The 72089-nt window shown below is 37.0% G+C and overlaps 2 protein-coding genes across 2 annotated transcripts; both read right to left on the reverse strand.

The window, feature by feature from the left end:
* Window positions 1-23802: 23802 nt before the first annotated feature.
* On the reverse strand, window positions 23803-41094 carry EPYC (epiphycan; the record flags this gene model as incomplete). The annotated part of the gene is made up of 6 exons (XM_084205882.1): window positions 23803-23973; window positions 25220-25315; window positions 26906-27108; window positions 27703-27861; window positions 30358-30511; window positions 40927-41094. The coding sequence occupies 6 exons, from the start codon at window positions 41092-41094 to the stop codon at window positions 23803-23805; spliced, it is 951 nt and encodes a 316-aa protein (XP_084062008.1).
* A 22680-nt stretch (window positions 41095-63774) lies between these two features.
* On the reverse strand, window positions 63775-69435 carry KERA (keratocan; the record flags this gene model as incomplete). The annotated part of the gene is made up of 2 exons (XM_084206167.1): window positions 63775-63947; window positions 68550-69435. The coding sequence occupies 2 exons, from the start codon at window positions 69433-69435 to the stop codon at window positions 63775-63777; spliced, it is 1059 nt and encodes a 352-aa protein (XP_084062293.1).
* Between the last annotated feature and the right edge of the window lie 2654 nt (window positions 69436-72089).

The raw sequence follows: 72089 nt of genomic DNA on the forward strand, positions 1-72089 counted from the left end.
GCTATAAATTCCTGAGTGACAATGAATTAGCAGAGATTGCAGCAGCCAAGGTGCCTGCTCTGTCACAGGTGTCTTATGTGGATATTAGCTGTGGCTGGTGGTCAAGCCTCTCGTGCCACAACAATCTCTCCTGCTATGGAGTTGCTGCCGTCTGCCAGCACAGCAGAACTCCTTTCACTCTCCTCCTCCGTGATTTCTAGAATAGTTTAAGATACTGAGAATCTGAAGTATTTGTATGTTGGCTGAAAGGAAATTAGGACTGTGGGAAAGTAAGATCTACAAGGAACTCCTCTAATGCAGGAGCGATAATGAAACTACCTACGGCTCTCCAAGCTGGAACAGAATTAGAGCACCTCAAGTCCTTAAAATCAGGAGAGAAGAGAAAACAGACCAAAAAATGTGTTTATGAATCTATTGTCCAGTTCCACTTTGAGCACCTATGAAGAGTGATCTCTAATAAATAAATAAATAAATTACTGGAAAATAACATATAGAACTGTTCCTGTACTAAAAAATACTTTTTCAAAATGTAAGTCATTTCCCACTTCATAACAATACTGAGTCAGCCTCTTGTACTTTCACAAATGCAGTAGGAATACAGAAACTGAAAATCTAATTCCATAGCTTTTCTTCCTATGAATCTATCTTTCTTTCAGTTAGTATGTAAGCAAAAATTTAAATCTAAATCTAAGGATCATCAGACCTAGTAGCCAAGACTGCTATTTTGAAAAGGTCATCTTCTTACATGCAGAGCACTTGGAGTGAAATCCAAGCCTTGGCAAGTCTCCTACTGATTTCATTTATTTCAGATGCATACACTGATCAGGAAAAACAGCTTTCAATGAGGAAGGAATTGAACTGGAAATATAACTTTATGAATAAAAGTCTTAAATATTATAGCAACAAGATTTTCCTTTTGTATTTCAGGTTTTAGACTGAAAACTATTTTTTCTAATTCTCCAAAAAGTTGTATTTAGTTCACCTACGCCACTTTATGGCATTTTCTTCAAAGCCAGCTTCTATATTGGGAAAAAAATCTTCTGCAGACATTTTAAATTTTAGCCTGATTAACTCAGTTATTTTGATTTATTTTTTTGATTGCCTTCAGGTATCTAACCCACTCCAATTAATTACTACAGATGATAAAATTAATCATGTTATTAGCTAGAAGCGACAGCTACCATGGTACCCTTGTTTAGTATGCTACAAGAAAGTAATGCAGAAATGAAAAGCTTTAGAGAAGTTTTAAACATACACAAATTATTCGAAATATGAGATTAACTCCCAGATATACAAAATCTCTTTTGTGGCTGAATTTTACAGTGTCTGACGACCACGATCTCCAAGAGAGTAGACCAGGATTTGGAGAGGAGATGTGCTACTGTACTTCATAGTTATCAACAAAAAAGCCTAGAACAAAAAAACCCTACAGCTAAAAGTAGAAAGTCAGACAAGTTAGAGTATTTTTGAAAAACCATGTGCCCCCTAAGTGTACTGAAATGCCTCTGTGTTATTTAACCAATCACTAGAAAAAATTAAAAGGCTAATAACTCATTTGTCTGTGATGTTTCTACAAAACATATTTTTAAAATACACAGTAAATTTGTCAGACAATAAAGTTTAATTCTTTACATATTTCCATTCATTTTGGGGAATGGTTTGGAAAATGAGATAGTTATATCCTCTCTATAGACAGGGTGAAAACTATAAGGTCTATGTCAAGCAGAATGTTGCCTTCTCAGATGGTGAACATCCCTCTGTTTCAGGATCAGCTAAAAAAAGAATTGGATGATAGAAAAATTTGGAAATGTTATAACCATTTTGTTGTTGTTGTTGTTGCTATCTTTGGAATGAGTCAGTTCTGAAGGGTTTTCATTTACAATTGAAAATGTGAGTGAAAGGGTGAAAAAAGGTTTTGAAAGTGTCAAACACTTTGGATACTAAGAGAAATCATTTTAGTTTGGCTACATGATTAAAAAATCATCTTCACCAACTAGGAGTATCAACTATTCTCAAAGCCTTTTGTGCAGCAAAAAAAAAAAGTATGGGTTAGAAGCTCAGGGTAATGCCCCTGAATTGGAAGTCTGAGTTGGAATTTGAGTCTGTCAAAGAGGTCTCTCAGTGCTGCTGGAGAATTGCTGCCTGTTTACTGGAAGTACGTGCTTGTTTAAAAATATGGGGAATCATAAAAGAGATGTTTTTCAAAGTTCTCAGGCTATTCAGTTTCTCCCTCTACATCTAAGCTGAAAGTGTCTCCTCCTGTTTGGTTTATGGGACGTATAAGTCTATGCATTAAGCAAACTATCAGTTCTGCTTTAACTAAATTTCCTTTCTCTAATCATGATACATATCAAGATGACAACATTCCTCAAAATAGCAAGGACCAAATCCATTATCCTCTGCAGAAAACTGCTTGACATTTGTGACATTTAAACACCATTCTTATATGTAGTCAGGGAATGTGGTGAGGCATGATTTTTCTCAGTCAAGCAACATAGGATATTACAGTCTGTAAAGTATGGGGCAGGGATGCTCTATAGGTCAGAAAATGTGTCTTAAATTGCTGAAAGCCACTTTTTGTGCTGGTGAAAAATGATGAACTCTTCTGGTTTTCTTTCCTTTTAATCATTAACAGCAACACAGTCACCTATGGGTGTTCCTCTTTCGCTTGGACTAAGGATGATGTTGTTTTCCACTTTTCACAGACCTTCTGAAGAAATCTGTAATGAAATAAATCAGAATTTAGATTCTGCATCTGTAGGCTTGGGGCTGCCCTTGCTATAGTCTTATTCACCCCAACAGTGCAATATTAAAAATTATTTAATTTTTTACAGGAAAGTCTAATCTTCTAACTACAATAGGAGTATGTGGCAGCTGTGCTACAGCAGGGAATTCCACTCCAGTGTGTGCAGAGACAGGGAAGGAGACAGGTCTGTGACTGAGGGCTGGAAGAGATTACACTGGTGATGCAATTTTGAAAATGGTACACAAATATTCAATGCTCTTGACTAAGAGTGCAGTCTGTAATTCCTGGGCCTTCATAGAAAATACCTCTCTTTCTTGACAGGCTGTGATATCTAAAAAGAAACATCAGAGACTCATGTAAATGCTTTTACTATTTACAATCATAGATTTAATTACATTACATTTAATTACAGTGAAGTACTGTTAATGCCTGTCTTCTCTTCATCTGTCTCCTGTCAGTCTTAAAAGCATTTCATTGACATGCCTGGAAAATAAACTTGTTTTTAGAAAACTCTTCATATCAAAGCTGAATTAATTTGATTCTAAAGAAAAAGGTACGACATTAAAACAGTCAATTGTACTTCTAGGTTTGTAGCATACATAATTATCAAATTAAACCTTGTCAATAGTAATTATTTTGTTTTGGCAATAAAAGCATCATGCTGCCTTTTCTTGTGTTAACATTAATCTCAGGACTATCAAATCATCAAATCTATATATGTGATAGACCTCTTCTGTAGTACTTTTTTTTTTTATGGCAGGATTTCTCTTTTAAAACCCCTATGAGTCTTATTGCATAAGGAGAGCTATTGAGATGGATGCTTTTACAGAGATTTCATTGCTCATTTTCCTTTCTTAGCATACACATACTTTATTTGGTATTCCGCAAGAATTTGAAAGCATCTTGTCAAAGAAAAAGTAGTTATTTTTCTATAATTACATATGTATAGCCCAGTTCACTGTCCTTGCTACTGTTTGTCAAGCTGCATGGGGTTAAGTTCCAGTGGTAGTTAATAAATCTTTGAATTCTTTCATGTAGGGAGATGCAGTAAGAAAAATATATGACACAAAATCATGTGAATTATCTGTCTAGACACTTCCAATCTCTCTGAAGATATAGTGGAACTAATGAATTACTAATATTCACTGTTCTTAAAGCATGTTTTTAAAGGCCTATCTATGTCACAGATCAATACTTTAGAGTAACATGAAAACAGAGGAAAGTATTTCAATGATGAAACCAAAAATTTATTGTTTTCTGTCAGACTTGATCTATATCAGCAAGACCAACTGAGGTGCTCCAAAATGTTGACAGAGTATCTTTGATAAGAAACCAAAAGCAAAATAAAACATTAAAGTAACTAGAATTTTAAATGGGAAGAAGACAAAGTCATCACTGATTTCCATAATAAAGTCAAGACCTTTATTTTTAGCTTCCTTTAGTTTGAACTTTCATTCATAAATACACTTTTTATTGGTTGCTCAGATACAATTTAGCTATTTTAGTCAATAAACAAAAATGGTTATATCTCCATTGTATCAAAAGGAAAAAAAAACACCAACAAATCAACCCTAAATTAGTTTTAGAATTTAGTTTGGATTTGTAGTGATAGGGGAAGAAATCAGATTCAGTTTGTAGATTATGGCACCTAATGCAGCGATCTCTAAGTAGAATTTCACACCTACAGTGAGCAAGGTGACTGTCATTACACTGGGGAAATCTACATTCTATTGTGATCTTAGATAAGAGTGTGAGCATAGAATTTAGGTGTCCTAATGTTTAAACTATATTTTAGCTATGTTGTTTTACATAGTTCTTCCTCTTGAAGCTGAATGGTGATTGAGAAAGTCATGCAAAAATCTCTGCTTCCTTTAAGGAGGGGTAAATCAAAGGTTGCCTGAGATCCTTGCGATGATCTCTCTGAGCCTGAATTTGGTAATTTTTGGCTGTCATGCGATTTGCCTAATTCAGTTTTTTCCATGATCAAGAGAAGAGGAAAATAATTGACAAAGGGCTTGAGGATTGGCTTTCAGGCTATGCCTCAGGCTTTCAGACTACAGTTTTCAAAAGACTATAGACATTAGTAACCATCTAGACAAAGAAGCTGAATGTATTGGGGACCTTCATCTGTGGTATTAAACTCTTTATCTTCCAACCAGAACAGCCTTGCAGCTGCCTAATGAGAGTAATCCTCAACCCATGCTGAGCCCTGAGCAGCGCTCAGGAGGTGTTTGGAGCAGGGATAGCTGATTTGGGCCAAATCAACAGGGCACCTTCTCTAACAATTTAGAGTTCTGAGCTGATTGCTTCAGGGCCTGGAAATATATCTTTAGACTCTTCAGTTTAGTACTAGAGATACAGGTTATATGTTTCTCTAGCAACGTATTTATAGAAATGTATAAAATCCTGAGTGTTCCTATGCTGTGGCTGAAGACATATTTGGATGCTGTAAGACAAGAACACCAATAAATGTTTCAGATATTTCTTTAAAGAAAATGAGCAAGATTGTCACCTTATCTAGATGTGCAAGATTAAATATTGTAGAAGAATGCTGCAGGTGAGGATCAAAACTATAGAGAGAACAGAGTTTTGAAGGAAAGATCTTGGAAAATATCCAATTTTAGGTTACTTCAGCAAAGTCAGGATAGCACTGCTATGATCCACTTCTCTCCATGGCCCTAAAGTGATAAGAAACAGAAGATATGTGTATAACTTTGAACTGAATCTTCATTTTAAAATATCCAGTAATATCAGGAATTTAATCTATAAAATTTTTCACATGGATTACTTTTTTCATCCTCATATGCCTTCTCATTTGATTGGTTTGGATGATATTTTATTAAGTTTTTTAATACTTTATTTTTCAAGTCGTACTTAGTTGGAAGGATAACATACTTAGCAATGTCTATTTCTGTTCTCCTGAAGTAAAGTAATTAAAACTTGCTGTACTTTCAGTTTGTGTGTTTAGTAGATATCTGTCAACATTCCCTACCTGGACTTTCTTTTTTCTCTCCTGTGCATTTTAAGTGTATATTTGCACTTCTGCAGGAATTTGAGCAAGGGCTGAATGTTAAGCAGAGAGAAGGTCTGTCACAAAATCAGGGTAACAGAATGGGAAGCTGGAAGGAATCTCTGGAGGTCATTTTGTGCCCAACCCCTTTTTAAGAAGGACACCTAAAGCCATTTTCCCAGGACCATACTTAGATGGCTTTTAAATATCTCCAACATAAAAGTCCCCACTATCTCCTTGGGCATCTTGTGCCAGTGCTCTGCCAATCTCGCAGTTAAAAAGTGTTTTCTGATGTTCAGGAAATCTCCTGAGTTTCAGTTTGTGACTATTGTCTCTGGTGCTATCATGGCACCACAGAAATGAGTGAGCTTACATCCTCTTCCAGTCACCTGCCCTTCCTTTTTCATATACCTTGATAAGATCTCTCCAAAACCTCCCCTTCTCCAGGCTGAAAAGCCCCAGCTCTCTGAGCCTTTCCTCATATGTTGGATGCTCTAGTCCCCTAATCATTCTTGTGGGTCTTCATTGAACTCTCTCCAGGATGTCCATGTCTGTCCTGTACTGAGAAACCCAGAACAGGACCCAATACTTTTGAGATGGCCTCACAGCACTGAATAAAGGAGTAGGATGGCTGGCTCACATTCCACCAGGACCTACAGGTCATTTTCCTCTAAGCTACACTTTTGCTGTGTGGCTCAGGGCACATTTGGGTACCTGGGCTGGTTCTCCCCTAGGTGCAGGCCTTCCCAGTTCCCTCTGCTGAACTTCATGAAGCTCTTGGCAGCCCATTTCACCAGTCTGTCATGGTTACTGCACGACCCTCTGGCCTATCAGCCTTTCCTCTCAATTTGGCATTTGACAAGTTGCACTCTGCCCCATCATCCAGGTCATTAATGAAGGATATAAAGCAGGAATGGCTCCAATACTGATGCTTGGGGTACACCACTAGTCAGTGGTCTCCAGCTAGACTTTATGCCACTGTCAATCACCTCTAGGGCCACTCATTCATCCAGTTTTCAATCTGCCTCACTGTGTGCTCATCCACCCATGACCTCACTTTGGTGAAGCCACAATGACTACTTTTGAAGACCTTCTTATTCTGGAAAATATTTTATTATTGTTTGTGACAAAAAACAAAAACAAAAACAAAAAAAACCAAACCAAAACCAAAGCAAAACAAAACAAAACCCCCCCTCCAAACCCCCCAAAAACCCACTTATGGATGTTATGGTCAATAATGAGCGTTGTTGTTTTTTTTTTTGTTTCAATGAACTTGATCTGATAATTAGAGAAATGGCAGTCTTTGTTAAAACTCCAATAACTAATCAGTGTATTCACTGTGAAATTGGTTACTAATAACCCACGTGAACCTAATACGAAATTCTGGCAACACCATGTTGATTGGAATGATAGTTGGATTAGAAAAGAATATCCCTGATACACATGTTGGTAATGTATATACAACACTTGCAAAAATCATTTGCTAGAGTAGGTGTTATTTGTCACATAATGTATAACACAGTTTTCTTTTAAGGTAATGAAAAAGTAAACTAATCTCAGAGTGGAATGGAATACAGGCTTTAATAGCTTTGTTAACTCAAACAGTGGCTTCAGTTCATAAAATCTAACACTTAAAAGGAAAAAGATTAGCATGTGACCTGACTTACTCTTTATTTTTGCCTTTATGAAAAAAAAATTTAAAAAAAATCTAACCATCTGCTCCAACTCTTCCAAGTAGCAGCCTTTATTAGGTGAAGACTGCTTGATTCGTTAAGACAGGGACACTGTAGACACTTTCAGTGATTCTTACTTATATTTCTTTTAAAATAAGTTAATCAGTGATGTGATCTAAAATTCAAAGTTTTAATTTTCTGACACCTTTTATCCAAGAGCAAATTACATGTAAAAAATGGATGACAGACTCTTATAGGTTTTTTTTTCCCCAAGCATACCTTCCAGGGAAAGCAGAAAAACTGATCAGGGATTTTCTTTATTGATTGGGTCTTGCCATTTGGCTGCAGAGGTTGATTTCAGAAGAAAAAATATTAAAAGGTTCAACTACTATCTCCAGAGGAAAAACAATATTGATTTTTCAAGAAATCCAAGGTTTTAATGCTGAAAATTGACCAAAAAAGAAAAAAAAAAACTTGTTTTTAGGAGTACTGTGTATGGAGACATTCAGTAGAGTGCTAGGATGTGTTTCAGGAATTTTGTATCAAGAAATGATTTAATATTCTAACTCCAAAATCTCCTGTTCTTAGTTCCCTAAAACTGTAGAATTTATATCTGTCCTCTTTGTGAACTAGTGAAAGAATATAGCAAAAAGAGCTGGAAGGGTTGCAAAAGCCTCTTACATTATAAGTTTCCTAAGACTGAACTTCAAGTTAACTGTATTTAAGAGTTTATAGAGTTTTATGAATGGATTTTAAAAATTAAGTATATCAGTATTAAAATTAACTGCTGAATTGTAGGTTGTGCTAACTGAATTGTGTGACAACCATGAAATTTCTTTTCCTTGAAAGCAACGTATGTAATATGATAACAAAAATGTCTAAAATTTACAATTGTCTCTACATTATGAATAGTTTCTCCTTATTGGTGTGACACAGTACTCAGCCTTTCTGCCATAACCTCCAAAATGTACATTTTGTGATCATATCCTGTTCTAATCCAATATTATCACAGTGGAAAAAAGGACAAATAAAACCGATTTTTAAAAAAAGTACCTGTGACAACCAGATAGAAATTCCACTAACGTGAAGCCTGAGCAATTCTTCAAAATGTGACTGCACTTTAATTTTTTTAATAGTAACTGTTAAAATGTCACACACAAGGTAAGGATTTAATTAAGATTAAAAAAAAAAAAATAGTACCTTAGAATTCTTTTGAGAAAACCCATAAAGTCCTCAGTTTCCACATTGATTATATCTTACCAGTTTTCTGAACAAAGGACTGAATATGTGCTAAGTTTCATCCATGTTGCATAGAAATTTATACAATAAGGAAACTTTAAAGGGGTTTTGTTTGCTTAGTTGATGACAAATTGCTATATGTAGATTTTGTGTTTACTTCACAAAAATGCTGGTCTGAAAATAATGCTGTACATGTACAGAGTAAATTTTCTTAGACTTGCAACAAATATTTTGATTTTTATTCAAAAAGCACATTTGAATCATAGCCTGCTGTCATAATTAATATGATTACATATTAAGAACAAGATTTTTGTGGCATAGCATCCACTAACCTTTCTCTAAAATATAATATGCTCATTTTCACACTCTTCACAAAAAAAATCTCTCAAAATAGAAATTTCAACCATGTTCCAGAAAGCCATCATCCAACCAAGAGCAAGCACATATGAACACCTGCTCTTCCACACTGGAGAAATCTCAGAGGCAAGAAAGGCTGTTGTGTGAATCCAAGGATTACTCAGCAATGCCTGCTGGTGTCTTGAGCAAACACATTAGTCTCTTGCTTAAAACAGATGCAGGTCACGTTCTCCGGGCCAACATGTGCAGACAAGACTGTTGAATTGCCATCTGTGCTTAATCTGTCACTGAAGAGCAAACAAGGCTGTTCCAGCCTTTCAAAGGAAATGCTGACTGGTAGGAACATGTGCAGCATTAAAAAGCCCTCCAGTCACAGGACTCTGTTCACTTATGCCTTCTGTTTGATTGCTTTCTTAATTAATTATTTGGCCAAGATAGCTATCTTAATCAGTATAGGCATTTATTTAAAAGATTAATTGCTAGAAAGATAGGAAAAAATTTGCCTTGAAGTTTTTTTTTTTTTTTTCAGTACACTACTGCAGTTATGTAATTTCTGGACATGTCTTTTCTAATTAGCCATCTTCTTCTTAAAATAGTCCTAGGTTTTTAAAACATGATTCTCTGAAATTATGTGCTTAGGGCTGTAAAAATGTACAAGAAGTACTTTCAAGTTACTTTAATACATTATCTAAGGGGTTTTTTTAGAGACAAATCACACCAAAGCATGGTTCCAGGAGAAATGTTCTGCCAAAACCATTAGTTTGCCAGTGGGTTTTTTAGTCTTCTTTTCTACCTTAGAGACACTTCTGTGGATTAAAAGTAGACTTTACCTTGCCAAAATCTTTCTCTTCTCTGAAACTCTCCTACGTATATACTAATTCATGCAGCTCCCTCTATCTTATTTCCATCACCAAAGGAAGGATGTAATTTCACAAACCATATATTATGACTCAGCTACTGCAGCAACTAGAAAAATATATCAAATTACTTTCTCTCTAGGGGCAAGACATCACTTTGATAATTAGGCAAGATGGCAGAAAAAGCTGGTGGAAAGATCAAGACAAATCTGCATGCATTTTAAATAATATGGATGACGTATATCTGTATGAAGTTCCACTGATATAAATGCCACTCTTAGTAATATAGCCTGAAAATTAAGCTTGATGTGTTTTGGATTTTTGTAATTTATCTAGCAATCTACTCAGCTGCCTGCTGCCATGGGCTGGGTGCTGAGGGCAGGGAGAAAAGATAAAATATAGCCAAGCAGTTTAGCTCCCCAGGCAGTTAGAGGGTCTTCCTTCCCATGAAATATGAGGAATAGTCAAATAATTTTGTTGCACCTTCCACTATGCCACAAGTGTACAGCAAACAGAATAATTTGCTAGCCTTTAAAAAGTAAGCTTGGTCCTTTCTAAGAAAGAGGAAATATTATGAATACAAAGACTTATGAGAACAGTTTATTATTTTTCTCTGCCACTGCATGAAGCTCTCATAAATCTTCCGTGACCCCAGACATTTTCTGGCCAAGCCCCCCTTTTTCTGAAAGTTACTGTTATATTTCCATTTGCCTCTGTCTCCTCAGATAATCCATTTTAAGTAGGTTTTCTTTTGCATTTAAGAGCAAGGTATCTCTAACCTTTATTTTACTGAGCTAAAAAGGAGAAAATTCTGCCCTAGAATGGTAAAACTGTTTTTTTTTTTTAAATCAAACTGCCAAATTCAGTGGCGTTTTGCATCAGCTATTGGCATCCTTCTAAACAAATCTCTCTCTTTTTTTTTGGGCTGTGGGCATAAAATAATCACTGCACTTGATGAATTCAGGATGGTTTCATCCTTTCAGGCACTATTCCATAGAGATAATGACATTAAAAAAATCAATGTGTGGGGTTTTTTTTTAAGTCTCCAAAACATTTCTAAATTCGCTCTTATGCACCCTTTGTGGGATATCCAGCTGACATGGCAGTGGAATATAATGGTCATTTTTAGCAATATTTTGAGAGAATGTATCATGTAACTTTATCCCGGTCTTATAATTTATAGATAATTCAGTTTCCTAAAACTCATGTTAATAGAAATGAAAAATTAATTGGAAACAAAACCATAACATGTTCCATTTTGCTTTTAGTGGAATCTCCCCTCCATCACATTTGTTCTTTTCTGAACAGGGACAATTTTTCATTGGGAACCTGAACTATGCTTTAATTTTGACAAACTGTGTTTTGAAGCAGGAAAATGCTCTGTTGGGCTCTCTGACTAGCTCTACATACCAGAGATGAGCAGATGGAAAGCCTGTACTACTCCCACCAGCAGTGAGATTCAGGGGGTTGATGCTTTTCACTTCCCAGGAAATTTTACTGGCTTCAAATTTTTCTCCTCCCACTCTCAACCCTCAATACTCTTTGGGGCTGAAGCCAGCCTTTTCTCTTGTTTTTTACTTCTTGCTTCTCAATAACAGTTAAAATCACTCCCCACCTGAAACAAGAGCTGGGATGACTCCTGGATACACAGATATTTTCATTTCTTTTGCAGTATGCATCCAGAGTTTTCTAAACAGTTTATGAGTGGATTAAACATGCTTGCATATCCAGCAGCCTCAGGTAAAAACTGCTGTTTTGTCTGCAGAAAAATAAAAGTTTAAATTTGTTCAGCAACTCACTTATCACCATTCAGAATGCCAGGTCTGGAGTGGAGATTTAAATTCAGGGTTTACACGGCTGAGGGCAGATTATTCATGCTTTCTTGAACTATTTTGTTTCTTAACCATTTAGGCTATTAAAACTATTTAAGACTTGTCCAAAAATGACTGTCCCTTCCCCGCCCAAATAATGTACTGCCTGAGTGCCCAGGTGCCATTTGTAAGGGAAACTGAAAGGATATTTTGAGTTTAATCTGTTCCTTTCAGGCTGCAGTGGCTAGGTGTTAAAAGCTCTGCCGAACAGAGACGGCTTTCAGTGCCAGGAATGAAAGCTCGGATCTGACAAAAAGCGACAATCACAAATAAGACCTATTTTGCTGCAAAGGGCCTGCCACTCTCGTGGTGACAAATACGTGTTCAAGCGACAGTGACGAAACGCCGCTGCTGCCCTGTTCGGCAGCTCCTTGGGCGCGGCGGAGCGCAGCCGCTACCGGGCAGCCCCGCGGCCGCCGGTGCGCGGGGGCAGCGAGCGAGGCGCTGCTCCGGAGCTGACAGGAGCTGCGGGACCCATCGCCTGCCCCTTCCTACCCCGCCTGCCCCTTCCTTCCCCGCCTGCCCCTTCCTTCCCCGCCTGCCCTTTGGTTCCCCGCCTGCCCCTTCCTTCCCCGCCTGCCCTTTGGTTTCCCGCCAGCCCCTTCCTTCCCCGCCTGCCCTTTGGTTCCCCGCCAGCCCCTTCCTTCCCCGCCTTCCGCCTCCCTCCCCGGGATCCCGGGCGCGCAGCGCCGCTGGCTGGGAGCAGCCCCGTCTCGACAGCCTCTGCGCTGCAATCGGGAACAGCGCGTTCTGAAATGCAAGAGCAAAATGTAAGGGCTGGAAATCAATCATATACAGAAGGAATAAAAGAAAAACAGCAAAAACTAACAACACAGCACCACAACAACTTTCCCCCGAGCCCACCACCTTTACTTTGGTTAATTGCACCCTGTCTTGTGTCGTCAGGCTGGCTCTGTAATTACTCTAGGATTTCCATCCAAATGTTTCCCATTCAAAAGGATTTAAAAAGATAATAGTAGATAATTTAAGCCACCGTTCTGAAGAAACTGCACAATACTGGCAACTCAAATTTGTCCTAGCTATCACAACCTGTCCAGTCCTCTGACTGAAAAAATCATATGTCATGGCTCTGTACAGCTTGTTCCTACCTAGATTGCAAAAATTTTCTGAGGGCATATGAAGTGGATAGGCAAAAACTGTATCCTGCTAATATTTCCATAATGCATGTGTTAGTCTGCCAAAATGTTACAGTAATTTGAACTCCATTATGCCTCAGAAACCACCTTTTACTCCTGAGGCTAAAGCCAGCCATGCTGTGGATGAGGCATGGACTTCTGCTCAATGACCTAAAGAACCTATCTTACACTTTCAGGGCTGACGATGATTTTCGTTTTCATTTGTGTCTGGACCATGTTCTTAAAGTCCTGGGGGAAAAAATGGATTTTTTTAGATATTTAAAGAGGTGGGATGATTCCCATCACAGGTTTACATATGGAGAGTTTGGCACAGACCAAAGTTGTTTATTCCATGTGGTATCCTGTTGCGTTCTCAAAATTTGTTTTTATTCAGGTGTAATTTCGTGGGGGAACAGTTATTTCATATATGTGCAGTTTTTATTGGTAGTCCACTAGTTTTTAATTTTAAGCATTGCCCATTATCAGTTGTAATTGTCACTATAGTATCCTGTCTTCAGGCGTTTGTAACTGAGCTTGGACTGAAATTTTCCGTCTTTGATATATTCTTCAGTTTTAACCTTTGGGAAACTTATAATCAAATTTATTTTAGCTGTTTCTGAGAATATGAAAAAGAGTCACATCCCTGTTAAAAATCCTTGCACTCCTTCTTTTTCAGTCTCCTGCACTTCGTCTAAAGGGCAGGAACTTGAACTGAAGTATGAGTTTTATTTTAGGGCACACTTCTTCTGTTGCGAATGAAAAATACATCAGTATTTTTTCTTACATTTATAAGCCTTTTAAAAAAAGTGCAGTTTAGCTATGATGATAGGAGGTTTGCAAAGGTTTTACAGATTGGCTGAAGATTCCACTTGCTCTGAGTACATGAGTGCTGTCCACACAGGCTCATGTACCAGCTCATATTCCAGGGCAGGGTTGAAAGGGCTACAAAAGGATTTGGGCAGCTCTGATCCCTTGCGGGCTGACTTGAAAGCATGGACTAAATTCAGAATAAGAAGCTCATTGCTGTGCTGCTACCAACAAGAAAGTTTGAATCAGGAGGGGAGAAAAGTTGGCTCAAACAAGGAAAGGAAAGGCGTACATATAGCAACAAAGTCTCTGAAGCTGCATTTGGACTTGAGACCTACTGACACAGCATAGCTTATTCCTGTGTAGCTCTGTCCCTTCCCACCTAAATATAGCCTCATCCAGACTGCTGGCTTAGAGTGGATTTCAGCCCTTGCTAACTGCAGCTATTGTGTAGAAAAGCATTCATTCAGGTTAAAAAGATGCCACGTCCATACTGGCACCTGCCCTACAGTGCCTTGTGCATTTTACTCTTCTCATGTAGACAAAGGCTTCTGGTGGTAGTGAGGTGGGAACAAAGAAAAGACTGAACAGCTCAGTCTGGGAATATTAGAGAAGATGATTGAGTAAGGAGTCTAAGCAGAAAACATAAATTTGGAAGAAAGATGGCTTTAGAGAAAGTGCTTACCATGGATGAAAAGCTTCTGGACAGGGAAGGCTGGGATCTGAAAGTAATTTAATTGCAATCTTTGTAAACAACTATATCATTTTCAAATATTGGATACTTATCTGCTAAACATTTGTCAAAGCAAGGTGCCCAAATCTCTATTCTGACATAGCAATAACAGCAGTCAGACATAATGATAATCAGTCTGGGGATTTGCAGTCCCAGATTTGATTTCATGGATTTTGAAAGATGTTGCATTCTTGCGTTTTTGTAATGATATCAATACATAATAAAGCATAAATCTTGTGGACATCTCATTTACAAAAAGACCTTAAATAAAACCAAATTTACATTGCTTGGATTTCTTTTAAGCATATCCTTAATGTTGCAATTTCTTAAATCTATGTGACATAATTTGTTTCATGTTTGTATTTCAGATGTATATTCTAAACTGTACCTCCCATTTAAACTGCAATTCCTGTGGGAATTTTATTGCTTTTTGAAAAGTTCATTCATGATCAGTAGGAAGGTAAATGCAAGGGAGAATTACTATGTTCTCAATTAATGGTATGGAACTGTTTTTTAGTAGATTTGCTAAAGTAGTGTTTTGCAATTAATCTGTGCCACTAAAGAACAAAAAATACAGCCAAGATAAAGGGCTTACAGAATCACACAATGGCTGAGCCTGGCATCCATTTGGATTGTGGAGCCAAACCCCAATGCTCAGAGCAAGGTCTGCTAGAACAGGTTGCCCAGGACAGGTCTTAAAGATCCAGAGATGGAGATGCCGCAGCCTCTCTGGGCAATCTGAGTCAGTGTTGACCACCCTCACTGAGGTGGTAAGTATTTCTCATATTTACAAAAAATTTACTTATATTTCATTTTGTGCCCCTTGCTTCTGGTCACCACTTGGGCACCACTAAGAAGAATCTCTAACTCTGTCTTCTGTACTGTCCTCCTTGGATGTTCACACACATTCATAAGATCTGCCTCAGCCTTTTCTGCTCTTTACCAAAGTGCTAAACTCGTGGCTACAAGGTTCTTCTCGGCTTTTATTTGGCCACTCTTTGCATGCAGTACCTAAAATGAAACACTGCTCAGCCTGATCTCTGGCCTCAGGCACATAAGAGCATGGAAAGGAAGAGACACCACCTTGGTGTTGTATGATCTCCTCCCAAGGAGAAGGAGCAGAAAGGCGTCACTGGTTCTGTCAATATCCCGTTCGGTAAATGAAGAATGGGTCTCTCTCTTGTCAGGCACCACTGCTAGGATATAAGGAGTAGTAAAAATGGCCTTGCTTCTTCATTAGTGTGCAATAGAGAGATAGTGCCAGGTCTGTGGGCTGCCTTTCATGGCATTCCATAGCAATATTCTGTCAGGCTCATTTACTAAATTGAGTATATATTTAATTATGTACAGTAAAAATGTTAATGATTTAGATTTTTGTGTAATGAGCTTTTTTTTTAGTGTGAACACCAAGCTGTTCTTTACGTACCATCAGATATACCTATTAAGACACAGTTCACAATAAATTCCTGGTTTAGGAAGTGTGTATTGTGGGAGCTATTAAGAAGTTTTATTTGGGAGGCCTTCTGGTGATGAGCTACAAATTTAAAACTATTTAGACAACTTGAAATTATTAGCTACTGGTTGTCTGGGGAACTTAAATTGTAATTTGATAAATTAGATAAATTCAAAATGTTGCCATAAAGTTAGGGTTGATTCATCCTCTTAGCTGTGAGAGCACTTTAGAGCAAACTCTTTCTCTAAAAAAGGATGGAGAGGGAAGGAAGACACTGTTGTTTTCTCTCAGCTATTGTTTTTGCTAGAAATTCATATGTGCAACTCATACCCTCTTGGGGTACCATTATAATCAATCAATCCCTTTAACAGAATTTACCCAGACTCTTTAATATTAAAAGAATATTTTCTACTTTATATCTTTTTTATGTCTCCATTTCACAGCTGTAAATTAAAAACCCACAAATTTTTCCTTATGCTCTTGAGATAAAATAATATTCCTGAACAGCTCTTCTCTAACAATTGTAGATTCTTTTGTCAGAAGATGATTTTAAAAGTGCAATAAACTGGTTTTCCTTAGAAGCATTTCAGACAGAAATTCAATATTTAAACCATTCTCTGCCATATTATTAAGCAGTACCCAGAGCTGTTTTCCAAATCTATCACAAAAGCAGATGAAAGAGATGAAAAATTCAGATATTCAAATCTTGGGATTTAAACAGTTTTATTGACAGATTACAAGTACTTCTAAAAGACAAATTATTTAATATATACATAAATAATGGCAGAATTTTGAAGATAGGTATTTCAACCTTATAACTTTTAAAGTGCCAGAATTTAAGAGTCTTATAAAGTCTTAGAGTCTTTTAAAACAATCTCCTGTGACCAGTACCGTGTCAGTGGTCCACCACTGAACTCAAAAAGATGACAGACAACTTGTGCACTGTGAATGGAGAAAATACTCTGTAATAATTTGAACTCATTTGTGCATCAAAGTGATACATATTTTGTACTAACTGTGCTGCAGTCATCTTTTCTAGTGCAGTAACAAAACAGAGAAAGAGAATCAGCAATTCCAGCTTTATAGGGCCTTGGTGTTGCATTGAGCAAAGAACTTTTGAGTTAAGAAGCCTTTTTTTTTTTTTCCTAAATTTTGAATGCTAACTGATGTTGCTTGAAATATAAATTCAGCCATTACAAAATAAAATTAAATGAATTGGACAAATCTTTCTTATTTATAAAAGAAAATAAAGATGTTTATCTTAATCCTTCAATTGAAAAAAAAGTAAGAAAATTTGAATAGAAACAGTCTGAATTAGAATGCGAAATACTTGAGAGCTACATTTGAAATGCCTTTGGGGAAGCGCTATTTTTTGTTCTTGTGATGCTGCAGTCCAATAGAATAGAATAGAATAGAATAGAATATTTTCAGTTGGAAGGGACCTTCAATGATCATCTAGTCCACCAGCCTGGCCATTCCAGGACTGGCCAAAAGTTAAGGCATATGGTTAAGGCCATTGTCCAAATGCCTCTTAAATACTGATAGGCCTGGTGCCTTGACTACCTCTCTAGGAAGCCTCTTTCAGTGTTTGACTGCCCTCACAGTAAAGAAATGCTTCTCTATGTCCAGGCTAAACCCTTCTGGCACAGAGTCGAACCGCTCCCATGCATCCTGTCACTGGATACTTGGGAAAAGAGGCCAGCACCTCCCCCTCCTTGGAAAGCTGTAGAAAGCAATGAGACAGTCTGGCAGCCTCCTCTTCTCTGAATTAAACAAGCCCAAAATCCTCAGCCTTCCAGCCCTTTCCTCAATTTTGTTGCCCTCCTCTGGATGTATTCAAGGATCTCCACAACCTTCTCAAATTGTAGGGCCCAGGATTGCACACAGTGCTCCAGGTAAGCCCACTGAGTACAGTGGGACAATCCCCTCTGTTTCCCAGCTGGTCATGGAGTGTTTGAGACACCCCATGCCTTTTGCCCTCTAGGCTGACAGGGCTCACTCACTGCTGACCTGTGTCAAACCTGCTGCCCACCAGCACCCACATATCCTTTCTTGAAAGGCTGCTACTCCAGCCACTCTTGTCCCAGTTTATACTTATGTCCAGCATTACTCTTCATAGGTGCAGAATATGGTGTTTGTACTTGTTAAATTCCATCCCATCAGTGATTACCCAGTGCTGCAGTCTATCAAGATCCCTTTTGATAAGTCAAAGTTTTATGAAGGTTTTTATTGTCTTTCAAAGACAAAAATATACCAAAAGGAGATACTATAAGGAAACTATAAATCTTACATTTATTCAATTTTTTTTAAAATTCATAATTAGTGAATTTCAAGTCATTTTTACAGACAGTAAAAAGATAGAAAATTACACTGATTGAGGAATAAATTTAATAGCATGGTTTTCAATTAAGCAAGGGTTTGCTAAGTCTAGCATAAATTCTTCTCATTAGTTTATGGCACATCAAAGCTTTTCTTGCTTTACTGCCTCTCTCTTACTCCCTCTCTCTCAACACCACCCTATCTTATTACAGTCTAGGATCTCACCTTGAGGGCTATGTCAGGATATGGGAGCTAAAAACAAGGCTTTCTGCCAAATAAGAGATTTGCATCCTGCTAAATGTTCAAGTTCTAATGGTTTAAGATGGTTTCTATTAACTAGCAGTGAAGAAGAGTGTGAAGGAGGAAGACCAAAAAGTATTAAAGCATTATGAGATTTAAAGGTGAACTTCAGGAGGAGAATTCAGGACTTTTAAAAATTATTTGGAAAAAAAAGCCAAAGAAGAAAAATAGATGCACAGATCTAGGCAGGCACTTAGTTTTATGAAGAATTCAAGAAATTTAAATATGTCTATTTATATATATAAATATATATAGTTTCTTTGCACAGAAAGCCTATCAACACCTACAGCAACATTGTCTTTAATATTGATTTTATTAATATTTTTCAGTGATTTGTTTCACTAGAAGCATGAAAAATTTAATACTTGTATAACAGAGTTTTAAATCTTCTCTCGACTTAGACCAAAGTTAAAAAAGACTTATGGCACCTCATTTTCTCTTTGGCTACAAATATAAGGATCAGATCCACAGCCTTTCCCACTAACATTTTTCCTTCTCCCCATTTTAAATCCCTAGCCCACATCAGCATCATTCTCTCTCAAGCAGCTTCTTAAGCCAAGAGATCTGACTTTTGGGAATACTAGTATATTTGTGGTGGTTTCCATAGCTAGGGCATATCACCAAGCCTCTGCCTCTTCTTCACATCTTCTAAAAGGAAAACTACATGAGCATTCGTGACCAGTCAAGGTGCACGGTCTGTGATCTAAATGGGATTTTTTTGTTCTTTTTCTCTTATTTTTGCAATGCATTTAATTTGCTTGTACATATGCAAATCACACTTCAGTCATCGATAAACAGGTTGTATTTTCTGCTTATAGTCAATAGCATGTTTAACTATCAAGTACTTTCTTTAATTTTTTCTCCTAATGCTCAAAAAAGCCTCCATTCTGATGTTTGCTGAAATACATGTTGGGATTTTTAAAAAATTTCATCATCTAGTTAGGCTTTCTCTTTTCAGTATAACATAATAACTTAAACATTATGTTATTAATAGTATAATATAATATAATATAATATAATATAATATAATATAATATAATATAATATAATATAATATAATATAATATAATATAAAGTTAATAATATAATATATAGTTAATAATATAATATATAGTTAATAATATAATATATAGTTAATAATATAATATAATTAATATTATTAATATAATATAATAATAAAATATGTAATACTTAAGTATAACTTAACAAACCTTCCTGAATGGGATATATGTATGTGAGGGGAACAAGGGTCTCTAAAAATAAACCTCTAGGGTAGCAATTTTGACCTCTTTGGCATATGCAATGCTAACCTTCTTCTGGTTCTTATTCTGCCAGGCCTCTCTTAGTGGATGTGAATCATTAGACAGTAGGCAGCAGGGTTAGAAGTGTACAAATATATATATTTATTTAGGGAGCTGAATGTCAAGCAGTTCCCTGCTCTTAATAGCTGATGATTTTACAAGTCAGACACTTTCCTTGTGCTGTCACTCCGGTTTGGGTTTCACACGAGGTCGTCTTGGCACTTGCAGTCTTGGCAGGCAGGCTGTGTGCTCTCCTCTTCCTCTTCTGCTGATGTGCCTTCAGCCTACTGATCTGTGGAAGGGAAAGCAGCCATCAGAGGGAACTCCTCATCTTCAGTGCTACAGTCACTAACGTCTCCAGACACCTCCACTGCCGCTTCTCTTTCGTCCGTGTGCTCGCGGTGGCCCATGAAGTACTGGTTGGTGTTGTGGGGCGTGCACATCCCCGGCAGGCGGTATCCTGCCAGGTTCATGGGCCGGAGGCGCGCTCTTGCCTCTCGCCGTATTGCTGCTGGCAGATGTGACGTTGTGATCCAGCAGCACTTCTTTGCGTTCCAGAGCAGCTCGCTCTTTTCATCACTGCCGCTCTGCTCGCCTGCCTGGTCTTGGTGGAGGGGCTCGGTGCGTTGTAGTGGTTGTTGCTTCCAATTCCTGCTGCACTTGTGACCCTGCCACTGTGCCTTCCCAGGCTGCTTCTGCTGCGGTCCGTGCGCAGGACTACTGTGCTGGCCACCCCGTCTCTCGCAGCCATTTGAGGACGATGCACAGGGGTTCTGCTCCATGAGCTCCTTCTCTCTCTTCTGTTACCCTCGCTGACTATCTCCGTTAACGTGCCTTCTGCCCCTGTGCTTCCATTCCTGCTGTTGTCTCCTGCCCCTGCCAGCCCTGTTGCTATACAGGAGCACAATGAGCATGTCTTTTGCCTGTCCTTGGTGGCCCTGCCTTGGTCTCTCGGCCCTGTCCTCACCTTGCTGTGCCTTCTCGCGCTGCCCAGCGGTGACGGCAGCCAGCAGCACGGCACGGCTCGGGGAGCGGTACGGGGGTTGGATTTCCCTCCAGCTGCGGCCTGGCCCTGCAGCCATGGCCCCATGGGGGGTGCTTACCCGGCAGGCCGCCGAGGGAGCCTCTCCATGCGGACGCCCCGCTGTCCTGCAGAGGCTCTTCGTGTGGGCACTCTGTGACCCACTGCCATGCCACCCTGCCTGGAGAAGCTGGCGGTGCTTGGCGGGGACATGGAGCTGGTGACAAGGGCACGGTCCATCAGTCAGTAGGGGGCCCCTCCCATGTGGGCCCTGCAGGCCCAGGCCAGGCCTCGCTGGGACAAATCCCATCTGGCCCTGATGCCATCACCAGCCCTGATACCGTCACCGGCCCTGCTCTGTGCTTCCCTCCAAACACCTTGTGGCACTGAGGGAAAGTTGTGCTGGGCGCCTGGTGAAGAAGGGTGCGGAGGGACTCAGTAGCTGTCGTGAGCTGGTGCAGAAAGTTGGCACCTTCACAAGGCCTTTCTCACCCTCCTGACTCCAAATCCTGTATCCAGCCCTTTGTGTCAGCTGTTGAATGAACTCCTACTTTTTCAGTGTGAAAGGTGGAAAGATAGATACCAGGCTTATCTCAAGATTAATTTTCTATACACAGCATATTGGCATAACACCAGGTACAATTTGTAGCATTCTTCTTGTTGGCTTTTTGTGATACAGAATAAAAACTAATAAATCACAGAATTACAGAATGGTTTGGCCTGGAAGGAATCTTAAAGATCCAACCTCCGTGCCATGGGCAGACACATCTCCCACTAGACCAGGCTCCTCAAAAACCCCAGCCAGGCCTTGAATACTGCCAGGGATGAGACTAAATTAAAACTTTTTTTTTTTTTTTAGTGTGTTGGTTATGGTGAGAGAAAAAGCTTTATAGATGACTGCTATGTTGAAGAAAAGAGTGTCCTCATTCTCACCACACAAAGACAAGGATGGGTTTTTGGAGCTGTGTTTGTCTTTGGAAGTGTGTGCATTTTGTGTTACTGGGAATAGGTGTGCATTTATTGTTTTAGGCTCCCTGTCCATCCGCTGATGCTGTCAGACCAGGCTTATGGTTTCATAGTAAGTGATGCATTTAGACCATTTAGACCAGAAACTGTGTTTGTCTTTTGTTGAGAGATATCATCAAGGACTCTGAATTTTTGTACTTAACAATTAGACCGTCTGTACAGTATCATGCCCTGCAAAAAATTATTCTGATGGCATTTATAGTCTACTTCTTTAAATACAAAATTAAAAATTATAAATTAAAAATTGTATAAAATAATAGTTTGCAATATCCCATACAAGAAGATTTTCCTGTTTTTAATTTTTTTATTTCTTCTTTAGGTTGATTTAAAAACTGCAAACAAAATACCAAAGCCAACCAAACAACCCTCTCAACAAAAACAAAAGCAAAAACATTTCACATGATCTTCCTTTGTTTTTATCATCAAAGAGTTTTCCATTCCTTCAGCTTTCATTAAAGATGAAAGGGAAAAAAAATGTTACCAAACAAGTAAAGATAAGTCTCATCTACCCGTAGTGTCAGGCTTAGGTATGATTTCAAGTGTCACTATTTATCAACACACGATGGCAGTAGCAGTCCATGAAATGAGTAGCTGATGCTACATGAGTGAAACTAAATCTGCCTAAGGACTTTTTTTCTGGACATAGCTACAGTCTTTGCTTATGAATATTGGCAGTTCTGAGCCCAGCTCCACCAAAAAATTAGAAAAAAAAAAGAAAAACAGGAAGGTTCACAATCTTTCCTTGATCAAGGTGACCCTAGATATTATCCCAGGTATAGTTTGTGATCCCCCATGTTAGAAGTGGCAAATGGGTGCTTTCATTAACCATAATGACTTTTTGGAAAGCTTTCTGGCTTATAATGTTGATTATAGCAGGTCCTGCAGTCATTCTTTATCTCTTGCTCATTTTGGGGATCTCCTCAAGTCAAAGATTTCTCTAGCAGCCCATTTAGCTTACAACACTCTTATCTGTGATCAATTTTGAGTGAGGTATCAAAGGTGCTTACTGGAGAGCCATATTGACTAAGCATACACAACTTCTTTCAAATTGCATTGCCACTTCGGTTTCATTGCACCAAGGGAAAGTCTTTTAGAAATGTGGCTTAATCCTCACAATTATGAGTTTGGTTTAATGTCATTACTTGTCTCCCTGTTGAACCCTGAGAGCAGAACATGTCTTCACATATTTACTTTCAGGTGAGATATTTGCAAGAAAATAGACATTTGACATCAACTCCCTGCAACTTAAAAGTAATTACATGGTCGAGATTCTTGTGGATCTCCCAAGCTGAGTCTGTGGCTGAAGGAGTATTTGCACTGGTCAATGGATTGTGCTGCTGAGGTAACCCTGTCTGCTTCCCAGCTCTAGAACCCAGCAGCAGAAATAGCTGCATCACTCCAAAAAGCCTAAGTTAACAGGGTTTACCAAGAATCTCATCATCATTACAATGATAAATTATTACTGCAAAAATATAGATAGATTATGGGAGGGTAATCTGAAGGGAAGATTCTGTTTTCTGAAGAAAACATGTTTTTTGGAATATTGCTAATACTTTTTCAAAATGAAGGGACCTTCAAGGAAAGAAGTAGAAAAATAGATATATCTTTGAGGGAATAATATTTAATTAAAATAAAACCCAATAAAGAATCAATTGTGTACACAATTTTATTTTTATTTCTTTATTCACCATGTAATAGACTTTAATATGTAAAAATTATTTAAATTTAGACTTCATACATTAGATCTGAACAATTCAGCAAAAAATTTTGTATTTGCATTGTTTTTGTAGTAAAGTATTTTTCTTGATATTGCTAAATAACTTGCAGTTGGGTAGATAATGGATTTGTCTTTTAGCATTTCATCTCTCAGTATCTCAGTAATAAATTCCAATATGAACAGAAATATTTCTCAAACAAATGATGTTTGTAAAAATCCATCTAGGTTGATGTAGCTTAGATGAGGTTACCAACTGGCAAACGGGGTAGACACATGTATGCATAAGGTGTTTTGCTCAGGTTGATGGGATTACCATCCAGCCTGATGTCTTCAAGAGCCCGACGCACATACGTAAAATCTCTCCTTTTGCAGAAAGTGTCTTCATGCAACTCTTGGATGTTGTTGTTCTAAAAGAAAACAAGCAAACAACAAAGGAACTATAAGAATAGTTACCTGAAAGTAATTTTTTACTCTGAAACACTATTTATGGATGTATTTTCAGTGTCTAGAGAGATACTTGCTTAAACTCAGGGGCCCAGTTGTGGCAGCAAGTCATCAACAGAGAAATCTTCCAAGCAGGGGAAAATTTCTTGGCCAATGTAAAACTTCAGAACTAAGTAACTCAAACCATGTAGCAGAGACAGGCTTTGAAGGAGGAGCCTGCTAGAAGCATAGAACATTTTCATTTCCAGATTATAGTGAAGAGCCATATTAAGACAAATTTGATCCATGATAGGCCAGTCCAAAAATCATAGAAACATAATTATCATCCTGACATCTTAATATGTGTCAACCTGCAAAGGTACAATTCTGTAATTTGATCTGTGACAATTGCTTTCCCCCCAGCCCTCTCACATTAGTTTAACTCACACCTGTATACTGGCAAAATTGAATGCTTTTTGTTTTATTCCTTTGATTTAAATTGCTCTTTACATGCCTTACATTCACTGAGCTTCCATTCTTGCAGCTAACCATTCTCAACATTGAATTGCTGGAATACAGCATTGTCAGGAAACTGGGACTAAAAATCTCATTACCTAAAATGAGGGCTGAAAATTGTTTCCTTCTCCATTCTTTTGCTAGTAAAAAATTGGTGTGGAAAAAGTCCTGCTTACTAACTTTTTTCTGTAGCACATAGCACTGAATATTTAATTTACAGGCACAAACAGTTGAAAAGGAAGTCAGCTAGCAGGCAGAGAGTTTCAATGAATTTACTTACTGAAAGATCAAGGTTAAATTATGTGAGGTGCATTACATTGCTTACTGAAAGACTTTCTGTATGATGTAATAAGTAAAAACCTCTGATAAACAAAAGTGTAAATTGGTAAAAGAGGACATAAAGGGAAAGAAGCAGAGCTGGAAAAAGTTAAAAGGAAGGATTCAGAAAGAAACTATTAGACCACAGTAATTCTAGAATTTGATTTTTGAAAAATATTGTATTACAAATTCTGAAAATGAATACTTAGCTGAGCTAAATTTTAGTTCTCTAAAAGACTGCAATCACTAATTAAGTTTATGTTTCCCATAACTTGTTTAGTCAAGTAAGAGCACTTTTGGATAAAAAGAAGAAACACTACAAGATAAATATTTGCCCTTCTGCATTGTGCATACACTTTGAGCATGATATAAAGAGCCATTTCTTTTGTAGCCTACCTGAAGATGAAGAGCTTGGAGGCTTTCAGGGAGCGGCAATGGAATGTGATCCAAGTTATTGTCAGTGATATAAAGATGCTGCAGTTCATCCAGATTCTAGAGGAATATGGAAAAAACCAGGGACAGACATATGAAAGACATATTTGAAAATCTCTGGCAAGTAAGTTTGAAATCTATCACTGCAATGAGCCCCACTGAATAGCAAATAATTTTGTTTCAGCATGATATGGTAAAAAGACAGAAATTCAAAGACAGTAATGAACTCTGATTTGCATAGGCTGAGATTGTTGCTGATAAGAGTTAGGTGTTCAGATTAAAATGAAGGGGAAAAATGTCTTTCAGATATCTATGGAATTATTAAAGATGTAGTTTTAATGATGATGTTGTTTCCTTTCTTTTGTGAAGGCTACTCAATTTTGCAGAAGTGTATTGTGTTGAAGCAAATTATAACTGTATAAGAAATGCCTGAGTTAAAAATGCATTTCTCATTCCATTTCAATAGGTAAATAATTTCCCCTTGACTTGTTGGAGGAATGAGTGCTTAGAAATCTGGCAGACACCATAGCTGGTCTGCTCACAGTGGCCTTTGAAAGGTCACAGGGATCAGAAGAAGTACCTGAGGACTGGAGGTAAGCCAGTGTCACCCCTATCTACAAAAAAGGATAAGGTGGATCTAGGGAACTACCATCAAGTCAGCTTCACCTCCATCCGTAGAAAGGTGATAGAGTGCCTCATTTCAGAGGCCATCTTCATCCCCAGGGATGATAAGAAGGTGATCAGGAGTAGCCAGCATGGATTCACTAAAGGTAAATCATGCTTGACCAACCTGATTGCCTTCTGAGATGAAACAACTACCAGAATGGATGAGGGGAAAACACTGAATATTTTCTACCCTGACTTCAGCAAGGCTTTCAGTGCTTTCTCTCATAGAATACTCTTAGCAAACTCAGGAAGTGTGGACTGGAAGAGTGGAGAGTGAGGTGGATTGAGAACTGACTGAACAGCAGATCCCATAAGGACATAATAATCAATGGCACAGTCTGGTGGGAGGTCTGCCACTAATGCTGCCCCTCAAGGTTCAGTGCTGGGCACAGTGTTGTTTAACATGTTCATCAGTGACTTGGGAGGAGGTACAGATACCTCCTCAGCAAGTTCACTGATGACACAAAACTAGGAGCAGTGGCTGATACCCTAGAAGGATGTGCTGCACTCCAGAAGGACCCCAACAGGCTGGAGAGATAGGATGAGAAGAACCGTCTGAAATTCAGCAAAGGCAAATGCAGGATCCTGCACCAGCAGTAAAGACTGGGGGTCTGTTGGAAAGCAGCTCTTCAGAGAAGGACCTGGGGGTTCTGGTGGGCAACAAGCTGTCCACGAGCCACCAGGGCTCTTGTGGCCAAGAAGGCAAATGGAGTCCTGGGGTATATTAGGAAGAGCATTGCCAGCAGGTCAAGGGAGGTGATCCTGCCCCTGTGCTCAGCCCTGGTGAGGCACATCTGGGATGCTGTGTCCACTTCTGGGCTCCTCAGGACAAGAAAGAGGCACGGAGCTCCTTGACCAGGTCCATTTGAGGGCTACAAAGATGATTGGAGGACTGGAGCATCCCTCTTATGAGAATAAGCTGCACTTCTAACCACATCCTCTGGAGAGAGGAAGAAAATACTTTCCCACCGCATCCAAACTTACTTTAAATGCCTCATTAGGTATCCCTCTGCGACCAAGCCTGTTCTTACTAACATCAATGAATGTTAAGGTAGATGGTAGCTCAGGGAGTTGCCTTATCCTATTGTCACGGAGCACCAGCTCCTGAAGTTGGGGCAATCTTCGGAAGGCATCCTTGTGGATATCTGATATGAAGTTTGCAGTCAAATCAATCCTCTTTAAATGGTCTGGCAGAGAAATAAGATACAACAGACTTATAAGCATGTATTTCCCGAAATTTAAAAAAACCCTGCCTGTGTCATTCTTTATACATCTTTCAGTGAAAGACTTCAAAGTTTAGTTTTCAGATTTCCACGTGTTTTGGGAAACTTATAAATTACTATCTTTGGAAAAATGACACTTAAAGGGAAATAAACATATTTTCTACTACCTTGTTTCACATTTCTTTATTTCAACACATTCCTATATGAAGAAATTTGATCTATTGACTTCTTTATAAAATACACTCAAACACTTTTCCAGTTAAAAAAAACCCTGAAATTAAATTGAATATTTGGGGGGTTTATTAGTTTGCTAAAGATGATAGCAAGTAACAGCAAAAAGATCAATGATCACTGTAATTTATAATAATTCAAAAGTTTGACAGAGAATCTGCATCTAATGTATGGACCGTTAGGCTCCAAATTACCAAAATACGTGTGCATTTATGTGTAAAATTTACCATAATGAAACATTATATAAAATATTTCACTATATTTTGGCTTGATATAAGCCAGAAATAATAAAAATTAAGTAGATTTCAATAATACTGCTATCCATACTTAAGTTAGCAAAGTCATTTCTGTTGATCTTCTTGATTCTGTTGTAGCGTGAATAGAAATAGGTGGTTTTCTTAGGCAATGGTGGAATAGCGTGAAGCTCACGATCATCACAGTAGACTGTGGTCCCTAGGCATGTACACAGAAGGCAAGTGGGAAGACCTGTTAAGGAATTTAAAAGAAAACACTTTGTTAGAAAGGACATGAATAAAAGTCATACATAAATTACTACATTAAAATGCTCACATAAGCAGCTAATCATCAGTCTTTGTCTATGGTAAAGTTCACTTCCCATTCTGCTTTGATTAGGAAATCATATAATTGCAACACTAAAGTGATTAAATTCTTTTTAAAATGAATTAATTTTTCTCCCTATGCCTAGAAGAACAATTAACTTGTTCTAATAAATTGTTTCTCAGACTCTAATAGACTATTTGGTGACAGCAACCAGCCGGAAGTTGATTTCCCCTTAAGCTAGCAGGTGTAAACTTCCATCTAAATGGAAGAACAATAGCTGATGAATTATATTTTCTACCTAATCTGTCTCTCTGACACTCTCTTTCTCTCCTCCCCCTGCCTTTTTATATTTCTTTCTACCTCCGTCTCTCTCTCTCTGTCCCTCACATTTACTATTAAATAAAATCCATCCTATTGACTTTGGCATATGGTCTCATTTACACCTTTATTCAGGCAGAGGTATCCCTCTAACAATTTTAACAACTGGATTGTAACACTTGTGACTGGCTTTTTGATACATCTTTTATGAGTATATTATGAGTGTACATTATGAGTATAAATCAGCATTTCTGTTTATCAGTTTTTAATCCCACAGAAATACCTTTCTGTTTCATGTTTTCTTTCTCCTTGTAGCAGATGGGGTGGTTTGCTCTTGCTATTTATAGAATAGTAGGATAATTCAGGAATATGAAAATGTTTTTATTGCAGATTAGCTTGTTCTTCAGGTCAGTTGTGGCTACGTGAGAGATGTGCCTTCTTAATCTGTCCCAATTACTTGTAGGTTATTGAGTTGCCATTTGAGGCAAGATTAAAGAATCAGTAACCAGAGTACTCTGTTATTTTTATGTGATAATCTTTACTTGGACATCCAGGAATACAATTTCCCTAGAGATAAGGATCTTTTCATGTCTTCCCTAACTTTTCTCGACAGGACAGATTAAATTGGCTGCAGAGAGTAGGTCTGATACAGGGAAAAAAAATATTCACATCTTGAACTATTCTGGCAAATCTAGACCTAAATGAATATTGTGTTAAGGATGGCTGACATTTTTTCATAATATTGCAACATAATACCATAGTATGGGGAAAGGGTTTCACCCTGTCCTATTTTTGATCTTGGAGGAGTGGTATTTTCCACCTATGTCTGGTGGACACTGAAAAAGAACAGAGGTAGGGGAAGAATTCAAAAAGATATCAACAAGAAAAATGAGTATGGCTTAATGTTACTGAGCCTTATACTTTTTATTTAGTAACAGGCCAATAGCAGCAACATCTGACAGTAAAATATGTTGCTAAAATAAAGGAAGACAAAAGAGAAATCTGATTTGATACATTACTGTCTTGAGCATTTCTTTAGTCAATGCACTACTTGATTTTCATTCAGTACTCAAAAATGTTGACATACAGAATTAATCAAAGAGAATATTTACAGGGTACAATGTAACCTTCTGATTTACAGGGTGTAATGTAATCTTGTAATTTTCAAAATTGAAAAAAAAAGTATGGACCTTCTTTCTTCTTTTTTTCTGGAATCTTCTTTCAAGTTTTCATTCCATTTTTATTTGTTTTGACAGTGTATATTTTTGCCTGGTCAAGCTCACTTGTAGTATGTACCAAAATAAGACTATGAATTATTAACTTCACTGAATACACAATTTTGTGAGCAGGAACTCTGGGTTTTATGTTTGGGGTTGGTTTTTTTCATTTCATTTTTCTTCCATGTAACTCAGCTGTAGTGTTGGGCATAGTAGAAAATAGGATTTTCCTGTTACTGTATGTTGATCACCATACAACACAAGGATCCCTCACAGGAATTGATAACTCCAGTGAACTTTGCCTACTATAATTTAGAGGAGCTTCTGACAAATGCCAAAAATTAGCAGTGCAAAATTTGTGTGGGAGAGGGACAGACTGTGTTTTGCAATTTTAATTCCCCTGCAAGATTTATAAAGTTCTTATTTCACTATAGATAGTCAGAAGAACTGAAAATTATCTCTACTAAAAAGTTCTAAGTAGTTCCCTTTCTTTAAGTTTTTCAGTTTATAGCTTTCATGGTAAAATTCTTCAACATTTCAATTATACTTTGTATGAATGCATTTATAAAAAACATGTAGTAAATCATTATAAGTAAAGACAGTTGATAATGATATTGAAATCTAAGACAGACAAGTACTGGTAGCATTGCCAACCATCAGCAAATTTTCAAGTTGTAAATCTTCTGGAACAACTGGCACAGTTGTTTTCATGGTGAAGTAGTATGGAAACCTTTTGACTAGGTACCTATCTGACTTTGGAGGAGTATTCAAGATAGATTCTTCAGTAAGAGACATACAGAAACTATGTACCTCATTTTCAGTAAAAAAGAAAATGATTTGCTCAAAATCAACACTACACACAGAAACATTTCTCTTTCCTACTAACCATCTTGAGTCTGGGGTCCAAGAACCCCTGACCCCTGTGCTGAAGACCCATCAATTAATTTTGGTGTTGATGCTTCATCCTCAGTTTCTTCTGTCAATGGTGCAGAAGAATAACTCTCTTGAATTACAGAAGGTAGTTTTCTTCCAATATCTGCCTAGGAAAAATTAAAAGGAATTGTTACTGTTTGCTTCCCTTGGAAGCTGTTTCTCTTGCAGTTATTCATATTCTTCCACTAGAGGTCACATATTTTCTGAGATTTAGTGCTGGAGCTGCATTTTATCCAGGAGCTGTAATGAATTCTGATGATATAAAAACAATTAATGAAAATCCAATATACTTGTTCATTTTTTGTCTGTATTTTGTGTGTTTTTAATGTATGCACACATGCATATACTTCATTACTAAGAATATATGCTAGCAAAATTATTTTTCCATATTTATTTAAAGATAAATTAGATTTGTGATAAAAATTGATAAACTGTCTGTAAAAAAGGAAAATTTGCTATGAAATATCAAAAGGGGGCAAGCAATTTACCATAAAATTGTAAATTGTACCATCATAAATCCAAATCCAATATAGGTGTGCAGGCTCTGCTTAGAACTCTAACATGATTTTAAAGTATTACTAAAGAATTCTGAACATGATTTAAAAATATTGCTAAATAATTCTGAACTCCAACTTCACATTCAACTTTCTAATATGTTTAAGACTCTAGTTAACTTCCTTCATTAGTAACTATATTATGTAGTATGAAAAAATTGATATAGATAAAAATATTGGATAAAACCCTGGTTTAAAACACTTATAAAATTTAGAAGATCCTTGCATGGAACTAGAAAACCTATTTTTTTGCCCTTCAATCAACATAACTAATCAAAGCATTTCTATCTGTCAGGGTAACTCTAATTCTAAAAATACATTCTGTTGATTTTCTTATATGACAATTCAGGATAAAAATTAAGATATAGCAATCTTCTTGTATCCCATCACCGCTCATAAAGAGTATTGTGGACTTGCCAGGCTTGTTGCAGAGGGGTCTGTGTTAGCAAAGAGGCAGAGTTGTATTTTGTAATCACCCAGACAGCTGTGTGATCTTTGCAAGTCACTTTCCCAGTGTATCTTCATTTCCCCATGTGTAATAATATTGTTCAGCTGAGCCAGAGCCCCTTTTGAAAGTTCACTCTTTGTTCCTTAAATCTAAAACAATTAGTATCATTATAGAGTTTTACCCATCTGAGGTGCTGTTAAAAATGTAGCTAATTGTGGAGACCCAGGGGGGCATCCTCTAGTTTAGGGAGACAGGAGAATCTTCCCCCAAAAGCTGTTAGACCCCATTGGCTCCTACCCCTGTTCCTATGTCTGTTCCTATGTCCCTGAGCCACTCCCTCCCTATTCCCTGATTTGCCCTCATCTTTGTACTGCCTCAAGACCAGTTCACCCCCTGCCCCTCGGATGGAGAGAAACCCGGACCCTTCATGTGTGTGCCTGGGACCTGAACACCTCACCGGGCGGCTGATAGAGCATCTGTGGATGCCTTGCAAAGGCCCTTTTTGCTTCCTTACCCTGGGCTTTGCTAGCAGCAATTCAGGCTGCAACCAGCAATGCATTTAATTCTGCAGGTGCTGTACCCCTCTGCTGCACTTAGCACTCCTTATCTTTTTCTAAGACACAGCCAAATACAGAAATTTTGCCACAGTATCATTATTCCAAGTGCAAAGGCACCAAAGCCCAAAATTCTGCTTCAGTTTTCATCCACTGCAGCTTTCTAGCATAACACCACCACAAAACTGAATCCTGAGTCTTTCACCTGACTGAGCATCTCCTTTTTTGACACCATCCCCCAGCTACTGCTTTCTTTTCTGTCTTCATGAAGAACCAGTTGTTGAAATCAATCACAGTAGCGTTCATAAATTATAATTGTAAAAGACAGGTAAAAAGTAATTGACTGGCCAAATAGTTAGGATTTTTAAAATTTGATTTTGTATGTAGACTATAGAAAGAACGAAAACACCTAACATCTGGATTCCAAGCACAGGCAAATCGTTGTTGTATTTGATCCCTATTTGAATCTCTTCATATGCATATATATTTCATATGTAACCAGCAGCTCAAGGGATCTAATTCTGCCCTTCTGCTCTGGGTTCTTGTGGGACCCCACCTGCAGTACTGCACCCAGCACTGGAGTCTCCAGCGCAAGGAGGACATGGGCCTGTGTGGAGCAAGTCCAGAGGATGAAGGCAGTCTGAGAGAGTTGGGGTTGTCCAGCCCAGAGAAAAGTAGATTTTCAGTGCCTAAAGGGCACCTACAAGAAAGCTGGAGAGAGACTTTTTAGAAGGACATGTAGTGATAGGACAAGGGAGAATGGCTTGAAGCTGAAACTTTTGTATATTATTAAATTCTTTACTGTGAGGGTGGTGAGGCATTGGAAATGGTTGCCTAGAGAAGTTATGGATTCCCTTGCTCAAGGCAAGGTTGGATGGGGTTTTGAGTAACCTGGGCTAGTTCAAAGTGTCCCTGTACATGGCAGGGGGGTTGGAAGTAGAAGATCTTGGTCCCTTCCAACACAAACAATTCTATGATTCTATGAACTGTGAAAATTTTGGAAAAAAACACTTTTCATCTCATAATAGACTATCTTGCAGCATAGCTATATATAATTACAAGCAGTATTAAGCATTATGATCCTGGATTGCCTTAGAACATCAAATAACTACCTAAAATCTAATTTTTTTGTACATAAATAATGTGGTTTAGGTTATATAATGGCAATAGGTTCAAATATTTTATATCAATTAGTTTCACTGAAGACAGAGAACATGAAAGCAATAAAAAACCAGTAAGCACTCTGAACCACATAGGCTCAGATTTTAGGTTTTCTGTATATTCTTTCATTGTAGTCTACTAAGCCACAGATGCTAATACTAATTAGAGTTTATGGATAAAATGCCCCAACACAGTTGCAAAGTTCACAAAATGCAAGGTAATCAAATGAGCAAGATGACCTTCAGCTGAACTGAGTAACTTGAGTTGATGTAAGTAAGAGTAGGGATGTACCTTGTCCTTTTGTGCAGACAAATACACAGTGTTACCATCTGCAGCACTGACAGTAGACAGCTTAACCAGGAATGGACTTGGGGACAAATCAAAAGAAGGTTTTGGGAACAAAGGAAATGGGACAGATGTTCTCCGAATGGAGGAAGCCTAGAGGGAGAGATACATTCCAGACTTTTATTGACCCAGGTTAGTGCTGCACTAAAGTTCTTGCACATGCTGTCTACTTCTTCACCAGATTTGTGGCAATCAGATAAGAATCCCTCTTCTGAACTTTGGAATTAAATCCAGAGATTTAAGATCTGTTAATGTCTTTATATGCAACTATTGTTCTACTGAAAGTGATATTCTGTAGAAGAGTATTTTCAAGATAGGCTTTGTAAATAGCCTTCAAACCAAAGATAATTTTTCTTTCACTTATTATGGAGTTTTGGTCATCTACACTGACTGCCACCTCTCTGAATACCTGGGGCATGCTTTATGGAACTTACTATCTTGGGATTTGTTATTTGCTTTATGCTTTCTGAGGGTTCTTAGTAATTAATCACTGCAGCTGTTGGGTAGCAAACTGGAGGTGTTAACCTCTAGTACTTCCATTTCTATGCTGTTATCTCTTTCTTACTGTAGGATGTTACCTAGATTTGCAGATACACAGTTGAAAGTCTCCCAGAAGTTTCCCTGCAAATGCACTATGGGGTTTAGGGAAACTGTTCCAAATAGCTTTATCTATTCAGTGTTCTGCAGTTATGTCATAAGAAAATAAAAATTATTGATGTTAACATAATGATGTTGCATTTTTATACTTGCAACAGAATAGGAATTCATTGACATATGTGTTTTACATACCAGACTCAGAGCAGTATTTTCTTGCTGTACATAACTTGGACTTGAACCAGTGACCTAAAGGTAAAAGTCTGTTTCCCATTATTGGTCATCTGATCCATGCAGCTTTGTATCTTTTACAAGTTTGATAAATCATGCAAGATTGTAACAAGACAAAGATGTTTCTTGGACTATATGCTGTACAGAATAATCCCTCATTTTCCAGATGTTTGTTTATTTTTGGCAACTGGACTTAAATTTAAAAAAATTGAAACATGATTGAAAAATGATTGTATATGACTTAATGGCATTATTTTCCATAGGATTTTTTGGAGGGAGGTGGGAGCCTGGAATTAGGCAGGGAGTGGACTTGTATTTCATCTGGTACTTTAAGAAATATTCTTTGTGAAAAATCACAAAGCAGGAAGAACATTGTAGAGAAATACAATAAAGTGTGTTTGCCAATATCTACAAGTCTTCAAATCTGCCTTCCAAGACAGTTTTAATACACGGCATAAGAAAAAACTGAAAGGGTATCACATCACTTATCTTTAGCCATCTATGTGGTTAATAGTTACCCTACTCTGTCTTTGGAATCAATCAAGAGATTTAGAGAATACCAGTGCAGATTAGTCCCAGAGCATGACAAAGGACAGTGATGTCTTTCCTAAGATTGCATGGAGTACCTACTTTTTTCCTCATCCTCTATTTATCCAATGTGACTCCATTTTCCAATGAAAGTTCTTAGCGTGGCTGGCCAATTCAGAGGCACTTTCAGACCAGGAAGTTGCAAAAGTCAAGAATCAGAACACATCAGTAAGTGATAAAATGCAATTGATAAAATCCAACTTGCTACTTTCCATCCATAGGCTGGTATTTATTTTATATTAGCATTGCTTCACAGTCAGTATAGAATGAGACAAAACTTCGGAAAAGCAGCTCCAGACATTGGCTACAGAAATTCCTTTTAGAATGGGCTCTTTAAGTATCTGTATCTCATAGTAAAAGAGGCGCGACAAACAAACAAAAGACTAGGAGAGGCTCAGGAGTTTAAATTTATGTGGTTTTTTTATGTGTCTATTTTATGTCTACATCTTTTAGGATCAAAGTTGATGTATGACATGTGATAAGTTTAAATCCACAGGAGAATTCTGAAGTGTGTTCTGTTTCAGTGTTTCTTTTACTGAAAAAAAAATGCCTTTAATACACAAATAAAAATTCAAAACTTAAAAATAGTCATTTTAACCTTGAAGGGACAGTTGTCCCACACACTGACCCATCAAAAGGAACTTGTTTCTCCCACAGCTGTTTTGAAACTAACAAAGGCTAACATGAAAATGTCTAATTATGGTAGAAGTTATTTGTAGAATCACAGAATGGTTTGGGTTGGATGGGACCATAAAAATCATCTATTTCCAACCCCCTTGCCACAGGCAGGGAGGTTTGCTTTCCTATCCAAAAGTGGCCTAAACTTGTTCTTGAAATTTGCATGTAAAGACTTCTTTTCTCCTATTGTTCTATCTTAAAAAGAAATGCAATTGTTAGTCACTGCAGACAAGTGAATAACAAGAGCTGTAGTCAAAACCTTTCTGAAAAACTAGAAAAATTCCTATTCAGGGATAAAGCTTCAAATGATGAGTTTGATTCTCTGATCAGGTATGTGGCCATCTGACTTGTACATTACTTGTTCCAATTAATAGGTTTTTAAAAAAATGTATGTGATATTCTGAAAAGTCATTGTATATCCACTCTGATGTCTCTCATTTAATCAGATACCAACCACAAAGACAGGAACAGCAGTGTAAGCCTCTGTCAACTCTGCAGAATGGCAAGAGTGAGTTCTTGCTCAAGCGTGGCTCCTGTTCACAAGTGGTGTGCCAACAGGAGAGACATTTTGAGTGTATGCACACAGACATGAGCAAATATGTGTGTGGAACTCGAGTTTTGAGCTTTGTGCAGGTGCCAAAATGCCCTATTATTAGTTTGATTCAAATTCAACAAGCTATCAAGTAATGCTAATCAAAATGCATCAAATATTAGACTTTCACAGTGTTTCTTTCTGAATATGTTGTGGATCATATTTTACAGCTCACCTCTTGTGTGTGAACAGACCCAGACCAACCTGTGTTTAACTCCCTTACTTTTCTGCCTATTCAGTGCTAAGAAAACCATTCTTAATTAAGTGCTCCTTTGCTTTTCAGCCTCACTGATAGCCTATCTTAGCAATGAAAATATTTTTCTGATGCTCCTATGTTTTTTCTTCTTATTTTTCTTAGTTTTTCCTACCTAAAGAAAAATTGACTGATTATATTTAACAGACATTGTGATAAAATTGCAGTGCCATTTTATTAGGCATTAGTAGCTGATGTTCATAAGAATCTCTCTCCACAATTTGTTTTTCTCACATATTTTCCAAATAGAGTTTTAGTTTCAAAGAGGTAAAAAGTGAGAAGCTCACACAATAATTCCTTTGAGAGTCTGGCTTGATTCTATTCATTTTAAAGAAGGAAATCTCTCTTTGTATATGCTTTCAGAGCAATTGGGAGACCCAGTCTTGACTGTGGCCTCTGGACCTTATCATGATATAAATATTAATTCAAAATACTAATGAACTGTAAAGAAAAGGGGAGATAGATCAGTTCATATTTATACTGTTACTGTCTGTTTCAGAAGATAAATCCAACACAAAGCTTGTACACTTACGGTGACATTTTTTTGCTGTAGCTTTCTCCTAGAGGACCTTGGAATTCTTTCCTTGACAATAGGCTTTTCTGCTACACTGCCTTTCTTTAGCCATTATCTGTGAAAGAGTTGATACTGCTATCTTAATGTCTCTATGTACATTTTATTTCTGAGTGATATATTACTTTAAGTTTTTCCAGTAATAATTTCCATTTGGATGCAAAGCATTAGCTAGGTCTTCCATGTCTCACTAACCTGGGACCTTGGAAACCAGAGATTTTATAATCCATAATGTCACCTAACACGTGACAATGCATAGGTTTGATTGAGGATTCAATACAATTCTCACAAGTAATTCACAGCTGCAACTACTTTCCCCATGCAAATATTTGCATTAAAAAAATATTCCACGTATACATTACTAACCTTTCCCAACTTTAAGGTAATTTCAGAATCTATGACAAAAATAGACTTCAAGTGAAGAACATCAAGACCCATTATCTAGAAATGTTTTCAGAAAAATGTTTTCAATCCAATGTATATACACACATGCACTCTACACAAGAAACAATATTTCCAGAGTATGAGAATTAGCAAAGTCATGAACTTGGACTCAGTCACCCTGACTTAACTATATTAAGATTGTAAATTCTCATACTAAGCCTGAAACACGTCTAGGGTTCGTCAAAAGTTATTTGAGGAAGATAGGTCTGTGGGGTACAATTAACTTTCCCCATGGCATTCCTCAGTGCTGTGCTTTGTATTTTCAGCTGAAAAGGTGTTGATAGTGCACCAGTGCTCAGTACCTGCTGAGCAATGCTGGCACAGCACCAAGGCTGCCTCTCCAGCATTCCCCTCTCACCAGTAGGGCAGGGGAGGTCAAGATCTCGGGAGGGGATACAACCAGGACAGGTGACCCAAGCTGAGCAAAGGGATATTCATCGATATGGCATCTGGTCAGCAATAAGAGCTGAGAGAAAGGAGGCAGTGAGGGTAGGGGGTGGGCTTTATTATTAGGGTGTTTGTCATCAGGAACACCTGCTACACGTACTCAAGGCCTACTTCCCTGGAAGTGTTTGGCCGTCACTTGCTGACGGGAAGTAGAAGAAACAAATCTTTTGTTTCCCTTTGCTTCTGCGTGCAACCTTTGTTTTTCTTCATTAAATTGCCTATGTGTCAACTTCCAAGTTTTTAACCTTAATTTCTTAACCTGTCTGAGAAGGGGGAGTGAGAAAGCATTTTGATGGTCACCTTGTTGGCCAGCTAAGATCAACCCACCTCAACAGATATCCCAAGAGAATGATTTATACTTGTCTTGGAGCATGGTATTGGGATGCCAAGCCTAATTTTTAAGATAGAATGAGTGGAAAGAATCCCTTTCTAATTATCTTCAGGTCTTTCCACACGTAGGTGATTACACATCGAATGTGTGATTACAGGATCTAATAGTCTGGAAAAGGACAGGTTGACACAGGTGCTTTAGTTTAACTCTTTGAGGTGCACAGGTTAACTTTTACTTCAATTCACATTGAAATTATCAGGAGTAGCATCTGAATGCATCTGAGGTACTAGAACTTGTCAGTTTCTTGGACCTTCTGCTAATCAGTTGGATACACAACCTTGCTAAAGTTTGCATTTTTGCCAATGAGTCTAAAAATGGATGAAACAAAATGGCTTCTATTTGCGCATAACTGCATTTTCAAATCTTAAATTGAAGACAGCAACACAGAAAATGCTATTTGAGTTTTTTCTCCACTACTTCAAAAGCCTGAATACATGATTCAGAGCTCTCTAAATGGAAATTCAAGTCTTAAAGAGTTACTGCACACAGGCTAGATCTGTTGAAGGCCTGCTGGTTTTCTGGGTCTCTGTGGTATTGCTCATCATGTAAACTATGCATAATAAAAACTAACCTGTGACCTTGAATAAATATTTTACACATAGATCCACTTGTGTTGTTCACATCATTATGATAACAATATTTAAAGCAGTAAAGTCATAACCACAATCAAGAAATCAAACATATTCTGCTTAAAACTTGTGTGACATCAGTAATATCACTTGCAAGATTAAATTATAACTTGCAAGACTGACATGCCCTATCAAATAGTACACTGACACGTCTATAAAGTTTTATTGATTTCTACAGCACTAACCACTCATATCTCCTGGGATATGGGGAACTATGAATGCTTAGGATTCTCTTGGGTGGTACATGGTATTAGGAATGTAAGCAAAAAAAGATTTTGGCTAAACATCTATGAAAAAAAGGCTCTCACAGTGAGGTCCATCCATATGCAAAACAAAATTCTGTTCAACTGCTGTGTTGGATGAACTTTACCTGATGAATTTTAAAAAGGCTGTCTGAAGAGCTCAGTAATGGAAGATAATCCTGCTCTGGAAAAGAAGCTTACCACTTTACCCTGACTCTGCCTATTCCATGCCTTCTAAAAAAACAAAAAATCCATGTTGGGATCTTGTATCTTTTCTTGTTGGGTGCAGCATCAGTCATCCTGAATTTCCTTTTGGTTGGAAAAGAACATCAAAACCTTGCTTTATCTCTATCCTTCATTCAGAAACTTGGAAAAGGCCAGCCCATGTTTTGGTGTTATAGGACCTCACAGAGAGAGCACAGCACAGGAGAATCCCACCTACCATTAAATGCATTACTAAGAAATCTGTTGTTGAATGGGAAAAACTCAGTGATCAGGCACATTCAAAATAACTGCTCCCATTTCTGGGAAGGAAGTCATTTCTGTTGGAATGATAAAGGCTTCATTTCTAAGAGCAAAGAGAGATAGAAACTGTGGTTTATTAATCAATGTGAAATAGAACGCAGCAGCTAAAATTGTTAGTGACATTATCAGGAAAGTGAGCTCAAACAGAATCAAGTAGGGCACAAGAGTGGCACAAGAGAAACAGGCCAAAGGCAAGGTAAGTTCCTTGCAGCAAAGTTCTTCTCAATCCCTCTTGGATTGAAAATTTATTTCCTACAAATTATAAGGTTCTGAATTTAGTGCTAATTTTAAGATTATTTTTATCTCTTCAGTTCTCCTGTTTTGGAATATAGTTATTCTTAAATTGTCTCTGTCCTTTGATTTCAAAGCTGTTATCCAATTTCTACCTCAATGATGAAAGAATAGCTGCTGTCCCTCCTGCTGTAATCATGAATCTTTCAAAGGATTGTATTTTCATGAATTATGCATTGTTATGTGAAAAAACACTAAAACTTTATGTATAAAAATACCACGTTATTTAAATGTTATAGTTTTTACTCAACTTCTATCACACGCAATCCTGAATCACAGAGTGCTTATGTTACCTTCAGGTAACATAATGTCTAATCAGCAGGGAGAGAAAAAAAAAAGTAGCCTTTTAGTAATTGTAAAGAAATAAAGGATTGTAGAAGAGGAAGGAAACATTTAAGTCAAGAAGTGGAGCCCCTTGCTTCTACAGGCGACATATCTTACCCGCTCATACTGTATCAGAATTTCAACAGGTTTTTTTCAGTGATTTTTTTTACTTTCCTGTGTTTAAATTCAAATGTTTTCCCTTTCTTTTTTCTTCCTTCTGCCACTTTCGTAGCAGCAAGAGAAAACATTTGCATTTATAGCCTGACCCATTTGTAGTGAACACAGACCTAAGGAAACAGAATTTTACAACCTCATTTAATGGGAAATGCTGGAAATCCTGTCTCAAGTGCCTCCATGCATCACCCAGACAGATAAATTACAATGATGATCTCCAACAGAATTTGTGGAACTGCATGGAGACCTGAGGAAAGCATGGTACCTTTCACCTATTCTTAAAGATTACCACAAATAGAACCCAGAAAAGTTAGAATATATTTTGGCTGTGTTTGTAGGTTAGGGGAAAAGTGAATGAACTGCAAAGGCAATAGAAACCACATGAGAAGATTTGTCAGATAAGTAGTTTCATGGCAAAGAAAAACTGATCAGTAACTACTGCATTTATGCACTTTGGAAAGACAGAATAAATTAAGTTCTATTTACCTCTACTTGGTCAGACTGCTTGTTTTCATGATAGGCAAATGGATGAGGCAGCTCTCCAAGTGGTATGTCATAAAACTCAGAATCATAAATTATGGTATCACTGATAGGGGCAGCTACAACACACTCAAAGATAAAAAATCCCAGGAAAACATTTACAAAGGTCTGCATTCTGTTTTCTTTTCTGAAAGAGAAGAAAATGGACAGATGGTAGGTACTCTGGTGTTGACAGGGAACCTGTGACAATTTAATGTCATAAACACAGTACTTATATGTAAACCCCGCAATATTTCTGATGAATAATTAACATTTATTTATGGTGACTCAGTAGTTTAATCTGGTTTTCTTCATGAAGAGTCTCTGGAGCTGAGAATTTTTCCTAGTGCTTTGGCCATAATCATAGTCATATAATTTAGAAAAGATGTATGGAATTTTATTGCTGTAAAAATAAACATCTGAATGATAATTTTACCCTTTCATCTAACTTCACCTATTTTCATTGCAATTAGATATGAACTTTTGAGAAACTAGAGAAAAGGTAAATTATTATATTACTTGTCTCTATCCCAATAAATAATCTTTTGGAATGTACAACAATGTAATATTATATCTCTCCTCCATCGTAAAAAACACTAAACAGAATGAAACAAAGAAACCAACCTGTTATAAAACATTATAAACTCTGTCATTTCTAGATAAGCATTATCAAAATGCTTTTCACCCGTCAGTTGTTTTGTCAGAACATAATTTTACTTGGTGTGGCACATCTGGACCATACTTTTGCAAAGGTCTTGGGAGCAAAATAAAAAATAATATGTTGCCCATGGGATAGTAACACCAGTACTCTGAATTCCTTCATTATTCAATCAAAACCATTTTTAAAGTAGTGAGAAATTGTGGTGTGGTGTATTCACCTGTTCTCCTTGGAAAATAGAATTGTAAAACTGAATTATCACCTATTTAAAGTTCTGTAAAATTGAATTATCACCTATTTAAAGTTCCAGAATTTAGTAAAATGGTAGAATATTCATGCTAGGCTTGAGAAGTAGTGTTTATGCGTTCACTTTTCCTTGTAAATTATGCATTCACTATTATCATATAAGATGCCTGACACAAGGCTCTATTCAGCATTCTTTACTTACATTTTTATTTGTCTACAACTCACATTAATTTCACCAAAAGCACAGGGATAATAAGCAATGCATAAGTCTAATAAACTGTATTCCTTATGTGATGCCGTGATACACACTCTTAAATATTTAATTTCAGAATTGTAACTACTTATAATGAAGTACAAGAAATACATGAGACTTTTTTTTAATGTATGTACTGGGCAACAAGCTGAATTTTAGCTTCATGAAAAGAGGTCTTTATAAAGTTGGTTTAGGCATGAGGATATGAAATTCCTCTGGGGATGGTCAGTAACACAAGGCGTTCATTTTTCTCTCATTTTCTTTATTCAGAAAGACTTCAGCTGCTGCTGGAAGGAGCTAGAGTCACTGGGTCTTCTCTTTGAGAAAGCTTAGATGAATTTCACCTTTCAGTATTAACTTCCAATATTACTAAAAGTATTCTGCTTTATTAAAAAAAATAAAGTAAAATAAAATAGAAATGCAATCAATGTCTGAAATAAGCAAGTATGCTAGAATTAGCAAGTTTTTGTTGGTCTTTGTTTTCTGCTGCCTATTTTTGATGGAATTGGTTTTGGTCTTGCTTTTCCTTTCCATGTCATTTATCTCAGATGATTCAGCTATAGAGGGTGTTATCTAGCAACCCAAAATGTACTACTAACATATATGGTGTAATTTTTCCTCTGAATAAACAATTCTTAAATAAAAAATTGTTCACTACGCATAATTGTTTGCATGCCACAACTCCTAAAAATAAAAGATTTTTAAAGGGTATAAGGCTTGGTAAGTATGAAATTTTGCATATATAGAGACAAACCCAGCAAATATCTGTGGAAAAAAAAAGTTTACCTATGGCTATATTATCTGCACTAATTTGCACGGTTTGCATGTCTCTATTTCCCTTTCATGTAATATATTGGAATGCACTGTAGAAATATTGGCATCTGCAGTAGCTGTAAGATCAAATATTTTGATGAAGATTATGTACACCTCTCACAGGAAGGAATAAGACATATCCAGGGAAAAATAAATAGTCTCCACAATCCACAAGCTTTGAATCAGTATTAAGCATGATAAAATAAAACAAATACTAGTATTTCCAGCGATAAAAATTCAACTAAGAGAGAAGTGCCAAAACTTACCTTTAGCTTTCACTGTCTCAAATAGGATGGAGCTACTCAGAATGCAGAGCCAGTGCTATTAGACCCTGACCAATGGCAGTGGCATTCTGCAGCTGTGGGAGGTAGTACAGCTTCTACCCTCAGCTGAAGACCTCAGCCCAGGGAGTTTCTCAGACTTCAAACACCTTTAATATATGATCTTGCTGAACTGAATTTTTTGGAATGTCAAACAAAGATCTTTTGTAAGGAAATGGCATTTATTTCACATGACAGTTTTTTTACCCCTTCCCCTCAAATTTCTTGCTGCTCCTACCAATATAGCAATAAGTTGTGTTCTGGAAACAACTTTTTTTATTACCTGATAACCTACAAATACAAATTTGTCCAAAATCAAGCCTTAAGCAAATTGAGTTATATATTAATATTTCCCTATATGTAACATCTCTATTTTGTGACTTATTATATGTGATAATGTTTAACAAATTTCCATCAACTGCAGGTATTATCTGGTATGTATTCAGAGGTACTTTCCCCCCACCTCCTTTACTTTTCTGTGAGTACTTACGAAGCAATGCTCATAGAATACACTATTTCAAGTGTTTCCCTTCCAAGAGGAAATGCCACTTTCTTAATTGATATAAACCTCTATCATAGGCTGCAAATAATGGGCATACACTCTAGTATAATGCGCTCTATTACACCAGAAAAAAAATTTTACTATATTAGCATGCCAAGCTGTGTCTTTTCCTAACTGGTTGTGTTTTCTTTATTATCGGTTCCTACTTAATTCTTTACTTTTATATTATCAATATTTGTACAACATCCACCTATTCCTCTGAATGTTTTCATCATTTTTCCAACTCTTCAATGAAATATTCCTTCTAATACTGTCAAAGTCCAATATTATCAACAGAACATCTCCTGTATCTTTGGAGGGATGTAAGATTAATGTATAAGATCCAATGTGCTAAGGAAAATTTATTCCCTTTGCTTTATGTAACTCCCACAGCAATTTTAATTTTTTTTCCAATAAGGCCATCCTAGTGGACGAAATTTGCATGAGGCACTGAAAGAACATCAAGAATTTTAAGCCACGTGCCTTGTGGCAAGAATCCAAGATGTTTGGCCAATAGGTCAAAGGGTAGAAGAGCAATAGCTCTGTTAGCAGGTAGTAGAGGTTAGGATGTTGTGGGACATACCAAATAGCTCTAAGTATCATGTGCTATTTTGGCAATTGAGTCAAGTCTGCAATGGCTTTTAGAATATGACCACTCTTGGATGACAGACTTCTTTCTTAGCAAGGTTTAGCATGAGTTGCCTCTATGAAAATCAAGGTCTTGAATCATTAAATCAGGTATTTTTAATTTCTTTTTTCACAGTCTTTCCCATTGCAAAAACATCTTCTTCCATGAAGAATCATGGCAGTAAGTAGAGTGAAAACACCACACTACTGTGTCCTGTTGCTCTTCTCTTTCTTCAGATCAGTAGCCTCAGTTTACTCCTCAATTTAATGATCTAGTTCCTTGCAATGCCTGTGTATGCTCCTTCCTGACAACAAAGCAAACATCTGTACCTGCTTCAGTAAAAAATTTGTCATTCACCTTCTTAGTGCTGCTGATAATTTTTATGCTGCTCCATTTGCAAGTAGTTAGCATTATTTCACTTTTCAGTATAGTATTTTCTGCTGCGCATGGTAATTTAAGATTTATTCTGCTAAATCCTCACTTCCAATGTGTCTCCTTCATTTACAAAACATATTCGCTCTAGGCAGGTCCAATATTCATGGCTTTCACTTGTGCATAAGATCCCAATTTTTTATTTTTTGTTGAAGGAAAATTCTTATCTGTAACAAGTTATTAATATAATTATTAATGTTTGTCTTCATTCTTACACAACTAAGTAGATTTAGGCATACTGAGAGCCAGGGCCTACAGAAACCTTTGTATCTGTAGGTTTGCTTTTTTTTGTTTTATAATACCAATGAAGTTCAAACCACTTTGTGTCTGGATCTTAACTTTGATTTTAGGGGTATACTGTACTCCTGCCAGAATACAACATGCTTTGCTAGCCTTGTTTTCCAGAAACACTAAGCAAGTAAAATTAATTGAAAATGTTAACTTACCAATGTTGGATTTCTGCTTTTTCTTGGAGCTAGGGAAACTTATCTGAAAAAGAATATATTTTATAGAAAGAATTTTACAAGCTTATGAGAATGATAGTTCGCTAAGCACACAAATAAGAAAAGAGTTTTATTTATTTTGGTTTATGCTTTAAAGAACAAGAATGTGGAGATTGAGTGGTGTATCTGTAGGAGACATGCCTTAGTTGATGCCAAAATTAATGTTTGGCAATTTGTTTGAGCTTGGATGACAGAAGTCCTGACACTAGCAATTCTAGACCAGCTAGAAAGCCAAGACACCCAACAAAGAAAAGATAAAAGAAAAAAAAAGACTACTTAGAGATCTTGTGGCATTGCTGAGCAAAACCCCAAGCTTTTTAAAAAGCTCACAGAAAATTTGCACTTGAGTTAGAAACTGATTCAGATCACTGCTTGCATTTTCTGAGTCCTGTTATCACAGAAGATAATGAAATTCCTGAGACTTGGGAGTGAGCTTTTCATGTCCTCTAATTAGTCCCTTCACTGACACTTGAGTTTCTTCCAGATCTTCTGGCCTTGTGCAGTCTAAGTTACTCTCTAAGTCTTGCGAGCTTCCTCAGCTGTCTTTAAATCTTGCTCGTTGACTTAGTTGGGCTTGATTAAAAACTCACTGAAGTTAATAGAGAGTTCCATCCCATTCAGTGGTTTTTGGGGCACTGCTTAAACTGGAAGCATACCCAGCTGTGACCATTGCCTAAGACATTCCTAGGAAGAATGTATTCCCACTGCATAATTTCTGGCAGTAGTAAATGAATTAATTTATTCCCCTGGTTTTTTGAGAGGGCTTTGTTTCCATTTCAGTTCTCCCAGTTCTTGGAGGTGCAATGACTCCCAAGTGTGTTCTTGAACTCAGTGCCAAAGCCTCAGGGTCGTCCTATTCTTGTTTTTCCAAAGCTTTGATTATAAAGCACTGAGCCTTTGATTCTGACTGTCAACATTCACTCATTATAATTTTTTCTTTGCTTTCTTTCCTTTCAGTCCTCACAGATTTGTCTCCAGGAACTTATGATAAGAAAAAATGTGCAGAAAAAATGTTACCTTTGCCATAAAATGAAAAGCCCTGTCTGAATCTCAGAAAGAGCTTGGGTATTGTAGCAAATTTCCCTCTTGTCAGCTTCTTGGCCTGCCAGTCTGAACAGAAACAGAGGTCTTCAGTCTGCAGTATCAGCTCTGGAAAATTTTAGTACTGATTTTTAACAAGAGGAGCAAAATATGTCCAGCATTGAAAACCATGACAGGAGAATCCCAAAATAACTTAGTCATTTTGTTGTTTCACCTTGGCACCTGGATAAAAGATTCTTCTGATCTGAAGCTATAGTGTAAGAGTAATAAAGCAAACTAAGTTAACATGTTGATATATTCTCATCTAGAGCAATAGTAACAAAATAAAAGATCACCTTCTCCTGGGCCAGGGACCAGTCCTACATAAGGGGGGAGGCAATACATGACTGCTCCTGTAATGGTTCAACTGTTGGGTTACTCAGTCTCTTAAAACATCCCATTCAGTTTCCTCCAAATTTTTCATATTCTGTGACCAGAAAAGCATCTGTCAGATGAACAAAATTGGGTCACTCATATTGTGTGACAGAGACAATTGTGTTTGGGTCAGAAGTGGGAGGTCCATGAATATTCATTTCTCAAAATATGCTATGACTCATGAGCTTGTTAATGTTAGTATGAAGAAGCAAATGAATGTTTGTTTTCTTTGAGTTTACTGTAGACAAGTAACTGCAAAATAAATGTAACTCTTTCTACAGACACTTTAAATTCTTTGGAAAGACATGTATTACTGTGAATTAAAAAAAAAAATAATTAGGATTTAAAATATGACTTTTCAAACAATATCCTTTTACCTACACATATGTATCTTTACCAATCAATTCAAATTGATTGGTTTTAGTTTTCTAAATAAAAGTATTTGGTATTCCAGATTAGGCCCACTGAATGAAGAATTTTACTACAATGAATATCAAAGAGCACTGGATCAAACATCTTTGACATCCTACTTTTCCCAGTCGTTTAATATGAAAAACCTCCAACATTTTCACAGACGTTACATGATGTACCAGTGTGTCTGCTTCATGTCCAAATAAAAGCTTTTCTCACCTTGTTATTAAAGACTTTATTATTTCCTGCATCATTATTTATCATTCATTTTCCAATCTTAGATATGTGGTGATCAGAATTACACTGAACAAAGTAAAAGCAGGATGTGAAATTCTGGAATCATTAAAGATACCACGATCAGTTTCAGGGCTAAAATTCAGGCCGGCATTTTAGACTGATTCCTTCTGCAGTACTGAACACCCTTGAGTCATTTGTTTGTTTGTTTGTTTGTTTTTGTTTTTTTGTTTGTTCTGTAGGCATAAGAAGAGGATGGAGAGGTAGGAATCTGCTTTGATGGATCCCTTGCCTGTCTCAGTACCAGTTGCATTTCATGAATTGTGGAATTTTGTTCACCCTAGGGCCCAGGAAAAAGGAGAGCATCGTATGAAGCTCGCTGGGACTAGGGAACAAAGGCTGGATAACAGAAAAACAAATATCTCAGAGAGCAGGAGAAAGGAAGGAAATCATGTGTCTGCAGAAGGGATTAGCATTTCCATTTTGCTCATCAAAGTTAAAAGAAGTACAAAAGAAGGATTTAGAATGCTCCAACTGTTCCAACCCCTGTGCAAATTAGCATAAACAGCAGGGAAAAGAGAGTTAAACAGAAAATGTGAGATAGCTACAATTGTTTTTGCTAGCAAAGTCTTGTTTAGATTTAATTATTTCTGCATAAACAGTGAATGCAAGAAATAAAAAGCTTTTTAATGAGTCACAGAAATATCTACCCTTTACATACAGATCTACTCAAGTGTTTTATTTCTCATGTTTGCCTCATTTTTGTTCTTGATGGCAGATTCCTTTCCAATTCATGTACTCTTACAGTCTGTTATTCTTTTCCTCTATGTTTACTTTAATTGTCACCTCTTACTTCTATTGCTGATGCAGGCAGATGGTATATGACTTTTTCCCTTCAAATATATATTGCTGCTTTTTTTGTACTGCCTGTCCAGCTGTTTGGTTTTGGATTTGGGGGGTTTTCGGTTGTTTTTTTTTTTTTGGTAGTTCAGGGTTTTTTAAATCTTTCAGAAAAAAAATAACTTGACAATTTTAAATTTGTCAGGTGTATGCTAGATCCATCTAATATTACTTACTAGCAATAAAATCTCAGAATATTTTAATGCAGTCTGGTCTACCAATCTGATGAATTTCTAAATGAGCATTCAGAGTATTATTTCCTTGCATATAGAAAGACCATATCTATATAATCTCTGATACATCATTGCATTCAGTATGCTTGGAATTTCTTAGTCGTTAAGAAAAAGCATTCATTTCAGCAGAGAACATGCACATTTACAGTAGAATCAAACAATCCATAGTTGCAGCAGTAGGAATGGATAGCTCTCACTTTACTTTCAGAAAGGGTGATTTAGAACCTTCAATATCTGCTTCTGAAATTACTAAACTTTGTTGCAAACTGTCAGCAAGATCCAAAACTTATTCCTTTCAATCACCCTAAGCTAGGCTTGATATAAAATTCAAAGATCCTCCTTAAATGCATTGCTAATTTTATGTCTCCAACATTTGTTGATATAATAAGCCCACAAGTTAAATCCATCATAGCATGGTATTCACTCTTTCTGTGTGATATGAATTTTAAAGCAGATGAAAAACTTGTCAGATTGTCACTATATATTGTATATGAATAGACTATATTTTTAGCCTAGAAAAGCACTTTGGAAATCAGAGAAGTCCAATTATTCAAACTCTGTTAAAACAGGTCTGAAATACAGCTTATAATAAATTACGTTCCTTGCACTTCTTTTTATTTGATTAAAAAGTATGAAGAGAATATATTTTTTTGAAGGGTATTTAGTAATTTTGGTTTTGAAACAGCTGGGAGGTAATACTGAAATATAGTCTAAATTGATGTTGGTGCCTAAGCTAAGAATTTTCTCTGTTCCATGCAAATATGCTTATGAGAGAGGGAAAGATGATTTTTTTTCTGCTGGACAAATCCTAATGGGTCCATTTTTTCTACCCTGTTACTGCTCCTTTCATACTTTTGAAATGCCTTGGGTTACAACACACCTGGGCTGGTCTGTCGGGTACGTGCACAATGCACACACGCAGATCTTTGCAGGTTGTACCAGAGCTCCTTAATGAAGGCAGTTCCAGGAATTCCCAATGAGGCCAAAGGCAGGAGTCAGAGTTTCAGGCTCACATATTTGGATTCTGTTCCACTCACATTAGACAGACTGCCATTCTTCTGAAACCAAATTTACAATTTGCTGCTTAAGAGGTATAATTTACATCAGTTTTGAGAAGGAGCAGGGAAAGAAATTGCGGTTCTTTCTTTAATCATGGTTGAATATAAGATAGTACTGCTGAGTATGCAAGCATGTGGTGTTGCAAAATGGTTTTTATTAGCATACAGAGCTATTGTCTGCTGTTCCAGCCCAGCCTGTGGACTGGTGGTGTTAGACCCTTTCAGGAAAATGCAGTTCCTGGCCCCAGAGACGGAAAATTTCAGTATGTTTTTGCTTAGCTAAACAAGTACAGTTCAGAGCTGGGTTATCATATTTATCTCTAGAAGACAAATTATATTTTGCTTGGGACTGAAAAATAAACCAGAAACAAAGTTCAATTAGACAAAGATTTGGAATTCAGTAGAGCACAAGCTTTGTGTTATTATGTTCACATACCCATTTATTCACATGAAACTGTGAACACCATTATACTACATTTATTTCATGGATAGAGAATAGAAAAGCATTTATGTAGCATAGTGTCTTCAATATCCTGAGAAAAATTTAAATTGATGTAATAAATTAAAGTTGATTTTGTCATTAGCATAAATATTTCGCAGTTTCCTATGAAGTTTGATTATGAAATTTTATGTGTACTCTTAGGTTTTATATTACATAGATTGCAGTGGTTTATACCCTCTATATGTGTTTCCAAAATGTTAAAAAAATGTTTATAAAGAAGTTGGCATGATCATTTGCATTTGACTGCCTTCAGCATTTGCAACATAAAGGAGTTCTCTGCTGTTACTGAATTTGTTACAATATGCATGGATAATAATAACTTGTAGTATCTTATTTCTTGTAACAGAACCACTTACTAGCAAGCAATTCTCACACACAGTTATTTCAAAAAGTTATAATTCCTCCAGACTGTAGAATACAATCTGGGAATTATTAGTGCAGTGTATAAACCAGCCATTTTAAGACTTTGCTTAGTCACCAGTGTGTCAGACATGCAGTTAGTATTCAGGTTCTCAAAATATAAGTTGTATCCTTCAATACCATATATGCATTGTCTCCTTTTGATTGTTTCTTCTAGCAGGAGCCAAGGTAGTGGCTCTGAGGGCTTGGATCTCAGGGGAAGCTCTACTGACCTTAATTTATGTTGCTCTGATCTGGTATATTTGAAATATATTAATTCTCTAAATCTCAAATGGAATCAATGATTGAGTATCGTTCCTGTTACATGATCCAACCCTGACTATAACACAGAATTCCAGGCTCTATCCAGCTTTTGGATGCTTCAGCTTGCACAGCTGAAGGTACAGAAGGAGTGATGGCACACAGTGGGTGCTGTGGCCAGAAAACACGGGGCAGAAGTGAAGGAGCCAGTTGCACAGAGTGAGACAGACACAGCTGGTGTGGGCCAGGGCTAACCACAGCCTGACTGCAGGACCTCTGGCACTGTAAATAAGAAACACGTCACCCTTCAGCCAATAGTTCTGTTTATTTGGTTTGAATTTCTGCTTTAAACTGTTTCTTTTCTGAGTAGATGTGGGAACGTGTCCTTTGAGACACTAATGTACAAAGATTGTGAAAATCTTGGTTTTTCTCATAGGCTTTAAGGAAAACTATTAATTAGCTTTAGTTCTTAGAATGATGATGGACTTGCTTATTACCAATAAAATAATGTGGCTGTGAATGAGAATTAAATTTGGTTTTAATCAACTTTATTTATACAAATTAAATGTTTGGAAAACATATTTTAAAATTTTGGAGAAAATATCAACCCAAATAGCAGTTCAGCAAAAGTGCAAGTTGCTATGAGCATGAAAATGAAGGAAACTATAATTTGTTAATGAGCAGCATGTGAATTTCTCTGCTATTTTACTGGTCAGTCATATTTTTAAAATGCAGATATCCAGCTAAAATACTGAAGTTAATACTCCGTATGTGGTTGAACTGAAGTATTAAAACATTGCTTTTCAGCTCTATTTGGAATACAGGTGGCATTTTCCAAAAGTGTTTTTCTAATTTTTACACATACACACACAGAGTCACACACACAGAGATCCTGGTAGCTTCAAAGATCTCAAGTTAGTGTGATCAAATGGTCTTTAAACTTTTGATTAGTGGCACTGTCTTTTAGGAGGTTTCTTTGCTGTGTTTCGTTGCCTGCACAATGTGTCATTGACCCTCATTGCTAAAAATCAGTATTTGCTCAGCTCACCATCTGCATCACGTTACCACGTGGTCCCTGCTCTGCAGCCTCCCTCACCTCTGTTGCTGTTAACAGAAGCAGGACCAGAACAGGTTGGTGAAAGGCCTTTTATCCAGCACGCTCAGTGCCTGTTTTCACACAAAGCTGTGCTGATGAATGTGTGAAGGAATCATTCATGGGGAAGTTTCAGCTTGGGCAAGTTTCCTGAAGTCTGTAAACCCAGAGTAATCCGGATTCATGCAGTTTTAGACTAAGGGAATAACTCCAACTCTGTGCAGAGAAAAATTCTACATCCAGGAACACGGGAAACAGTGTTAAATTTCATTGTATAAATGGTGCTTCCTTTTTGTTTCTGTCCTTTGATGAGCAGTGCAGTGACTATAGTGCTGTTTGCCCAGATCCCCACAGTTATTCTGCTGAGCCCTTTGGTAGTCAGTTGGTCCACTGTAAGTAACTGGGGAAAGAATTATCTGCTGGCACCATGGCAAAAGGCCTTCTGTCAGCCATATAAAAATTCAGGTGGAAACTTTAAAGTTTCCTAACTGTAAGAGCAGTAGAGGAATTGTCCTATGATGGCTAAAAGCCTTTGGTCATTTTAGCGTAAAATCACAAAAATGTGTTAATTAGATTGTGTGATAACAAGGAATGGAGATTTTTGCTCCAAATGAAAAAGTTGTACATGAAGATCAGAAGGGGTTGTTTTAGCATTTGGGGAAAAGGAGTAAGTGGGAATATTCAGCTGTAGCCTGTCATGGTCAAAATGGCAGGCAAGGAGGAGTATTTGAAACTAGGTATTTACAATGTATGAAGTGTATCTGAATGGCCATGTACAAGGAGAGAAGGAAGCAAAATGAATTGCTGTACTGGAGATCAGAAGGAAGATATTTTAATAACAGAGCTTTATAAAAACACTTACAAGAACCTTGCAATTCTGATTTATGAAATAGCATAGCATGTAGAGCAAATATTTACACCATAGAATTGTGGTACCCAAAAGAAGAGTGCGCGAGATATTAGTATCGTTAAGGAAGAACATAGATGACATTGTGGAGATTTGTGAAGGCAAAGAGTAAACTCCATTTTCCCCATTTAAAATTGCAGTTTCTTTAATATAGTTGTCATCAGGAGACTGGGGAATCCCTACCACAGAAGTTAAAGATCAGGTAAATCAATAAACTTGTGAATCAATAAACTTGTCCAAGGAAAATGAATAAAAGGAAATCAGCAAGGAGTGGAAGAGATTGAGGTAAGGACTAAGAGCTACTGAAGAATGACCTGAGAAGTAAGAGCATACCCAGTTCCTGATGTTGCTCTTTAACCCATAAATAAGATGCAGAACCACCACCTTTTTTCATAATCATTTCCTGGAAGGACAAAAGACATTTCATGTATACAAATATGAAAGCCTTCATCTTGTTTGTAATTTCTAGTGTTCATAGATTTTCTTTGCCTTAGTAAATTCTGAGGGACACAGCTGCAGCTGGTGAAAAACATCAGATTTTCCTGTCACAGTGCAGATTAATGAAAGTTGAGGCCTGAACATTTTATGGTGGTTTAATGATAGCTAATACATAAGCATGATAGGCCAAAACTAATTAAAGAACAGTGCAGGGTGACTTGTAAAACTACATTACTGAAGTAAAGCCATCTCTGAGGTAAATCACTTGGAGCCTGTGGTGAGCTTAGTCTGCTGGCAAAAGTCATTGCTTTCATTTACACCTCTGAAACCCCATTAACAAAGGCAGATTTTGGCCCATGTGCTACTTTAAATAGAATTCAAGGGGAGTTAATAAGTCAGACATGTCTACCATTAAAAAGAATCCTGCTGAGGAGACCAGTCACCCTGTAGTGCCAGTGACTGTCACTGCATCAGCTGCTGCAGAGACAAGTTTGTTCCTGAAGGACTTAACGCAAGAGCATTTGAAATGGTTTCATTTCATTAAGTCTGGAATTTTATATCATTGAATAAAGATAATAAAGGGAGCAGAGGATAGCTCCATAATATATAGTCTGAGAAGAATAACCAAAGGCAACAAAAACTTTCCCTCCGGCAGTTAGTTTTTTTCCTTTTACTCCATGAAACATGAGATCTTTCATTATATAAAACTGTGCTTTCTTCTGAATTTTTCCTTTAGGTTTGCCAGTGAGAGATGATGATTTAATTCTTTCCAGATATTCAGTTGATTTAATATAATTTCTTTCATGTGGAACAAAAGGGGATAAATGGGCACAGATCCTAGAATATCCATTCTTTTTCACAAATCCTTAAGGGTACATTTCATGGAATCACAACATATTTTTGGCACTCAATTCTTGAAATAATTACATGGTGTTTGATTGTAAGGCTGTTTATTGAAGATCATATGGTGTTTGTCCTGTGTGCTTACCGTGTTTTTTTTCTTTGTTTTAATGGATTGAGATGTATGCTTGAATTAGAAATACTATTAAAACAGACATATTTGAATAAGAAGCCCTCTTGTCCAGGTTCTCTAGACACAGCTGTTACTTTTGCAAACACAGAAGCTTTCATGTACCTCATTCTCATTTCATTTCTCTTGGATTATTTCCGGAATAGCTTGAAGCGCTGATTATGGTTAAAAGCTTCATTTTCCTCTAACTAAAACCATTTTCATAAAAGTCTTCATTTCATAGTATCTTTTATTCACTCTTGTGCCTCTTCCTCTATCCTGTGTCTTTTACGTGCATGCAGTATGTTTCTTTTGTGTGCTGCACATATTTAGTTGGAAAAAATCGTACTGAAACGAGCATATGTATCACTCAATTGGGAGCTATTGACACAAAGAACAACCTTGCCACTGTGGAATTCTGGCAAGAAGATGAGTCACTGTGGAGAGGGAATGAATGATCCAAACCAACATTTTATTCCCTAATTAGATTTTGTATTGAAATAAAAATATGTTGTCTTAAGGTTGAGCCAAAAAAGCAGTTCTGTGGGACAGGGATTTGGTAGGAGAGCTGTTGGGTATTTTCTTCCCAGCTTTCCCTTTCTTTTGAAATTCACTTTCAAAATTGATATCTTTTTTTTAATGTTCTATATATGATTGAGGTAAAAGAGAGCTTAGGGAAGTTCACAGTTTACCTTTTAGCCCTTCCTTCTCCCTTAGTTTTTTTTTTTTTTTTTTAATAGGAACCCATAAGATCACCCTCCCTGTCTGGGAACAGCTGCTTCACTGACTTAATTGTCCCGAATGAGGGAACAGCTGAATTTCGTTGCTATTGCTGTCATGGCCATTTCAAAACAGTGCTGCTGTTCTCACTGTCAAATTGTTGACCAGAATCTATTTGGGAACAGGGTAACCCAATCCATCTGTATAGTAAGAAATTCACTTTTGCACTCCTGGAAGCCCAGAGGATGTAAGATCAGATATTTATCTGCCTTAAAAAAAAAAACAAAAACCTGAAAAATATTTGACAGGTAACCTGTTCTTCAGCAAAAAAAAAAGAAAAAAAAAAAGGAAAAAATTCAAGTTGGATTTCTTACATTCTAAAATATTAATTTAAATTTAAATTTAGTCCGTATCAACCAACATTAAGTATTCAGTTATTTTCCCATCAGGAGTAATATGACTTTACAAAGCCATCCCATTTAGGGGGCCAAAGATTTTATATTAAGCAATGTTTGGACAGTTCTTTGAATTTCTTTAAACACTTTTTCTATAACCATCAAATATTGACTTTTCTCTTTCAGCATGGGCAATTTGTTTCCAGTGTTCCTAGACAAAAATAGGACATTTGAATTGCATGATGTGAAATGGAGGCTAGAAAGAAGCACAACATTGCTTTTGATCTTGAAGTTCATCTGAGCCATGATTCAGCCCCTGAAAGTATTTAGAGGGCCATAGCCCTTCTGTAAAGCCCAACAAGTAAACATGCCTCTGAAAATTAGTAGACCTTGGATCTTACATCTGCCAGTGTCTGATATGTCAGCTGATAAAACTAAGTATACAAGCTGATAAAAAATGGAGAAGCATATGTTTTGCAGGATGAAGACTAAACAAGAGAAGCTGCCAGAGCTAATTTGCCTCTGACATTACTGACATTACCTCTTCATGTAGTTTCCAACTAATGAAATAGATTGTTGTGGCCTATTACCATATTCCTTTTGGAATTCATTCTAAAAGGCATGAAAAACAGCATGAAATACACGGAATACAGCAATGCATGATCTGAAGAAAGCTCAGGGGTGTTATTCGCACATCTGCACACTTCCTTTGTGTTTGGACTGTGTATTAATCAGTGCTTTAGTCAGCATTACAAATATTGAGCACTTACTCTTAGTTGTTGCTGTCATGCCAGTTCCCAAACTCTAGACCAGGCTGAAGGGTTATAAATCTCAGACTATAAGCACCTTTGTGGACTGATATTTTCCAAGATTTCCAACTCCCAGTTTTTCTCCCTAAAAGCACATGAGCATCTTGTGTCTGCTTGCCCATTCTTTTACTCTAGTGAAAAGGGATGCCCAGTAATGTTCTCAAGCTTCCTTCTTTTCCAAACGTCTTTCCTTCTTCCTCTTTTATCCCCTCATCACAAGTCTTTCCTCTTCCCTTCCTACTCATCCTTTTCATGTCTTTTATTTTCTCTCTTCTAGTATTTGACTTCTCTTTTCTTCTTCCTTCTCAAGGTGTGGTTATATTGGTGACATGAGAAATGAAGGATAAAGTGGTTTTGTTACTTTTTCACACATGGATCACAAGAGCCTTTTCCTCTATCTGGAAGTACTGAGTAAAAGTGGTAACAAGTAAGGCTCCTGCACATATGTTTGAGATCTCTAAGATTTCCCCTAAAAAGGCAGATTTTCTACAATTGCAATACTGTGAAAGGACACTTTTTTAAAAAGTAGAAAAACTTTAGCCATCCATAGGGCTAAAGTTAGTATACCTTTCTAAATAAAGAATGCCATCCACAGCTATTTTGACTGTGATCTGTTCACTGATTTCTGCTTTGTTCATATCGCATCACTTCCTCTTCATCACACTTTCTATCTGCTCCTACAACTGACAAAATAACTCCATGATTTTGTGATGCAGATGAGGAAGTCTCGCCTAATCCTGATCCAGGGCTGTACAAGCTATCTAATTTTATTTCAGCTTTTTTTTTCACCTGTAGAAAGGACGAGGCTTAACTCATCTTTAGGCAAGTTAAAAGGCATCAGTCTGAGGGCTAAGTCTCTTGAAACAATAGGAATTTATATTCCCAGCAATGAAGTTAGCTGGAGTCTATAGCTCCTGTAATTCCCAGTACATTTTGTTAAATTTGAAAAGACTCTTGAAATTATTATATATATCACTACACACACACACAGAGCAGGACAATTTAGAAATGTTAAATATTTGCACTTCAGTTCCATACAACATGTGTCTTCTAGCAGATCAATGCAAAAAAGTTTATCTAACACATTTCAGATTGCCTACTAATGACAAGATATGATTGTTCTAAGTTTATTTTCTTTTAAATAAGGCACATGAATTCCTCTGAAAATAGTTTCTGAAATAATGAAAACTTAATGCAAACTGTAGAAGATAAACACTAACAGCCTTCAAAGGAGAGGCAGTCTTTTTAGTTTCCTGGGTTTTTTTTAAACAAGTTAAATGTTTACATGGGCTTTCAACAACACATATGACTGCTGGGCTCTTCCTAAGCTGGTATGTTTTAAACAGTTTCTGAAGATCTAGAAATGTTGTCTCACAACTGTTTAGACCCAATCTCAGTGATCAGTATAGAAAAAAAATGTTTCAAACCAACCCTATTGACAGCCTACTGTTTACCTGTGAGAAGGTGAACAAGAGAGAAATCCTTACACATTATTAGAAAATTCTGTGAGTGTTAATTCAGTCAGTGCAATCAAAAGAGGCAGTTAGAGGGGATAAAAGTGTTTCCATTTCTGCATTCACAGCTTTCCACTGTTTCTTCTCTCTGAAATCCCTCTGGGTTTATGCCATAGCAGCAAACTGCCCAAGCTTCATGGTGGGTCTCCAATGACCTGTACAAGTACTTGCACATACTTTTAAGTTTGACAGTTTGCCCCAGCTGCATCTTCATCTCTGTCTGTCTCACTCTGGATGATTTTCTGCCTTCCATGTTTGGGATGAAATCTATTTCAATGAGTTGTTGAATCCATTTTTGCATTGATTCCTACTCCATAACTGAGTGCCTTCATAAGCTGAGCTGCTGGTCATTTGCTTCAGCTCCTCAGACACAAGAGACCCTGTCTGTCATTCCCTCACCAAGCCCAAATGACCCTTGTCAGAAGCAGCCCACCAGCAACAGGACTTATCCCTCTCCATGCCTTACAGTACTAACATTGGGGAAAATCCAGTATGGAGCTAGTATTGGACCAGCAGGAAATAAAACCACCTGAGTGGTGGGACGTAAGCAGAGGCTGTCTAAACATGGGGAAAGCAGGCACCACAGAAAGCCTAAATCTCTGGGAGCACCTTTTGTCCTGAATAAAAATATGGGGCTGTAGTGCAGAGTTTTCAAAAGTGGGAAAATACAGGCATACTTCTTATTAATGCTTTGAGGGAAATCAGAAGCATGGATAATACTGCAACTGAAATAAATCTCAATTTTCCTCAGTACCTAATAAGTCTGCTGCATTGATCCTAGACAGAATGCAGATGTAAATAAAGAACAGTGGAGAAAAAGAGGAAAGCATAAAAATTTTGTCTTGAGAACAAAAAATTTGCTTTTCTGACTGTTTGTTTATTTGATGGTCAGTCCAATGTAAATTTATTTATATTCGTTTGAAGAGGAATTAATTATTTAAGTCTTCTTCTTCATGTGAAAAGGAAAAATAGACCTCACACCATGTTCATACGTGGTATTTTAAATTTAATGTTAAAGAACTTGCACCAAACCAAAATAAACACATAAATAATTAGCTTTTTAAAAGATCCAAACCAGTGAGACTTTTAGAGAAAACCTTCATGCACAGCTTTCTCTTCCCAAATTGTCAGCAATTCAGAGGAAGGGAATTTGGGCACCTTGTTTCTGGCGAATTTTAAGTGTAACTCACTTCTATTTTGCTGCTAAGCAGAGTTGAGAAGGCTTGCTATCAGTCTTCTTCATTAGAAGCAGTTCCAGTTATTGAAAGAAACAAACCTTAGGATTCACAAAAGAGCATGAACCTCTAGTCTGGTGCTGAAAACAGCCTTCTGAGAGAAAAAAAATAAAAATCTACACTCCAAATCAATCTGCTTCTGATTCAGACAGGGTCTTGAGCCTAGATCCTATAATACCATGAAGCCTATCCTCACTGCCAGGAGAGAGAATCAGCGATTATTTGAAGTCCTGTAACAAAGTAGAACATCACAAGGAGATTACTGTTCTCAAAATAGGCTTCCTAGCAGTAGGAGCATCATTTCAGACAAATTCAAGGATTTCAGTAACTGCTGAAGGGCACATCATGCTGCATGGACATCCTAGCAACAAGAATATTAAGTAAGAAACATGAACATTATTTATTTTTTTTTCCTTTCCTCTGGCTGAAAATATTTGGGTTTTTTCTGAATCCACTAAGATTTCATAAAAATGGTCATAGACCATTTTAATGAATAAAAATATTGAAAAAAAACTAGCTTCACTGAGAGCTGTTGAGTCCACATGTCACTTTCATTGCCCCAGTCCCTAATTAAGAACAGCTTTTCTTTGTGGAAGATGTGATTCTAGATTCTTCATAAATTTTCCTACAGAAAAGACGGGCAGTGGGGAGACACAGTCTCGGGAATAGATTTCCAGATATATCTACCTACAAGGCAGCCCCAGCCTGGGTCTGCACAGAGACACTGTGGGAGGTGTGAGCACTGTGAGCAGTGGGGCTGTTCTGCTGCCATGGCTGTGTGCAATCAGGGCAACCCTTTCCCTGGGGAATTCCAGATGGAGCTGAACTACCAGGAAAGGGCAGGACCTCAGGACAGAAAATTTGCTGCGTAATGATGCCCAAGCTAAAAACACGCAAGAAACTAAATAAAGCTGATAGGCAGATGGTTTGGTCAAATGGATGTAGAATCATAAAGTGATTTAGATTGGAACAGACCTTTAGGGTCATCTAATTCCAAGAGCTCTGTCACGGGAACAGAACCTTCCAGTACACCAGGTTGATCAGAGCCTCATCCAACCTGGCCTTGAACACTTCCAAGCACAGGGCACCTACAACTTTTCTGCAGCCTTTTCTTCTGCAGGCTGAGCAGCCACAGCCCTCTCTGTCTTCACAGGAGAGGTGTCCCAGCCTTCTGATAATCTTAATGACCCTCCTCTTGACTCATCCAGCTGCTGCAGAAATCAAAACAAAACCAGTAAGAAAAATATACAGGCTGTTGGCAGCAGGGCAGGGAGTGTAAGAAAAAACTGTTTGGGAAAGATTTTGAATTCATTAAAGTGTAGATTTGCTGGAACTAGGGCTGCTAGAGGGCTTAGAAACAATATCACTTCTACAAATGGGTGAGATAGTAAGTTAGCTAGGACAGAACATGATGTGAATTATGGATATTGTTTCATACGCTCGACCTGAAGTGGTTGTTACTATTCCTGAGTATCACCACAGAGACAGTGTGGTGCCCTCTCATCATGTTTAAATGGGTAAGCAAGTCTGGGTAAAAAAAATGCAATTATGCAAGAGACTTTCAGTCAAGAGATAGACATTAACTTGCTGACTTTAACAGCACCAAGGATTCTCAGCCATGCTTGGCAGAAGAGGGATATTAGCTGTTTAACAATCAACACAGAAATGTAGATGTTACAGTTACCTAATTCCAGGTAGGTAATGAAAATAGCTGCAATTTGATATCAGCAAATACTTCTTCTAGGATGGAAAAGTGAAGAGCAACTACTTGTAGCAAACATTGGAAACCATTTGGGTGCAGCAAGGGTCACTGAAAATCCCTCCAATGACCCAGGATATGTGCTGGAGTTAGCAATTGCAAAAATGCAAATTAGTTTTCTTCTGAATGTTTACTTCAGTGTTTGTGTTCAGTTGTCATACAGGCTGCTGTGGTCACTGGCATCTCTGCATGATTGCTATGGTGATGTTTTCCCCTCAGAATGTTGAAGAATAGTGGTGGCACGCTGGACTCTTGAGAAAGAAACAGAAAATGCCAGAGAACAGTATGGAGCAGGGGAACCACACATGTGGCTAAATTTTCAACTATGCTGGCAGCATCTGAAAAGGACTTTTCTTCCTGCAGAGCCAGCTGTGTTATAAAACCCCACAGCCTTTTGATAGACCCAGCATTCCAGCGTCCAATCCTGCTGGCAGACATGTCAGAAACGTCTGGGTATTTTTCAGTTCTTGAGTCTCTAGCTTTGCTTTAATACTTTTCTTTTGAGGGCAACTGTCTGTACCCTGGCTGAGGTGATAGCACATCTGTGTTAACAACCCTAATCTCAAAATTACCTAATATGTAAGATGGATTTCTGCAAAAAGCACTGGATGTTCATGGTTTGATCAGTGACGGACCATGGCTACAGTGCACTCATGGTGACCTGTTGTCAGCTTGTCATGCTTGTAAATGTCTTTGTTTCCATGGTATTCCATTCAAAACTGATTGCAACGTGTTCTGACAAGTAAGGGAAGCAAATTGTTCTATGATTCCAGCTGCACTTTCAGACAGGACAGCTGAGAGGTGTATTCCTCCCTTCTTTCAGAGGAAAAGAACACATTTTTTTCTGGACCAGGAAATATCTGTGGGAAGTCTTAGAGAAATCTTGGATTAGGAAGAATTAACATCAGACTCTCAAGCACAGTGATGCTTTTTGCATTGTATTACTGGGTCTCAACATTAGGAAAAAGACAATGGGTTTTACATATTCCTTTATAGTCTTCTGGCACAATGAATGAACTGACTGTGTAGTGGCTAAAAGCCTACATTGTTTAGTACCACACAATAATGCAATTTAGGCCTGCTATTGTAGTCTGAAAGGAAATTTCACCAACTTTCCCAGGATGGCTAAGAATATTAAAACTGTTACAAATGGCCACGTACATGCAGTAAAGAAGCTTAACCCCACAATCAAGTGTGTATATGCCTCTGAATATTCACTTTGAAGTACCTGTATTTGCTCTTTGTTTAAAGTAGAAATTAACTTCCAAGTACAAGAACATAATTATTGTTATAATTTAATTAGCAGTATTTTCACATAATTCTTTTTCCAAAAATAAATTAATATGCTATTATTGAGTAAAGAACATAACTAAACATGCATATATATTGTAAAGACTTTTTAAAGCTGTATTTTTTCATATAGGGTGAACACAGAGGTACAGAAAATACTTCTGTTAGAAGGGCAGGAGTTTCTCAGCAATCACATTAAAATGAACAGCAAAAATAAATGATTTAGTGATCAGATTTCTGAATGGGTTATTCCTATGCTGGGTTTCTACACTAGGCTATTTCCACATGTTCTCTGGATCAGAATAAGGCCTGATTTTCAGATAAGAAGGATTGATTGTCAGAAATTACTGTTCTCAACACTTTGAAAAATCTACTTTTAAGAAAATACCTAATCTGCAAAGCTAAAATTATACCATGTGCATAGTCTTTAAATGCTTGCTACTGAGGCCAGTCTTAAAATGTTAGCAGTAGATGCAACTAATTGCTTCTATCTAGAAATGCAAGAAGACTAAAATAATGACTGATGGATAGTCTGCTGTGCTGGCTAGCAGAAATAAGAATGTCATGCTCTGTCAGCGAATAGTTGATTCTAATATTCAAGTCATTTATTGAAAGCCAATATTATAAAATAGAAAAAAATCAACTAGATTTGATAAAATCAGCCATATTTCATTAAAAGTTACCTTTTGATATCTCCCGTGTTAGTGAATTGTTAATGTATTGTGTTCTAATAATCTGGACTTCTCTAAAATCCAGTGTTATTGTGTGCATGTATGTGAGTTAGCAGGTAGCTGAATACTGCTCTGAGTTGATTGCATTTGCTTAAATGATACAGTTCCTATACAAGTGCTTTCCTAGTTCAGTAAATAATTGGGAGGGGATGTATCTCTGAGTTTCTTAATTTTCTCTTCATCACCATTGCATTAACTAGCCATTCAAATTTTTATCAAGTATCTAGTCCATGAAATATATAATCATTACTATTCTTGGTTGTATCTCTCTGCAAACTAAAATTAATCAAATATTCAATGATGATCCCAAAGCTGCAGAAAGAAATGGTGTCAAAACTAGAAATGGAATAAAAAAGCAGAAAACTGGGGCTTTGAGAGAACAGGATTACATCTCATGTTCTCTTATCCCTGGATTTGAGATGGATCAGTTTATCCCAGTTCTGAAATTCACTGAATGAATCCCTACAATGATATATATTTAGTATACTTTGGATGCTAAGCCCCATGTACTTTTCACCTTAAAAGTATTAATCTTCAAAGGATGACAGCAGTTTATGGGTTATTTGCATGTTAAGTGGTTGTTCACCACGAGTCACTATCTGAAATGTCAGTGGCAGTTCTGATAACTAGTAATCATGCAGTTCATGATTTTATTAGCATATGTATTTGGCCAAGTGCACCCAAATTCATGGTGTTAGTTACTATATAACAAAATTAGGACACATAACTTGTCTATAGGAATTATGTTAGCAGGGTAGACATTGTCACATTTGACAAGAAAGGTGGAGTAAGTAAGGATTTTCTTTGGAATTTCTGGGATCTTACACCAATGATTTTCAATATATTCACATTATGAATTTATAGGATAAGGTGTTAAGCACGTGTTTCAGGTCCATACAAAATCCCTTCTGAAAGAACAACCTTTTCAGTTGTAGAAAAGATACAAGCAAAGAAAAAAATTAAAGTCAAATAAAGCTGTTACTTCTTGATTTGAGTTAGAACAAGTTTCATTCCAGCAAAACTTGTGTCTTAGCACTCTCACGGTACAAGAGTGGCCCTGCAATATCTTTATATGACAACAGCCTGAAGTAGTCGGAAACAAATCATGATGTCCAGTGGGATTGGAGGCTGAATTTCATTTCCATCCAGACGAAGGTATCGGAGACGAGGGATGTTGCCGTAATAACCAAAATCTTCTTCCAGGGCAATGGAAACTGGGCATATCTGAGTACCATTGACACCTGAAAGTGTAGATCAACATGTTAGCTTATTTCCATGGGAAAAGTTCATGAAGATAAAATTCACTTAGGACACAAAAAAAAAGTAAACTTCCACTGATGTTAGCATGGGAGACTGTTGCTTTTGTTTCCATTTAAATACTTTGTTGATTGAAAACAAGCATCTTCATATAATGTGAGCTGGATCAGTGAATCACATGTTTACTGTGGTGCAATGATGAAAAAAGGCCACTAGATGCATGGTTTATCCTTGGACAAAGGGATACTAACTTATACAACTACATGGTAAGCATTGAGAAATAGCTCTTTACACTGAGTGAGCAAGGCAAGATTAATTCTGATGGGTATTGAACAACTTATTTCAATGTCAGTACATTAATTTTAGGCTGATAATATTCCCTAATGAAGATCCTGCATTCAAAACAATAGCAGTATTGAATCAGAGGATCTTTTCGTGTAGTGTTTTTAATTTTTAACATCTGTACTTTTCTGTTCTCTGACATTATTAAGTGACTTTGGTTCTAATTGCAAGAATATAACTTGTGCAATGGGGTATTTTTCTTCCTAATCTGAATGCTAACAAATTCTCCAAATTCTACGTACATCATGCATAATTTGTTTCTGTATAGATAAAATTTGAAACTATGGCTCCAATCATTACCCATATTTTGAAGTGTGGGTTTGCGCTTTTTGTCTCCTCTAGGTTACCTCTGCACTGTCACTTGGCTAAAATGCTTTTTATATTTTGTCTTTAGTTGTTAAATAGTCAGGCAGCCTCAAAATGGCCTCTAGAGAACCCTGAAGTGGTGTTTGTTTGTCAAAGATGTCAAATTCCTTCTACCAAATTATGATATTTTTTGATTGATCTAACTGCTTGAGGATCTTGGCCCCAGACTAACTGAAAAAAAAGAGTGACTGGAAAATGTGTATGTAACAGATTTTTTGGAACAAATTTCTTTACTAATAAAGAGATAGGAAAAAAAAGTCTCCCCTTAATATTTAGTAATGATACCATGCACAAATCTTCTGACTGCAATCTCCAAAATCAGAGAAATGTTATGAAGTAAAAATAACAACGTAACTTACTTTTTCTCTTTCCATAACTTACTTTTTTTTTTCCCCCTCCACTCTATTTTGAGAAATTGCCCCGATGTTTGCAACATCTTGGAAGTGGACTCTATCTTTGTCATGGAAACTAGATAAATACATCCAGTTGGCCAAGGCCTGAAGTTTTTGTTATATCCGTGATGGCAAAATGTGTTTGTTTATCTTGTGAAATTTGATCAATGTTGGCAAAGCTTTTGGTATTTTTGGAAGAAACAAGCTACAGCTTATCTCTATGTGTGAATTTACAACACAGAAAGCTTAAGAATTTTCATTACAAAGGCAGCTATTTAAAGTTTTGGGTGAATCAACACTATCTAACAGAAAATATCTGCTTTGTTTGATCAGCACTACTGTTCATAGAGACAAGATGGCTTCAAGTGTATCCTAAATCTCTGTCTTCTCTGACCAAAAACTATCTCACTGCACTTATTTTCACTGAGTTAATTGCTCCAAGCTTGAAGTGAGGCAGCAGTTATCTAACCACAGGCCACCTAGGAAGAAGCTATTTCCTGATGATGTGTGGTATGAATTGGTTTGGGTTTTATTGCTCTCTTCCCATAAACAGTAAATCCTACCCAAACTATCAGGGAAGTAAAAGTCTCTCTCCTTTTTTCTCTCTTTCAATACTCTTCATGGATATATTGCTGAATTTTGTTTAAATAGGAAGAACAGGTCATTCCTTCCAGAGTACAATTCACCTTGCCATGATCCATGTAGAAGTTGTGTCAGCCTATGTAAACAATTTAAACTCTCTGTATAAACTCTAGAGAGAGATGAATACTTCCAAAAGTAGTCTGACAGCTCCTTTAGATGGGATGAATTTCCCTATACAATTGTGTATCCCTTTCTATTGAGAAGGAGGTCTGTATGACTACCACAAATTAGATCAAAAAATATAGGATAGTTTATTCAAAGAAGATTAATTCCACCAATTGTCAACATAATTGTTATGTCCTTTAATATTTAAACGTGAAACCTAGAGCTGCCATAAGGGAAAACTGCCAAAGTTCTCATTAATGGCTAATACTGTATGACTGCTGAAGAAATGCAGAAGATCTTTTTCCAGTAAAACTTACAATTTAGAAACAAAATTTAGATACATGGCCCAGGGATTTCTCCCTTTCTCTAAATGTGGAATAATATTAGCTCACAGTATCTATCTTGGCCTCCTGGTGTTCTTCCAGGGGAACTTACTGTTTACTCCCTTTCATTTGTCCTTTGATAGCACTGGAATAATGCCACCTGCTTACCCTTGCTCACTTGTTATGTCATTTCATACCTTCTCTTTGCATACTTAAACATTCTCTTTTCCATTATTTAACAATTCCCCAGAGCCTCACAAGTGTATCTCCCAGGTAAATGTGAGACATGTGTGTTTTAAAATGCCATAGAACAAATGTGTTGCAAATCTGTTGGAGCCATAATTAGTTTTGGATTTAAGTTGGTTTTACTTCCAAAATTAGAATAGTTGTTTTCCTCTGTGTATTGAGATCCTTAGGGAAGGGATTACAGTGGAAATCCTTGTTCCACTGAGACAAATGATGAGGCTATCATGGCTTTCCTGGGCTTCAGAAGAAGACCCTGTATCTTCATAAATGGTCTCTGGAAAAATAAGGCCATGCACTTATATGAAGAACTGATATTACAAAATAGCATTCAATAAAACATAGTCAAATGGTATTTACATCGAAATGCTGATGTCTGAACTCTTGCAATAACAGTGTAACTATGATTCACAGATAGAACATAAAGCAATGATTTGCAGTTGTGAAGAGAATTAATGTTATAAAAAGGGCTCATACTGCACACATAAAAGTAAACCTTCAGCACGACTCTTTTGTGAAAAAACCAGATAAGGACTTTAAAGATATTTTTCTTTCAAACCTTTCACATTGATTATCTAAAAATAATGACTGATCCGGGTATAAGAAGACAAAACCCACCTGAGAATTGGTGGCAGCTCTTACTACTCTGGCCTGTTGGAATTACATTCTTTGTTTGCAATCCTAAAGGCCCTTTAAGGTATTATCTATTACAGAAAAGCCTCATGGAGACCATGTCATTATACCTTACTTCTTGAACAATTATTCTCTGTGGTGAAATATCCTTACATGATACCCAAGTTTCATTTAAGGTACTAGGTTGCAACTATTTTATATTCAGTTACTAAGAATTCCCTTTTTTTTTCTTTTTTTGGCTAAAGTCAGTTATTCACAAGCCAGCTTGTGCTTAAGTTGACAATGATTTTTGAAAAGTGGTAAAGACATTAAGGAATACAAGATTTGTGGAAAAGCATCATGGTTCAGTTTCACAGGTTGTGTGTCATTGGAACATGAGACTTGATTTTGTACATACCGCAAAAGTTAATTTTCATGGTCTTAAGCTTTGTCAAACTTATTCAGGGAAGGAAGAGGACTGAACAGCTCTTTAAATACTACCTAGACACAAAACTGTTCTTAAACTGGACAGGCTACATTCCATTGATTTCAATTTTGTGTCCATTTGAAGTGACAGAATAAAGTCTGCACCTGAGGCCTTGCAGTGAAGTAATTAAAATAAATCTCTTAATAACCAAGGGGCAATTAAATATGTTCAGAAACAACATCTGTCATAAGCTTTAACTCTAATTAACAGATAAAATTCTTGCAGGCCACTTAAATATGTGCCAGTTATACAAATTTATTCATTTATTAAGATGAATTCACATTTTTATTTTGCCAAAAGCAATGAATAAATATAAGTTGTCAAGAAGTATCTTCATTTCCTAGGTCTGTGTTTTGTGCAAAAACCAAACCATTATTTTTCATATATTTTTGGGCTACGGTAGCACAAAAAAATGGTAAAGGACCATGTATTCAATTAAATCACAATGATGAGAAGATAAATATAGAAACTTGGCTTCCTTCTGTGCACTGGTGAATAAAAACTCATCATTTTTATTTTGGCTTTTGGCATGAAATGAAGTACTCCCTGATTAGATACTTTCATTATATAGAGTATGTACTGTCCCTAACCACCACACTCCCTCTATACCTGGATGAATTTGGAAACAGTCCTGGAAATGAAACTATTTAAACCAACAGGCTTCTGTTGCCTTGGGTATAAAACCTTGTCTCATTTGCACAAAATGGAAAAATTTTGAGGACATGAATCTTAACAGAACATATATGCTGTAAAATCACTTTTGAGGACATGAATCTTAATAGAACATATATGCTGTAAAATCAGTAAAATACAAAAAGAGTTTGCTCAGAGACGTGGTGGATGCCCCATCCCTGGCAAATTTCAAGGTTGGACAGGCTCTGAGAAATGTCATCAAATATCCCTGCTTATTGCAGGAAGGTTGGAATAAATAACCTCTAGAGGTCTCTTCCTTCCCAAATTATTCAATGATTCCATGGTTTTAATCACTTTATCTCCAAGAGCATTTTTATATTTAAGTAGATATTTAAAATGGAAATGGTTTTGAATGTTTTCACACTGGTAATACACACTTACTTTTGATTTTGTTGTGATCAAGATGAAGGTGCTCAAGGTGAGCATTGATCGGTGGAATTTTAGTGAGCTGATTGTGAGACAGCTGTAGGTCTAGAATAGACGAAACATTAAACCCATTTGAAGGGATACCATCATCAGATAGTTTATTGTAGTTCAGCCTAAGGAAAGTCACTTTGGGTATTGCACTGAAGTAATTTTCTGGTATAACTTCGATGGAGTTGTTGTCCAAAAACAGCTGCAGTGTATTAGCTGGAATGCTTAAAGGCATTTTCTTGAGTGAATTTTTTGCTATGTTGAGCTGCATGAGGTTGTTGAGTCCTTGGAAGGTGTCACTTTGAAGAGCGCTGTCCAACAAATTGTTCTGGTGCAGGTCTAACATGGTAAGGTTTTCCAAGTGGCTGAAGACTCCTTCTGGGATTTTGGAGATTTTGTTTCTAGCTAGTCTTAGCTGTTCCAGACCCACTGGTAGGGGGGCAGGCACCTCTTCCAATTCATTATCTTCAAGGAATAAGTAAAGCAGTCTTTTCAGCTTGCTCAGCGCACCACTCTCAATCCCACTGTTTGTGATCTTATTCTTGTTCAGATTTATCCACCTCAGATGAGTGGCATTGGAAAAAGGCTTCTCTGAAATGGTTTCAATTTGATTGTTTTGAAGATAGAGGTACCAAATTCTGGCTGGAATTGGAGGTATTTCTTTAAGTCCTTTGTTATCACAGTATAAGGCATTGGGGAAACTAGGAGGACAAAAGCACTCCCGTGGACACTCAGAAGTATAGTGAGACCAATGGCCGGGATCCAGATCATCATAAACTTGTCTCACAGTTCGAGTCCACACAGAATTGACCAAGAATAAGAGCAAAAGGCTTGTATAGACTTTTAGAATCATGGTGTTTGCCTTGGAAGGGGAAAAAAAACAATTAGCTGTTTCTCAATGAAACTCTCTAGTAAATTAACATACTAAATTAACAATACAATTTTGCATATAAAATAATATTTCCTTTATAAACAGCCAAATTCTTTCCTCTAGGGTGGTATCAATGGCCTGTTAAGGAAAAACTGAAATGTAATATAAAAGGTATAAACAATTCTGTGCTATATGTTGATCAACATTTCCCTGATTCAGCTTAGACTCCACATTGGCTACCAGTTTGACTGATGTTCATGCAAGTATCGTTTAAAAAAATATGAAAAATATGGATAATTTTTAGACAAAAAATCAGTACCTCTTTTACATTTGTGTAAGTTTTCCTGTACAGACCTATAATCTACATTATGTAATGGTTAATCTTCAGAAAATCCATCATTACCACAATGATATAAATGCTATTGTACTCAGTGTTCCTCCTTTTAAAATTAATCATCCCCTCTTTTCTGTTTTTGCTCTCTCTTAAATTATAATGGCATCTGGATCAGATTTTCCAGGGTCTTTTGTCTTCATTGAAAAGTGGAAGATCAAATAGTGTTTTAACAGCTGTTTGTTGGGCATGTTCTTAAAAGCTTGGAGGGAATATGTTTGACTAATCCATTCCCCACCTCACTCACACTCTCATATCCAAAGTTACAAATTTCCTTCCCTAAAGCAAACAGACAAAACAAATGCCTGCCCTAAATGACACAAAAAATAAGCCCTAACCAAATTATATCCACAATAAGTAAATCCCAACCTAAATGTTCATATAGCTTTATGCATATTTTAACTATTTTTCCTACTTAATTATATGCTTTTTTTAGCCTCTTCCACAATCATAATTATGAACAAAATTATCACTGATAATTTACTCAGAAAGGAAATATTTGCGTAGCACAAAAACAGTGCCTTACAAACTCTGTTGTCTTGCTTACTGGCTCATGAAGATTAACAAGCATTTTACAATGTAGAGACAAAAGACAGCTGAAATTTCTGGTCAAAATTAGGAGGTTGGCTGTGACAAAAACAGTATTTAAATAAAAGTAAGTTCTCTCATAGGATCAATGCATCAATAAGGTAAAGAGCTCAGCTCAGTTGCTGCATATGATATGTAGTAATTTAATAGTTTTCAACATTGTTATTAGCAGTAACAAGTGCAGAATCCTATAGCTTTTCCAGCCCCAGAAACTGCTATCTGGAAGCATTCCAAAGAAAAGGACAAACAAAGAATTTTTAAAGAATAACATTTCTATTTCACACAGTGAATTTGCAACCTTCTTACTCTGTAAATAGTCATAACCTTAATAACACTTTAAAAAAGAAATATAAAGCAATTTACCTTGTTAGTCAAGTTCCTGGAGCTATCTGAAGCCAGCTAGAAATCACTGTAAATTCACTGCTTTTGGCTGCTAACCCCTGTGTTTGTTTCCTGTCCTCCCAAGAATTAGCAGCATGTAAAACTGGAAGTGCATACTAGTATTCCCAGATGTATTTCCATGCACACCTTATTAGCTATTGCTTCTAGTTTGACATTGTTTCAGAGTTTGGGCTTACCTCAGCTTTCTTGGATCTTCTTCTCTTTCTATTGGTCCCTGTTGTTAGACTGTAATAGCTTGAGTCAGGCTACAAGCCGTGTTCTAGGAATACAGCCTCATATATACGCATCAGTGCTTACAGCTTTTAACCCCTGAAACAGCTGAGGCACCTCAGCACCTAGGCAGGGAAAGGAGGAAAGCCTGGCCTTAATATCAGCCAGCCACTGAGCTGAAGGCATTTGATTTCTTTATGTTCTATCAGATGAGGGGAGCTGGTCTAGATGAAACAGGTAGCCCAAAGTGTACATTTATTCAAGATTTTTGTTAGAAGATACTTTACAGGCAAAGCTGACTTACATCATAACTCATTCTCATAATACCTGACTTGGCCACAAAGGATTAAAACCAGTGCCATCTGTTTCTACAGAAATATTTTATTTGATTTTTATTAAATGCAGATGCTGTCATGCCATTTAAAGACAAAATTCTTGATTAGGAGGAGAAGAGAGCAAATGCATTTGCTAAAAATTTTTTATTAACATATTTTCAATTCTTTAAAGTTTAAATCTTACCTTTTCCTTTTGGTTCAGAGAGATATTTACATGTATTTCTACAAAGTTATAATATTCCTCAGTGTCTCCTGCAATTTTCTTTCATCATTGATCTAAAGCAAACTCTTTGCAGCCAACTTGGTCTCCAAAGATAGACACATATTTCTCACATTAAGTATTTTGGAAGATTTTTGTTTTCGTTTTTAGTCCAATCTTAAAGTAACAACTTCATATCAGAAAAATTATTCATGTTCAAAGCCAGAACAATGACATAAATATTTTAAAGGAAAAGTTAATGGAAAATATTGAATATATAAAATATATTCTGGTACTTTAAATGAGTTATATTCATTTTAAAATTTTGTTGCATAATTATTTTAATTCAGTTTTATCTGTTTGATTTTAACCATTAAACCTATAACAACATATTTAATAATTTTTAATCCCTTGCTTTCTTAAACTCAGATTGTCTCAAAAGAAGTTTAGAAGCAGAAAAGACCAAAGTAGTCAAAAAAAAAGGAAAACAAACTTTCAATATATGGACAGC

Source organism: Fringilla coelebs, assembly GCF_963513975.1.
Source record: "Fringilla coelebs genome assembly, chromosome: 5".
Taxonomy (NCBI): Eukaryota; Metazoa; Chordata; class Aves; order Passeriformes; family Fringillidae; genus Fringilla; species Fringilla coelebs.